Source organism: Oncorhynchus masou, chromosome 29 (assembly GCF_036934945.1).
Source record: "Oncorhynchus masou masou isolate Uvic2021 chromosome 29, UVic_Omas_1.1, whole genome shotgun sequence".
NCBI lineage: Eukaryota > Metazoa > Chordata > Actinopteri > Salmoniformes > Salmonidae > Oncorhynchus > Oncorhynchus masou.
Window position 1 is genome coordinate 1,769,051 of NC_088240.1, and position 51,720 is coordinate 1,820,770.

Here is a 51,720-nt window from a genome sequence, read left to right on the forward strand (position 1 = left end):
GTTTAATTTGGGTCAAATGTTTCAGGTAGCCTTCCACAAGCTTCCCACAATAAATTGGGTGAATGTTGGCCCATTCCTCCTGACAGAGCTGGTGTAACTGAGTCAGGTTTGTAGGCCTCTTTGCCCCCACATTTTCTATTGGATTGAGATCAGGGCTTTGTGATGGCCACTCCAATACCTTGACTTTGTTGTCCTTAATCCATTTTGCCACAACATTGGAAATATGCTTGGGGTCATTGTCCATTTGGAAGACCCATTTGAGACCAAGCCTTAACTTCCTGACTGATGTCTTGAGATGTTGCTTCAATATATCCACATAATTTTCCTACCTCATAATGCCATCTATTTTGTGAAGTGCACCAGTCCCTCCTGCAGCAAAGCACCCCCACAACATGATGCTAACACCCCCGTGCTTCACGGTTGGGATGGTGTTCTTCGGCTTGCAAGCCTCCCCCTTTTTCCTCCAAACATAATGATGGTCATTTTGGCCAAACAGTTATATTTTTGTTTGATCAGACCAGAGGACATTTCTCCAAAAACGACGATCTTTATCCCCATGTGCAGTTGCAAACCGTAGTCTGGCTTTTTTATGGCGGTTTTGGAGCAGTGGATTCTTCCTTGCTGAGCGTCTTTTCAGGTTATGTTGATATAGGACTCTCTTTTTTTTACTGTGGATATAGATACTGTTGTACCTGTTTCCTCCAGCATCTTCACACGGTCCTTTGCTGTTCTGGGATTGATTTCCACTTTTCGCACCGATCAGAAGCTTCTAATGCCGTGACATAATTTTCTGGAATTTTCCAAGCTGTTTAAAGGCACAGTTAACTTAGTGTATGTAAACTTCTGACCCACTGGAATTGTGACACAGTGAATTATAAATTAAATAATCTGTCTGTAAACAATTGGAAAAATGACTTGTCATGCATAAAGTAGATATCCTAACTGACTTGCCAAAACCATAGTTTGTTAACAAGAAATGTGTGGAGTGGTTGAAAAACAAGTTTTAAAGACTCCAAATTCAGTGTATTTAAACTTCCGACTTCAACTGTATCTACTACTCCTGATCTCCATTAACACAAAGCTACTACCACTATCCTAAAGAGCCTGACAGTACTGTGCTGGCTTCCTTGTTGTCTTTTTACATTGTCCTTTTCAGCACGTTTCCAGCAGCTAAGGTTAATCCGTACGCTATGAGCAGAAGTGTGGTTAACTTGGCCTGCCCAGTACAGCTCAGCTTGGCTCAGTAGTGTGAAAAGCAAAGGGTCTCTCTGATGCTGGGGGTTAGGGTCTCTCTCTGATGCTGGGGGGTTTGGGTCTGCTGTGGGGGTCAGAGTCTCTACTGTGGGGGTCTGCCTCTGCTGCTGTGGGAGTCTGCCTCTGCTGCTTTGAGGATTAGTGTATGTCTCTGCAGTGGGGGTTAGGGTCTGGCTCTGCTTTGGGGGTTAGGGTCTGGCTCTGCTTTGGGGGTTAGGGTCTGCTGTGGGGAGTTAGGGTCTGGGGGTTGAGCGTTGAATCATGTCATCACCTGCTGTATTCGTGACTGGCACCCCCTGCTGTTAAACGGTTTGAAGAACCCAGTCCAGCCCCCACAGCCCAGAGAGACTGTTCTGTTGTGGCTAATAGCAGACTATCGTCCAGAGTCGTGTAATGTTCCATTGCATGTCGATGACAGTGAGATCTGGGTTAGTTAGTCTTTTCTACACAGACAGGGGTTGGTTAGTTAGACTCTTCCACGCAGACTGGTTGGTTAGTTAGACAGGGGTTGGTTAGTTAGACTCTTCCACACAGACTGGTTGGTTAGTTAGACAGGGGTTGGTTAGTTAGACTCTTCCACACAGACTGGTTGGTTAGTTAGACAGGGGTTGGTTAGTTAAGTCCGAACTACTACTGGAAGAGACTGTCACATCCAACACAGGATGGATTTGAGGATGGCAGGGTCTAATCAGCTTGTTCTGTTCCTTGTCAAAGCTGAAAGTCAACTCTGGCATCATGTGTTTGTGGTCAGAATTGATTCTATGCAACATTTTGTATTTGTATGGCTTTAAACCTCCTGGATTAAAGAGCTGGTTAATTCTAGATGATTTGGTGGTTCTGTGACAGTCCCATCTCAACAGGTCTGACTTAAACATACTTGATAAACATGTTTATAAGGTTTATAAACAAAGCTGCTGCTGCAATTAGAAGGACCTCACATGGAACCCAACCAGACGTCCACATCTGAATGACAAAACACAACCATGGTTTTTATGTTAGTCATCTTTCTAGAGGGATCCACTCTCTGAAGCGTTTCCTTTGTGAACAACACAGACAGACAGCAGGTCAGAGAGAGATGGACTCTAGCATGGGAGCCCTTCTCTCTGTCCGCCTGGCTGTCTGCAGCTTGCTGCCCCAGAGTTAAGAGAACAGGGTCTATGAAAAATAAACAAAGAATGAATCCAATCTAGACGCTTCAACTAAAGATGTGAAACACTGTACCATTGATGTTGTAAATGAACTAAAGATGTAAAACACTGTACCATTGATGTTGTTAAAGGAAAGAAGACTATTTTAAATCCTGTAAATAAAAAATGTACAAAAGAGTGAAAGCAAGATATAAAATAAATACCAGTCTGAACTGTAGAGAGATGAATCTGTATATCGTTGAATAAATATTGTGCCGTAAAGGAGATGTCTGCATGTCATTGTGTTGGTTTCTTTATTCGGAGAACCATGAAATTATTACACTTCACTGTATATTACTTAACATGACTTAACATTACTTAATTCAACAATAGAGAAACATATTAGTGCAGCATTAACTAGATTTCACCTGAAAGCTGTTGATTAAAAAACCTTCACTTGCTTTGTAAAGGACAAAGGTGTTTTTAACCAACAGTTTTCAGGTGAAAAAGGGACAATTATTTTTAATAAGACAAGTTTTTTTTTAGACAGGTTTATTTTAAGACAACAGGTCCACAGTTCATATTCAGAATAAATACGTAACTGTCCCTTAGTTCATAGTCATTTGGATTGATGTACACTATAAATACAAAAGTATGTGGGCATCCATTCAAATTAGTGGATTTGGCTATTTCAGCTTGATGATAGGTATATAAAACAGCACACAGCCATGCAATCTCCAAAGACAAAATATTACTTAAGAGCTCATTGACTTTCAACGTGACACAGTCAGGAGGCCTCCTTTAGAACAAGTGACTTCGTCAAATCTTTGCCCTGCTAGAGCTGACCCGGTCAACTGTAAGTGCTGTTATTGTGAAGTGGAAATGTCTAGGAGCAACGACAGCTCAGCTGCAAAGTGGTAGGCCACACAAGCTCACAGATAGGGGGAGTGAGGCCTAAGAGGGTTTTATAAAAGAGCATCAACCAGTGGGTCTTGCGACGGGTTTACAGAGATGACCAGTTTACAGGAGAGCAACCTTAGCTACAATCTATAAATTATATCTCCGTAATCTAGCATGGGTAGGAAAGTTATCTGATTCTGGGTTAGTTCTGCAGATGGGGTGAAAGGAGCGATTACGATAGAGGAAACCAAGTCTAGATTTAACTTTAGCCTGCAGCTTTGATATGTGCTGAGAGAAGGACAGTGTACCATCTAGCCATACTCCCAAGTATGTGTATGAGGTGACAACCTCAAGCTCTAAACCCTCAGAGGTAGTAATCACACATATGGGGAGAGGGGCATTATTTTTACCAAACCACATGACCTTTGTTTTGGAGGTGTTCAGAACAAGGTTTAGGGCAGAGAAAGCTTGTTGAACACTAAGAAAACTTTGTTGTAGAGCATTTAACACAAAATCTGGGGAGGGGCCAGCTGAGTATAATCTGTATAATCTGCATATAAATGGATGAGAGCTTCTTACTGCCTGAGCTATGTTGTTGATGTGAATTGAGAAGAGCGTTGGGCCAAGGATTGAGCCCTGGGGTACTTCCTTAGTGAAAGGTAGTGGCTGAGACAGCAGATTTTCTGACTTTAAACACTGCACTCTGAGGTAGTTAGCAAACCAGGCCAAAGACTCCTCAGAGACACCAATAGATTATAACAGAACATGGCCAAGATGTTCAAATGTCATAGATGACCAGCAGGGTCAAATAATAATAATCACAGTGGTGTTCGAGGGTGCAACAGGTCAGCACCTCAGGAGTAAATGTCAGTTGGCTTTTCATAGCCGATCATTCAGTGTCTCTACCGCTCCTGCTGTCTCTAGAGAGTTGAAAACAGCAGGTCTGGGACAGGTAGCATGTCCGGTGAACAAGTCAGGGTTCCATAGTCGCAGGCAGAACAGTTGAAACTGGAGCAGCAGCATGGCCAGTTGGACTGGGGACAGCAAGGAGTCATCAGGCCAGGTAGTCCTGAGGCATGGTCCTCTGAGAGAGAGAGAGAGAGAGAGAAAGAAAGAAAATTAGAGAGAGCATACTTAAATTCACACAGGACACCGGATAAGACAGGAGAAATACTCCAGATATAACAGACTGACCCTAGCCCCCCAACACATAAACTACTGCTGTATAAATACTGGAGGCTGAGACAGGAGGGGTCGGGAGACACTGTGGCACCATCCAATGATACCCCCAGACAGGGCCAAACAGGCAGGATATAACACCACCCACTTTGCCAAAACACAGCCACCACACCACTAGAGGGATATCTTTTTTTATTTATTTTATTTCACCTTTATTTAACCAGGTAGGCTAGTTGAGAACAAGTTCTCATTTACAACTGCGACCTGGCCAAGATAAAGCATAGCAGTGTGAACAGACAACACAGAGTTACACATGAAGTAAACAATCAACAAGTCAATAACACAGTAGAAAAAAAGGGGAGTCTATATACAATGTGTGCAAAAGGCATGAGGAGGTAGGCGAATAATTACAATATTGCAGATTAACACTGGATTGATAAATGGTCATGTACAGGTAGAGATATTGGTGTGCAAAAGAGCAGAAAAGTAAATAAATAAAAACTGTGGGGATGAGGTAGGTGAAAATGGGTGGGCTATTTACCAATAGATTATGTACAGCTGCAGCGATCGGTTAGCTGCTCAGATAGCTGATGTTTGAAGTTGGTGAGGGAGATAAAGGTCTCCAACTTCAGCGATTTTTGCAATTCGTTCCAGTCACAGGCAGCAGAGTACTGGAACGAAAGGCGGCCGAATGAGGTGTTGGCTTTAGGGATGATCAGTGAGATACACCTGCTGGAGCGCGCTACGGATGGGTGTTGCCATCGTGACCAGTGAACTGAGATAAGGCGGAGCTTTACCTAGCATGGCCTTGTAGACGACCTGGAGCCAGTGGGTCTTGCGACGAATATGTAGCGAGGGCCAGCCGACTAGAGCATACAAGTCGCAGTGGTGGGTAGTATAAGGTGCTTTAGTGACAAAACGGATGGCACTGTGATAAACTGCATCCAGTTTGCTGAGAAGAGTGTTGGAAGCAATTTTGTAGATGACATCGCCAAAGTCGACGATCGGTAGGATAGTCAGTTTTACTAGGGTAAGCTTGGCAGCGTGAGTGAAGGAGGCTTTGTTACGGAATAGAAAGCCGACTCTTGATTTGATTTTCGATTGGAGATGTTTGATATGGGTCTAGAAGGAGAGTTTGCAGTCTAGCCAGACACCTAGGTACTTATAGGTGTCCACATATTCAAGGTCGGAACCATCCAGTGAGGTGATGCTAGTCGGGCACCAACTTACTATCTTGAGACAAGGCAGAGTATAGCCCACAAAGATCCCCGCCACGGCACAACCCAAGGGGGGGCGCCAACCCAGACAGGAAGATCACATCAGTGACTCAACCCACTCAAGTGACGCACCCCTCCTAGGGACAGCAAGGAAGATCACCAGTAAGCCAGTGACTAAGCTCCTGTAATAGGGTTAGAGGTAGAGAATCCCAGTGGAGAGAGGGGAACTGGCCAGGCAGAGACAGCAAGGGCGGTTTGTTGCTCCAGTGCCTATCCGTTCACCTTCACACTCATGGGCCAGACTACACTGAATCATAGGACCTACTAAAGAGATGAGTCTTCAGTAAAGACTTAAAGGTTGAGACCGAGTCTGTCTCTCTCACATGGGTAGGCAGAACATTCCATAAAAATGTAGTTCTATAGGAGAAAGCCCTGCCACCAGTTTGCTTAGAAATTCTAGGGACAGTTAGGATGCCTGCGTCTTGTGACCGTAGTGTACGTGTAGGTATGTACGGCAGGACCAAATCAGAAAGATAGGTCGGAGCAAGCCCATGTAATGCTTTGTAGGTTAGCAGTAAAACCTTGAAATCAGCCTTATCTTAACAGGAAGCCAGTGTAGAGAGGCTAGCACTAGAGTAATATGATCACATTTTTTGGTTCTAGTCATGATTCTAGCATCTGTGTTTAGCTCTAACTGAAGTTTATTTAGAGCTTTATCTGGGTAGCCGGAAAGTAGAGCATTGCAGTAGTCTAACCTAGAAGTGAGAAAGGCATGAATACATTTTTCTGCATCATTTTTGGACAGAAAGTTTCAGATTTTTGCAATGTTACGTAGATAGAATAAAGCAGTCTTGATATGTTCGTAAAAAGAGAGATCAGGGTCCAGAGAAACGCAGAGGTCCTTCACAGTTTTATTTGAGACGATTGTACAACCATCAAGGTTAATTGCCAGATTCAACAGAAGATGTCTTTGTTTCTTGGGACCTAGAACAACATCTCTGTTTTGTCCGAATTTAAAAGTAGAATATTTGCAGCCATCCACTTCCTTATGTCTGAAACACAGGCTTCCAGGGAGGGCAATTTTGGGGCTTCAACATGTTTCATCAAAATGTACAGCTGTGTGTCATCCGCATAGCAGTGAAAGTTAACATTATGTTTCCGAATGACATCACCAAGAGGTCAAATATATAGTGAAAACAATAGTGGTCCCAAAATGGAACCTTGAGGAACACCAGAATTTACAGTTGATTTGTCAGAGGACAAACCATCCACAGAGACAAACTGATATCTTTCCGACAGATAAGATCTAAACATTTACATTACATTTAAGTCATTTAGCAGACGCTCTTATCCAGAGCGACTTACAAATTGGGCCAGGCCAGAACTTGTCCGTGTAGACCAATTTGGGTTTCCAATCTCTCCAAAAGAATGTGATCAATGGTATCAAAAGCAGCACTAAGGTCTAGGACCACGAGGACAGATGCAGAGCCTCGGTCTGACGCCATTAAAAGGTAATTTACCACCTTCACAAGTGCAGTCTCAGTGCTATGATGGGGTCTTAAACCAGACTGAAGCGTTTCGTATACGTTTTGTTGTCAGGAAGGCAAAACAATTGAGAGGAATGGGAGATTCAATATAGGCCGATAGTTTTTTATATTTTCTGGGTCAAGGTTTGGCTTTTTCAAGAGAGGCTTTATTACTGCCACTTTTAGTGAGTTTGGTACACATCCAGTGGATAGAGACCCATTTAATATGTTCAACATAATATTTACCGATTGCGCCTTCAATGGTAGGATACCATTAACAACAAGATCATAAAATATTAAACTACCATTTATCAATAGCTCATGCAATAGTAGGTTACCATTTATCAATAGCTCAATCAATAGCAGACAACCATTTATCAATAGCTCAATCAATTGTAAACTACAATTTATCAATAGCTCATTTAATAGTAGTGTAACATTTATTAATAGCTCATTCGAAAGTAGGGTAACATTTATCAACACCTCATTCAATACTAGACTACCATTTATCAATTGTTAATTCAATAGTAGGGTACCATTTACCAATAGCTCATTCAATATTAGACTACCATTTATCAATAGCTCATTCAATAGTAGATTAACATTTACCAATAGTTCATTCAATAGGAGGGTTCCATTTACCAATAGCTCATTCAATAGTAGGGCACCATTTACCAGTAGCTCATTCAATAGTAGGGTACCATTTATCAATACCTCGATCAATAGAAGACTACCATTTGCTAATAGCTCATTCAATAGTAGACTACCATTTACCAACACCTCATTCAATAGTAGGGTACCATTTATCAATAGTTAATTCAATAGTAGGGTACCATTTATCAATAGCTCATTCAATATCAGACTGCCATTTACCAATAGTTCATTTGTAACGATCATTGTTGGAAGGATGGTCGAACCAGGATGCAGCGTGGGGTAGGTTAATCATTTTTATTTATGATAACCGGCACAAAAGAAAGAGTAACAACCAAAACGTACAGCTTCGTAAAGCTAAAAAGGAACAATACAAAATCAAGATCTTACAAACAAAAGGTAGGAAATGCTGCCTAAATATGATCCCCAATCAGACACTACGATAGACAGCTGCCTCTGATTGGGAACCATACCAGACCAACATAGAAAAGAAAAAACTAGACTACCCACCCTAGTCACACCCTGACCTAACCAAAATAGAGAAATAAAAGGTTCTCTAAGGTCAGGGCATGACAGTACACCCGCCCCCCCCGGGTCCGGGTGGGCATCTAGCCTCGGTGGCGGCTCCGGTGCGGGACGTAGACCCCGCTCCGCTCGCGGATCCGCCAGCTTCGGTGGTGCCTCTGGTGCAGGGATCGTCGCCGGGGGAACCGGATCATGGATCATCGCCAGAGGCTCCGGCCCATAGATTGTCGCCGGAGGAACCAGTGCGTAGATTGTCGCCGGGGACTCCCGGACCATAGATTGTTGCCGGAGACTCCGGACTGGGAACCGTCGCTGGAGGCTCCGGCCCGTGGATCATCACTGGAGGCTCCGGGCCGTGGATCATCACTGGAAGCTCCGGGCCGTGGATCATCACTGGAAGCTCCAGGCCGTGGATCATCACTGGAAGCTACAGGCCGTGGATCATCACTGGAGGCTCCGGGCTGTGGATCATCACTGGAGGCTCCGGGCTGTGGATCATCACTGGAGGTCTGGAGCATAGAGCTGGTACAACGCGTCCTGGACAAATGACCACCTTTGCACGGCAAGTGCGGGGAGCTGGCACAGGACGCACTGGGGACACAGTGCGTAGAGCCGGCGCAGGATGCACTGTACTGGACCCTGGAGGCGTATTGGAGACCAGGAGCGCTGAGCCGGCACAACCCATCCTGGACAGATACCCACTTTAGCACGACAAGTGCGGGGAGCTGGCACAGAACGCACCGGGCTGTGGAGGCGCACTGGAAACACTGTGCGTGGAACCTGAAATCATGGCACCTAAACGGTGACCAACTCTACACGGTGGGTACAGGGAGTTGGTTCTGGTTCCCACCTTGGCTCCGCCAACCACCCCATGTTCCCTCCCAAAAAATGTTTTGAGGCTGCCTCTCGGGCTTCCTTCGTGGCCGCGAAACCCGGTGTCGTCGTTGTTGCTCCTTCGCTGCCTCCGCCTGCTCCCATGTCCAGGATCCCTTCCCGTCCAATATATCCTCCCACGTCCCAGATGTCTGCTCCTCCTGGGCATGCTGCTTGGTCCGTGGGTGGTGGGATCTTATGTAATGATCGTTGTTGGAAGGATGGTCGGAACAAGATGCAGCGTGGGGTAGGTTAATCATTTTTTATTTATGATAACCGGCACAAACCAAGAAAGAGTAACAACCAAAACGTACAGCTTTGTAAGGCTAAAAAGCAACAATACAAAATCAAGATCCCACAAACAACAGGTAGGAAAAGGCTGCCTAAATATGATCCCCAATTTATTTTTTATTTATTTATTTCACCTTTATTTAACCAGGTAGGCTAGTTAAGAACAAGTTCTCATTTGCAACTGCGACCTGGCCAAGATAAAGCATAGCAGTGTGAACAGACAACACAGAGTTACACATGGAGTAAACAATTAACAAGTCAATAACACAGTAGAAAAAAAAGGGGAGTCTATATACATTGTGTGCAAAAGGCATGAGGAGGTAGGCGAATAATTACAATTTTGCAGATTAACACTGGAGTGATAAATGATCAGATGGTCATGTACAGGTAGAGATATTGGTGTGCAAAAGAGCAGAAAAGTAAATAAATAAAAACAGTATGGGGATGAGGTAGGTGAAAATGGGTGGGCTACGGTTAGCTGCTCAGATAGCAGATGTTTGAAGTTGGTGAGGGAGATAAAAGTCTCCAAATTCAGGGATTTTTGCAATTCGTTCCAGTCACAGGCAGCAGAGTACTGGAACGGAAGGTGGCGAAATGAGGTGTTGGCTTTAGGGATGATCAGTGAGATACACCTGCTGGAGCGCGTGCTACGGATGGGTGTTGCCATCGTGACCAGTGAACTGAGATAAGGCGGAGATTTACCGAGCATGGACTTGTAGATGACCTGGAGCCAGTGGGTCTGGCGACGAATATGTAGCGAGGGCCAGCCGACTAGAGCATACAAGTCGCAGTGGTAGGTGGTATAAGGTGCTTTAGTGACAAAACGGATGGCACTGTGATAAACTGCATCCAGTTTGCTGAGTAGAGTGTTGGAAGCAATTTTGTAGATGACATCGCCGAAGTCGAGGATCGGTAGGATAGTCAGTTTTACTAGAGTAAGTTTGGCGGCGTGAGTGGAGGCTTTGTTGCGGAATAGAAAGCCGACTCTTGATTTGATTTTCGATTGGAGATGTTTGATATGAGTCTGGAAGGAGAGTTTACAGTCTAGCCAGACACCTAGGTACTTATAGTTGTCCACATATTCAAGGTCGGAACCATCCAGGGTGGTGATGCTCGTCGGGCATGCGGGTGCAGGCAGCGATCGGTTGAAAAGCATGCATTTGGTTTTACTAGCGTTTAAGAGCAGTTGGAAGCCACGGAAGGAGTGTTGTATGGCATTGAAGCTTGTTTGGAGGTTAGATAGCACAGTGTCCAAGGACGGGCCGGAAGTATATAGAATGGTGTCGTCTGCGTAGAGGTGGACTTGGCTTTCGAAGATCTTAGATAGGCAGGGCAGGATGGATATAGGTCTGTAACAGTTTGGGTCCAGGGTGTCTCCCCCTTTGAAGAGGGGGATGACTGCGGCAGCTTTCCAATCCTTGGGGATCTCAGACGATATGAAAGAGAGGTTGAACAGGCTGGTAATAGGGGTTGCGACAATGGCGGCGGATAGTTTCAGAAATAGAGGGTCCAGATTGTCAAGCCCAGCTGATTTGTACGGGTCCAGGTTTTGCAGCTCTTTCAGAACATCTGCTATCTGGATTTGGGTAAAGGAGAACCTGGAGAGGCTTGGGCGAGGAGCTGCGGGGGGGCGGAGCTGTTGGCCGAGGTTGGAGTAGCCAGGCGGAAGGCATGGCCAGCCGTTGAGAAATGCTTGTTGAAGTTTTCGATAATCATGGATTTATCAGTGGTGACCGTGTTACCTAGCCTCAGTGCAGTGGGCAGCTGGGAGGAGGTGCTCTTGTTCTCCATGGACTTCACAGTGTCCCAGAACTTTTTGGAGTTGGAGCTACAGGATGCAAACTTCTGCCTGAAGAAGCTGGCCTTAGCTTTCCTGACTGACTGCGTGTATTGGTTCCTGACTTCCCTGAACAGTTGCATATCGCGGGGACTATTCGATGCTATTGCAGTCCGCCACAGGATGTTTTTGTGCTGGTCGAGGGCGGTCAGGTCTGGAGTGAACCAAGGGCTGTATCTGTTCTTAGTTCTGCATTTTTTTGAACGGAGCATGCTTATCTAAAATGGTGAGGAAGTTACTTTTAAAGAATGACCAGGCATCCTCAACTGACGGGATGAGGTCAATGTCCTTCCAGGATACCCGGGCCAGGTCGATTAGAAAGGCCTGCTCACAGAAGTGTTTTAGGGAGCGTTTGACAGTGATGAGGGGTGGTCGTTTGACTGCGGCTCCGTAGCGGATACAGGCAATGAGTCAGTGATCGCTGAGATCCTGGTTGAAGACAGCGGAGGTGTATTTGGAGGGCCAGTTGGTCAGGATGTCTATGAAGGTGCCCTTGTTTACAGAGTTAGGGTTGTACCTGGTGGGTTCCTTGATGATTTGTGTGAGATTGAGGGAATCTAGCTTAGATTGTAGGAGTGCCGGGGTGTTAAGCATATCCCAGTTTAGGTCACCAAACAGAACAAACTCTGAAGCAAGATGGGGGGCAATCAATTCACAAATGGTGTCCAGGGCACAGCTGGGAGCTGAGGGGGGTCGGTAGCAGGCGGCAGCAGTGAGAGATTCTTATTTCTGGAGAGAGTAATTTTCAAAATGAGTAGTTCGAACTGTTTGGGTATGGACCTGGAAAGTATGACATTACTTTGCAGGCTATCTCTGCAGTAGACTGCAACTCCTCCCCCTTTGGCAGTTCTATCTTGACGGAAGATGTTATAGTTGGGTATGGAAATCTCAGAATTTTTGGTGGCCTTCCTGAGCCAGGATTCAGACACGGCAAGGACATCAGGGTTAGCAGAGTGTGCTAAAGCAGTGAGTAAAACAAACTTAGGGAGGAGGCTTCTGATGTTGACATGCATGAAACCAAGGCTTTTTCAATCACAGAAGTCAACAAATGAGGGTGCCTGGGGACATGCAGGGCCTGGGTTTACCTCCACATCACCCGCGGAACAGAGAAGGAGTAGTATGAGGGTGCGGCTAAAGGCTATCAAAACTGGTCGTCTAGAGCATTGGGGACAGAGAATAAGAGGAACAGGTTTCTGGGCATGGTATAATATATTCAGGGCATAATGCGCAGACAGGGGTATGGTGGGGTACGGGTACAGCGGAGGTAAGCCCAGGCACTGGGTGATGATGAGAGAGGTTTTATCTCTGGACATGCTGGTTGTAATGGGTGAGGTCACCGCATGTGTGGGAGGTGGAACAAAGGAGGTATCAGGGGTATGAAGAGTGGAACTAGGGGCTCCATTGTGAACTAAAACAATGATAACTAACCTGAACAACAATATACAAGGCATATTGACATTTGAGAGAGACATACAGCGAGGCATACAGTAATCACAGGTGTTGAATTGGGAAAGCTAGCTAAAACAGTAGGTGAGACAACAACAGCTAATCAGCTAGCACAACAACAGCAGGTAAAATGGCGTTGACTAGGCAACGGGGCCGACAGATAAAACATAAACAAGCAGAATGGAGTACCATGATTAATGGACAGTCCAGCGTGCATCAGCTATGTAGCCAAGTGATCAGTGTCCAGGGGGCAGCGGTGGATGGGGCGGGGAAGCTGGACTGGCGAGTGTTATCCAGGTTAAAAAAAACTAACAATGACTAAATAGCTTGTAGCTAGTTAGCTTCTGGAGGTTATTGAGTGTGTTCTAAAAATTAAAAATAATAGCGATTCCGTATCACATTGGGTGAGGCAGGTTACCGGAAGGTATAAACAAATTAAAAATTGAAAAGAGATAGAAAGTAAATATGGGTCCAGTGAGTGTTTGGGACACGGCGATTCAGACAGTTAGCAGGCCTGTACTAACAAGCTAACAGTTAGTAGGCCGGGGCTAAACAAGGTAGCAGTTAGCGGACCGGGGCTAGACAAGCTAGTAGTTAGCAGGCCGAATTAGCAAGCAAGGAGATAGCAAGGGCTAGAGAGTTAGCCTTTGGGGGACGTCGCGATGGGGTGAGTCTGTTTATTCCTCTTCATGCGGTGACATCGATAGACCGGTCGTGGGTCCGGATATTGTAACCCAGGAGTATGCTACGGTGGTAGCACAGGGGCTCTGGCCGGGCTAGCTTCAAGCTAAGTGGGTGGAAACGCTAGCCAGGAGTAATCATCCGGGGTTGCGGTTTAGCTATATAGCTAGCTATATAGCTAGCTGAAAAATGTTCCGTTTGCGGTGGGAAAATAAATAGGTCCGTTATGCTCTGGTTAGAGTCGCGTTGTTCGAACTGGCGAGAGCTTTCCGAGCTAAAGGCTAGCTGATGACCGGTTAGCTGAAGACCGCTAGCATAGCTGGTAGTTAGCTGGCTAGCTTCAGTTGAGGGGTTCCGGTTCCGAAGTAAATATAAATACTTTAGGAAAAATAGCTACATTGGGTGAGGCGGGTTGCAGGAGAGTATTTGGAAGCTGAGGTTGAGCAAAATGTTTTAAAAGATATGCGAAGAAAAATATGTAAAAACAAGAAAAAAACGATATATACAAGGGACACGACACGACAGGACGTCTGACTGCTACGCCATCTTGACGATAGACAGCTGCCTCTGATTGGGAACCATACCAGACCAACATAGAAAATAAAAAACTAGACTACCCACCCTAGTCACACCCTGACCTAACCAAAATAGACAAATAAAAGGTTCTCTAAGGTCAGGGCGTGACCTTAGTAGGGTACCATTTACCAACACCTCATTCAATAGTAGGCTACCATTTATCAGTAGCTCATTCAATAGTAGACTACCATTTACCAACACCTCATTCAATAGTAGGGTACCATTTACCAACACCTCATTCAATAGTAGGCTACCATTTATCAGTAGCACATTCAATAGTAGACTACCATTTACCAACACCTCATTCAATAGTAAGGTACCATTTACCAACACCTCATTCAATAGTAGGATACCATTTACCAGTAGCTCATTCCATAGTAGACTACCATTTATCAGTAGCTCATTCAATAGTAGACTACCATTTACCAACACCTCATTCAATAGTAGGCTACCATTTACCAACACCTCATTCAATAGTAGGCTACCATTTATCAGTAGCTCATTCAATAGTAGACTACCATTTACCAACACGTCATTCAATAGTAGGGTACCATTTATCAACACCTCATTCAATAGTAGGATACCATTTACCAGTAGCTCATTCAATAGTAGACTACCATTTATCAGTAGCTCATTCAATAGTAGACTACCATTTACCAACACCTCATTCAATAGTAAGGTACCATTTACCATCACCTCATTCAATAGTAGGATATCATTTACCAGTAGCTCATTCCATAGTAGACTACCATTTATCAGTAGCTCATTCAATAGTAGACTACCATTTACCAACACCTCATTCAATAGTAGGCTACCATTTACCAACACCTCATTCAATAGTAGGCTACCATTTATCAGTAGCTCATTCAATAGTAGACTACCATTTACCAACACCTCATTCAATAGTAAGGTACCATTTACCATCACCTCATTCAATAGTAGGATACCATTTACCAGTAGCTCATTCCATAGTAGACTACCATTTATCAGTAGCTCATTCAATAGTAGACTACCATTTACCAACACCTCATTCAATAGTAAGGTACCATTTACCATCACCTCATTCAATAGTAGGATACCATTTACCATTTAGTAGGGCACCATTTATCAATACCTCATTCAATAGTAGACTACCATTTACCAGTAGCTCATTCAATAGTAGACCATTTATCAATAGCTCATTCAATAGTCGGGTAGATTCAATAGTACCCATTTACCAACACCTCATTCAATAGTAGGGTTCCATTTACCAGTAGCTCATTCAATAGTAGGGTACCATTTATCAATAGCTCATTCAATAGTAGGGTGCCATTTATCAATAGCTCATTCAATAGTAGGGTACCATTTATCAATAGCTCATTCAATAGTAGGGTACCATTTACCAGTAGCTCATTCAATATTAGACTACCATTTATCAATAGCTCATTCAATAGTAGGGTACCATTTATCAATAGCTCATTCAATAGTAGGGTACCATTTATCAATAGCTCATTCAATAGTAGGGTACAATTTATCAATAGCTCATTCAATAGTAGACTACCATTTATCAATAGCTCATTCGAAAGTAAGTTACCATTTATCAATAGCTCATTCATAGTAGGTACCATTTACCATTTTCAATATTAGACTACCATTTATCATTCAATAGTAGGGTACCATTTACCAACACCTCATTCAATAGTAGGGTACCATTTACCAGTAGCTCATTCAATAGTAGACTACCATTTATCAATAGCTCATTCAATAGTGAACTACCATTTACCAACACCTCATTCAATAGTAGGGTACCATTTACCAGTAGCTCATTCAAAAGTAGACTACCATTTATCAATAGCTCATTCAATAGTAGACTACCATTTACCAACACCTCATTCAATAGTAGGGTACCATTTATCAACACCTCATTCAATAGTAGGATACCATTTACCAGTAGCTCATTCAATAGTAGACTACCATTTATCAGTAGCTCATTCAATAGTAGACTACCATTTACCAACACCTCATTCAATAGTAAGGTACCATTTACCATCACCTCATTCAATAGTAGGATATCATTTACCAGTAGCTCATTCCATAGTAGACTACCATTTATCAGTAGCTCATTCAATAGTAGACTACCATTTACCAACACCTCATTCAATAGTAGGCTACCATTTACCAACACCTCATTCAATAGTAGGCTACCATTTATCAGTAGCTCATTCAATAGTAGACTACCATTTACCAACACCTCATTCAATAGTAAGGTACCATTTACCATCACCTCATTCAATAGTAGGATACCATTTACCAGTAGCTCATTCCATAGTAGACTACCATTTATCAGTAGCTCATTCAATAGTAGACTACCATTTACCAACACCTCATTCAATAGTAAGGTACCATTTACCATCACCTCATTCAATAGTAGGATACCATTTATCAATACCTCATTCAATAGTAGGGCACCATTTATCAATACCTCATTCAATAGTAGACTACCATTTACCAGTAGCTCATTCAATAGTAGACTACCATTTACCAATAGCTCATTCAATAGTCGGGTACAATTTACCAATAGCTCATTCAATAGTAGACTACCATTTACCAACACCTCATTCAATAGTAGGGTTCCATTTACCAGTAGCTCATTCAATAGTAGGGTACCATTTATCAATAGCTCATTCAATAGTAGGGTGCCATTTATCAATAGCTCATTCAATAGTAGGGTACCATTTATCAATAGCTCATTCAATAGTAGGGTACCATTTACATTCATTCAATATTAGACCACCATTTATCAATAGCTCATTCAATAGTAGGGTACCATTTATCAATAGCTCATTCAATAGTAGGGTACCATTTATCAATAGCTCATTCAATAGTAGGGTACAATTTATCAATAGCTCATTCAATAGTAGACTACCATTTATCAATAGCTCATTCGAAAGTAAGTTACCATTTATCAATAGCTCATTCAATAGTACGGTACCATTTACCAGTAGCTCATTCAATATTAGACTACCATTTATCAGTAGCTCATTCAATAGTAGGGTACCATTTACCAACACCTCATTCAATAGTAGGGTACCATTTACCAGTAGCTCATTCAATAGTAGACTACCATTTATCAATAGCTCATTCAATAGTGAACTACCATTTACCAACACCTCATTCAATAGTAGGGTACCATTTACCAGTAGCTCATTCAAAAGTAGACTACCATTTATCAATAGCTCATTCAATAGTAGACTACCATTTACCAACACCTCATTCAATAGTAGGGTACCATTTACCAATAGCTCATTCAAAAGAACTGTACCATTTATCAATAGCTCATTCAATATTAGATGACCATTTATCAATAGCTCATTCAATAGTAGGGTACCATTTACCAATAGCTCATTCAAAAGTAGGGTACCATTTATCAGTAGCTCATTCAATAGTAGACTACCATTTACCAATAGCTCATTCAATAGTAGACTACCATTTACCATCACCTCATTCAATAGTAGGGTACCATTTATCAATAGCTCATTCAAAAGAACTGTACCATTTATCAATAGCTCATTCAATAGTAGGGTACCATTTATCAATAGCTCATTCAATAGTAGACTACCATTTATCAATAGCTCATTCGAAAGTAAGGAACCATTTATCAATAGCTCATTCAATAGTAGACTACCATTTATCAATAGCTCATTCAATAGTAGACTACCATTTACCAACACCTCATTCAATAGTAGATTACCATTTATCAGTAGCTCATTCAATAGTTGACTACCATTTATCAGTAGCTCATTCAATAGTAGACTACCATTTACCAACACCTCATTCAATAGTAGACTACCATTTATCAATAGCTCATTCAGTTGTAGGGTACCATTTACCAACACCTCATTCAATAGTAGACTACCATTTATCAATAGCTCATTCAGTAGTATGGTACCATTTACCAATAGTTTGTTCAGTAAAGACTACCATTTACCAATAGCTCAATAGGATAGTACCATTTGCCAATAGCTCAATAGTAGACTACCATTCATCAATAGCAAGTTGGTCTGCGCATGCTCTGAGGATGCGGCTAGGTATGCCGTCTGGGCCGGCAGCCTTGCGAGGGTTAACACGTTTAAATGTTTTACTCACGTTGGCTATAGTGAAGGAGAGCCCACAGGTTTTGTTAGCTGGCAGTGTCAATGGCACTGTATTGTCCTCAAAGCGAGCAGAGAAGTTGTTTAGTTTGTCTGGGAGCAAGACGTCGGTGTCCGCGACGGGGCTGGTTTTCTTTTTGTAGTCCGTGATTGACTGTAGACCCTGGCACATACGTCTCGTGTCTGAGCCGTTGATTTGCGACTGCTTTGTTTCTATACTGACGCTTAGCTTGTTTGATTGCCTTGTGGAGGGAATAGCTACACTGTTTGTATTCGGTCATGTTTCCGGTCGTCTTGCCCTGATTAAAAACAGTGGTTCGTGCTTTTAGTTTTGTGTGAATTCTGCCATCAATTCACGGTTTCTAGTTGGGGAATGTTTTAATAGACGCTGTGGGGACAACATCGATGCCCTTCAACTCACTCACCGAATCAGCGTATACATCAATGTTGTTGTCTGAGGCAATCTGGAACATATCCCAGTCCACGTGATCGAAGCAATCTGGAAGCGTGGAATCAGATTGGTTGGACCAGCGTTGAACAGACCTGAGCACGGGCGTTTCCTGTTTTAGTTTCTGTCTATAGGCTGGGAGCAACAAAATGGAGTCGTGGTCAGATTTTCCGAAAGGAGGGAGGGCTTTGTATGCGTCGTGGAAGTTAGAGTAGCAACGATCCAGAATGCTGTTAGCCCGGGTCACTCATTCGATATGCTGATAAAATTTGTTTTCAGATTAGCTTTGTTTAAACTCCCAGCTACAATAAATGCAGCCTCATGATATGTGGTTTCTAGTTTACATAGAGTCCAGTGAAGTTGTTTCAGGGCCGTCGAGGTGTCTGCTTGGGGGGATGTACATGGCTGTGATTATTATCAAGGAGAATTCTCTTGGAAGATAATGCGGTCAGCATTTGATCGTAAGGAACTCTAAGTCAGGTGACGAAAAGGATTTGAGTTCCTGTACAGTATGTTGTTATGATCACACCACGACTCGTTAATCATAAGGCATACAGACTACTGTTCAGTCGTGTAGTCGGGTGCCACAAAGAGGGACTTATGAAAATTGCAATTGGCTCAGAACAGGGTAACACGGCTGAGCCTTGGACGTACACAGAGAGTTAACATTAATAATATGCATGTAAATCTCTCCTGGCTCAAAGTGGAGGAGAGATTGACTTGATCACTACTTGTATTTATGAGAGGTATTGACATGTTGAAAGCACCAAGCTGTCTGTTTGAACTACTAGCACACAGCTCAGACACCTATGCATACCCCACAAGACATGACACCAGAGGTCTCTTCACAGTCTCCAAGTCCAGAACAGACTATGGGAGGTGCACAGTACTACATAGAGCCATGACTACATGGAAATCTATTCCACATAAAGTAACTCATGCAAGGAGTAAAATTAGATTTAAAAACATAAAAATACACATTCTGGAACAGCGGGGACTGTGAAGAGACACACGCATACACACACACACACACACACATTACACACACACACACACACACATTACACACACACACACACACATACACACACACACACACACACATACACACCCACATGATCCTGAAAAAATATAAATACATCGACAAATTGGAGCAGATCGAGAGCTTCAAGTTCATCAGTGTCCACATCATGTACGCTTCCCGGGTGGCGCAGTGGTCTAAGGCACTGCACCGCAATGCTAGCTGCTAGCTATTGAATGAGGTGTTGGTAAATGGCAGTCTACTATTGAATTCAGCAATGCTAGCTGTGCCACTAGAGATCCTGGTTTGAGTCCAGACTCTGTCGCAGCCGGTCCCGACTGGGAGACCAATGGGGCGGTGCACAATTGTACCAGCATTGTCCAAGTTAAGGGAGGGTTTGGCCGACAAGGATGTTCTTGTCGCACCTAGCGACTCCTGTGCTGGATCGGGCGCAATGCATGCTGACAAGATCGCCAGGTGTCCGGTGTTTCCTCCGACACACTGGTGAAGCTGGCTTCCGGGTTAAGCGGGCATTGTGTCAAGAAGCGGCTCGGCTGGGTTGTGTTTCGGAGGACGCACGGCTCCTGACCTTCACCTCTCCCAAGTCCGTACGGGAGTTGCAGCGATGAGACAAGACTGTAACTAAGCTCAGCAAAAAAAGAAATGTCCTCTCACTGTCAACTGCGCTTATATTTAGCAAACTCAACGTGCAAATATTTGTATGAACATAACAGATTCAACAACTGAGACATAAACTGAACAAGTTCCACAGACATGTGACTAACAGAAATGGAATAATGTGTCCCTGAACAAAGGGGGGATCAAAGTCAAAAGTAACAGTCAGTATCTGGTGTGGCCACCAGCTGTATTAAGTACTGCAGTGCATTTCCTCATTGACTGCACCAGATTTGCCAGTTCTTGCTGTGAGATGTTAACCCACTCTTCCACCAAGGCACCTGCAAGTTCCCGGACATTTCTGGGGGGAATAGCCCTAGCCCTCACCCGCCGATCCAACAGGTCCCAGACGTGTTCAATGGGATTGAGATCCAGGCTCTTCGCTGGCCATGGCAGAACACTGACATTTCTGTCTTGCAGGAAATCACGAACAGAACGAGCAGTATGGCTGGTGGCATTGTCATGCTGGAGGGTCATGTCAGGATGAGCCTGCAGGAAAGGTACCACATGAGGGAGGAGGATGTCTTCCCTGTAACGCACAGCGTTGAGATTGTCTGCAATGACAACAAGCTCAGTCCGATGATGCTGTGACACACCGCCCCAGACCATGACGGACCCTCCACATCGATTCCGCTTCAGAGTACAGGCCTCAGTGTAATGCTCATTCCTTCGACGATAAACTCGAATCCGACTATCACCCCTGGTGAGACAAAACCGCGACTCGTCAGTGAAGAGCACTTTTTTCCAGTCCTGTCTGGTCCAGCGACGGTGAGTTTGTGCCCATAGGCTACGTTGTTGCCGGTGATGTCTGGTGAGGGCCTGCCTTACAACAGGCCTACAAGCCCTCAGTCCCTCAGTCCAGCCTGTCTCAACCTATTACGGATAGTCTGAGCACTGATGGAGGGATTGTGCGTAACTGGTGTAACTCGGGCAGTTGTTGTTGCCATCTTGTACCTGTCCTGCATGTTCGGATGTACCGATCCTGTGCAGGTGTTGTTACACGTGGTCTGCCGCTGCGAGGACGATCAGCTGTCCGTCCTGTCTCCTTGTCGTGCTGTCTCAGGCATGTTAGGCGTCAGTACGGACATTGCACTTTATTGTCCTGGCCACATATGCAGTCATGCCTAAGGCACATTCACTCAGATGAGCAGGAACCCTGGGCATCTTCCTTTTGGTGTTTTTCAGAGTCAGTAGAAAGGCCTCTTTAGTGTCCTAAGTTTTCATAACTGTGACCTTAATTGCCTACCGTCTGTAAGCTGTTAGTGTCTTAACGACTGTTCCACAGGTGCATGTTCATTAATTGTTTATGGTTCATTGAACAAGCATGGGAAACAGTGTTTAAACACTTTACAATGAAGATCTATGAAGTTATTTGAATTTTTACGAATTATCTTTGAAAGACTGGGTTCTGAAAAAGGGACCCAAGTTTACCGATTGGATACCACGAAATTGGGGAGAAAAGGGGAAAAATAAATAAAAGCAACATAAATAAAGGACCTACCATGGTTCACACACACCAACATAGTTGTGAAGAGGGCATGACAATTCCTCTTCCCCCTCAGGAGGCTGAAAAGATTCAACATGGGCTCTCAGATCCTCAAAAAGTTCTACAGCTGCACCATTGAGATCTAGACTGGCTGCATCACCACCTGGTATGGCAACTGCTTGGCATCCGACCACAAGGCACTACAGAGGGTAGTGCATACGACCTAGTACATAATTGGGGCCGAGCTCCCTGCCATCCAGGACCTCTATATCAGACGAGTCAATTCTCAGGTCTGGTCATATACACATGTACGGTAAAGTAACCTTACTATAGCATCTGTAACATCTACTGTTAAGGATCACACCCTTTTTTAAAATGTTCACCCAAAATGACATACCCAAATCTAACTGCGTGTAGCTCAGGACCTGAAGCAAGGATATGCATATTCTTGGTACCATTTGAAAGGAAACACTTTGAAGTTTGTGGAAATGTGAAATGGATGTAGGAGAATATGACACATTAGATCTGGTAAAAGATAATACAAAGAAAAAACACGTGTTTTTAAATCTTTGAAATGCAAGAGAGGCAATAATGTACTATTCCATAGTATTATTTCACAGTAATAGCTGCTGTACATTGGACAGTGCAGTTAGATTAACAATAATTTAATATTTCTGCCAATATCAGATATGTCTATGTCCTGGGAAATGTTCTTGTTACTTACAACCTGCTAATCACATTAGCCTACATTAGCTCAACCGTCCCGAGGGTGAACACCGATCCTGTAGAGGTTAAAGAAATTCAGGCTGATGCGACAGAAGAGAAAACTGTACAGTATATGATACCTGGAAGACTAATGCTGGGACGGTGGCTTGATCAGCCCGGAACCGTGAGGAACACCAAACTTTACAGTTGATTTGTCAGAGGACAAACCATCCACAGAGACCAACTGGTATCTTTCCAACAGATAAGATCTAAACCAGGCCAGAACTTGTCCTGCAGACCAATTTAGGTTTCCAATCTCTCCAAAATAATGTGGTGATCGATGGTATCAAAAGCAGCACTAAGGTCTAGGAGCACGAGGACAGATGCAGAGCCTCAGTCTGACGCCATTAAAAGGTAATTTAAAACCTTCACGAGTGCAGTCTCAGTGCTATGATGGGGTCTAAAACTAGACTGAAGCGTTTCATATACATGGTTTGTGTTCAGGAAGGCAGTGAGTTGCTGTGCAACAGATTTTTCTACAGTTTTTGAGAGGAATGGAAGATTTGATATCGACCGATAGTTTATTATATTTTCTGGGTCAAGGTTTGGCTTTTTCAAGAGCAAGAGAGGCTTTATTACTGCCACTTTTAGTGAGTTTGGTACACATCCGGTGGATAGAGAGACGTTTATTATGTCCAACATAGGAGGGCCAAGCACAGGAAGCAGCTCTTTCAGTAGTTTAGTTGGAATAGGGTCCAGTATGCAGCTTGAAGGTTTAGAGGCCAAGACTATTTTCGTCAATGTGTCAAGAGATAGAGTATTAAAAAACGTGTGTCTCTCTTGAACCTCGGTCCTGGCAGAGTTGTGCAGATTCAGGATAACTGAGCTTTGGAGGAATACGCAGATTTATAGAGGAGTCCGTAATTTGCTTTCTAATGATCATGATCTTTTCCTCAAAGAAGTTTATGAATTTATCACTGCTGAAGTGAAAGCCATCCTCTATGGGGGAATGCTGCTTTTTAGTTAGCTTTGCAACAGTATCAAAATTAAATTTGGTATTGTTCTAATTCTCTTCAATTGAGTTAGGATGATCGAGCAGCAGTGAGGGCTCTTCGGTACTGCACGGTACTGTCTTTCCAAGCTAGTAGGAAGACTTCCAGATTGGTGGAGCAGCAGTAAGGGCTCTTCGGTACTGCACGGTACTGTCCTTCCAAGCTAGTCGGAAAACTTTCAGATTGGTGTGGCGCCATTTCAGTTCCAATTTTCTGGAAGCTTGCTTCAGGTTTATTTTCTGTATACCAGGGAGCTAGTCTCTTATGACAAATGTTTTTTGTTTTTAGGGGTGTGACTGCATCTAGGGTATTACACAAGGTTAAATTTAGTTTCTCAAGTTAGGTGGTTAACCAATTGTTGTACTCTGACATCCTTGGGTAGGTGGAGGGAGTCTGGAAGGGCATCTAGGAATCTTTGGGTTGCCCAAGAATTTATAGCACAGCTTTTGATGATCCTTGGTTGGGGTCTGAACAGAATATTTGTTGCAATTGCACTGGGCACTGGGCTCTCTAGTGTGGTTCTGTTGTTTCAGTAGCTTCCTCTCCTCGGGGCACTGGGCTCTCTATCAAATGGAAAGGTTAACTGCACCCTCTTCAGGGATTCATCGGCACTTGTGAACTCAATTCTCTGTGTTCCAATTTTTCAGGACTTTTATTTCCATGACTGATCAAAACTCTTGTCCTTCTGCAGCAAATGTATGGTGCAGACATATGGTGATCAATATGTTTGGAACAACAAATTACAATTAAATCGGTATAGAATTGTGAGAATCACAATATATATCGTATCGCCACCAAAGTATCGTGATAATATTGCATCATTAGGTCCTTAGCGATTCCCAGCCGTACTGTGTAACATACCTAGTACACTAGACGATGTTGTATCTACTTGACTACACTATCTATTACGCTATTTGGTCTACACTGAGTTTACAGAACATTAGGAACACCTGCTCTTTCCATGACATAGACTGACCAGGTGAATTCAGGTGAAAGCTATGATCCCTTGTTGATGTCACCTGTTAAATCCACTTCAATAAGTGTAGATAAAGAGGAGGAGACAGGTTAAAGAAGGATTTTTAAGCCTTGAGACAATTAAGACATGGGTTGTGTATGTGTGCCATTCAGAGAGTGACTGGGCAAGACAGTCACTCCTGTGTGTATCAAGAATGGTCCACCACCCAAAGGACATCCAGCCAACTTGACACAAATGTATGTTTTGTGATCTTATTTGACCTGTTATTCAGTGTGTGTGCCAGATCACTGACACCTACAGTATAATCAGAACACTGAGCATGAGAATTACCATTCTGGTAGTATTCTTGTATATTTGTTGCTTCAGCAAGTCTGTCTGTAAAAGACGTGTTTAGAATAGTGATAGTCCTCAAATTAGAAATGTGACTTAATATCATTGTGATTCTATTTTGATACAGATGGCAACAATGTCAAATAAAAACCTTCAAGAGTTTAACACAAATTATCTGATTTTATTTAGTTAAATATCAATACAATTAAGTTTTAAATAATTATAAATTATTTATGAACAAACAGCAAAGTTTAAGTCTAGATGGTACTTTATCTTATACGGTAGTAATTTTTATACAACAGTTGATTCAACTAATTACTAGAGTAAATATTAACAACCGCTAAAACAGATCCACAGTGCATAACAACAACAAAGAGTTGTGTTGAAGTCCTTTGCATATTTCTAGAAATAACCAAACATGAAATGGAACTCATGTACAGTAACGTGGAAGAATCTCAGGATGCATCCAAATGGTGCCCTATTGCCCTAGAACACTACATGGCCCTGGGCAAAAGTAGTGCACTATATAGGGAATAGGGTTCCATTTGAAGCATACATTAAGTTTTACAGTAAGATGTGCTAGAAGTTAAAGGAGAAAGGGAAGGAGTCCCCAGCCCCTGATCCCTTCTCTCTGCTGGTTGACGGTTGACCAGGACTCTTAGAGCTGAAGGGGAACTCAAATCCATCTTCTGACTTCTCCGACTCTGGCCGGGCAAACAGGAAGCCTTCAACAACATACATATTGCTATTACACAGAGGAAGAATCACATCAGGGTCTGTATTTATAAAATGTATAGGATCAGTTTCCCCCTGTCCATTCATTTTCATTTTAAAGGCAAAACTGATCCTAGATCAGCACTCCAACTAAAAAATAATCACTTTTGAAAGGTATAATTTATTACTAGCAGACAGAATTTCCCACCTGATGGCGATCTGGATCCTGACGGTTTCTAAGACGACAAAAATAAAAAGGTAATAAATTAGCCAAGTTCCACATTTTGTCTGATACTGACACGACAGAGAATAACATATAACAGAACATATATTGGTACCTTTTCACTGCTGAAATATGAGCTGCTGAAGGGGAAAGGAGGCTCCTACAATGAAACACAATATTAGAGTTTAATATAAAGAGTTATTGATGGATGGGTCATCATTGTAAAAAGTGTTTTTGATGTTCCCTCACTTCCTCCTGGCCTGAGCCCAGTTCAAAGCCACAGTGGAAGCCAGAGAAGTCGGGGGTGGTGGGGCTAGGAGCTGAGCTCATGGAGAACAGGAAGCCTGGGGATTTCACTGTGGATCCGTCTAGCTGACTAGGTGACCCACTGTGGCTACTGCTGGAGATATTACATCAGACTCATTCATTTACATAAGTAAGTAAGCATTTATATACAACTGGGAGGTCTGCATCTCAAATGGCACCCTTTCCCCTCCATACAGTCGTGTCCAAAAGTTTTGAGAATGACACAAATATTAATTTTCACAAAGTTTGCTGCTTCAGTGTCTTTAGATATTTCTGTCAGATGTTACAATGGAATAATGAAGTATAATTACAAGCATTTCATAACTGTCAAAGGCTTTTATTGACAATTACATGAAGTTGATGCAAAGAGTCAATATTTGCAGTGTTGACCCTTCTTTTTCAAACCCTCTGCACTTCGCCCTGGCATGCTGTCAATTAACTTCTGGGCCACATCCTGACTGATGGCAGCCCATTCTTGCATAATCCGTGCTTGGAGTTTGTCAGAATTTGTGGGTTTTTGTTTGTCCACCCGCCTCTTGAGGATTTACCACAATTTTTCAATGGGATTAAGATCTGGGGAGTTTCCTGGCCATGGACCCAAAATATCAATGTTTTGTTCCCCGAGCCACATACCGTAATTTCTGGACTATTAAGCGCACCTGAATATAAACCGCACCCACTGAATTATTAAAAAATATGTATTTTGTACCTAAATAAGTCGCACATGTCTATAAGCCGCAGGTGCCTACCGGTACATTGAAACAAATTAACTTTACACAGCCTTTAAACGAAACACGGCTTGTAACAAAAATAAATAGGCTTTAACGATACACGGCTTGTAACAAAAATTAAACAGTAGCCTACCAAGAAAGTCATTGGTCACTATCTTCCTCCTCCTGTGCACTGAAACCACTGAAGTCATCTCCTTCGGTGTCGGAGTTGAATAGCCTCAGAATTGCTTCATCCGATGTTGGATCTCTGCCCTCTTCAACACGCAGCAGTCCAGCCTTTCGAAACCCGTTGATGATAGTGGATTTTTTGACAATGCTCCACGCTGTCAGCAGCTCTATTTCCTTTTCCAACAGCCAGATCGATCACCTTCAACTTGAAAGCTGCATCACATGCATTTCTCCGTGTCTTTGCCATGATGAGGGTGACAAAATGACTACCGTAATCAGAATGATGGGAAGTTTGAGCTCGATTTACATCACATTATGTGACGGTGCTCAGTTTCTGGCGGCATGAATCTTGTGAAAGCGGGAAAAATCCATAAATTAGCCGCGTCATTGTATAAACCGCAAGGTTCAAAGTGTGGGAATAAAGTAGCGGCTTATAGTCCGGAAATTACGGTAGTTGTCACTTTGGCATTATAGCAAGGTGCTCCATCATGCTGGAAAAGGCATTGCTCGTCACCAAACTGTTCCTGGATGGTTGGGAGAAGTTGCTCTCAGAGGATGTGTTGGTACCATTCTTTATTCATGGCTGTGTTCTTAGGCAAAATTGTAAGTGAGCCCACTCCCTTTGCTGAGAAGCAACCCCACACATGAATGGTCTCAGGATGCTTTACTGTTGGAATGACACAGGACTGATGGTAGTGCTCACCAAGTTTTTTTCCGGATGCCCCAAACAATCGGAAAGGGGATTCATCAGAGAAAATGACTTTACCCCTGTCCTCAGCAGTCCAATTCCTGTACCTTTTGCAGAATATCAGTCTGTCCCTGATGTTTTTCCTGGAGAGAAGTGGATTCTTTGCTGCCCTTCTTGACACCAGGCCATCCTCCAAAAGTCTTCGCCTCACTGTGCGTGCAGATGCACTCACACCTGCCTGTTGCCATTCCTGAGCAAGCTCTGTACTGGTGGTGCCCTGATCCCACAGCTGAATCAACTTTAGGAGACGTTCTGGCGCTTGCTGGACTTTCTTGGGCGCCCTGAAGCCTTCTTCACAACAATTGAACCGCTCTCCTTGAAATTCTTGATGATCCTATAAATGGTTGATTTAGGTGCAATCTTACTGGCAGCAATAATGACTGCACATGTTTCCTTGCAGGTAACCATTGATGACAGAGGAAGAACAATGATTCTAAGCATCACCCTTCTTTTGAAGCTTCCAGTTTGTTATTCAAACTCAACCAGCATGACAGAGTGATCTCCAGCCTTGTCCTCATCAACACTCACACCTGTGTTAACGAGAGAAACACTGACATGATGTCAGCTGGTCCTTTTGTGGCAGGGCTGAAATGCAGTGGAAATGTTTTTTGGGGGATTCAGTTCATTTACATGGGGAGAGGGATTTTGCAATTAATTGCAATTCATCTGATCACTCTTCATAACATTCTGGAGTATATGCAAATTGACATCATACAAACTGAGACAGCAGACTCAAAAATGTATATTTGTGTCATTCTCAAAACTTTTGGCCATGACTGTAGTGTACTACTTTTCAGCAGAGCCCAGGGTGCACTACTTTTGACCTAGGCCCTGGGTGCCATCTCAGACCCAGCCTAGGATAACATCTGTTTTAACTATGCATGTCTTACTTCAGGGAGAAGGTTGGGGTGCTGGACACAGCTTTCATTCTAGCAGGAGTCTGAGGAGAGAATGCTGCTCCCATCCCTTCATTCTCCTCCGCCTCAGTAATGAGGGGTGTAGGCTGTTCGTCTCCTCCCTCAGTCCCCCTCTCCTTCACCTCCTCCATCCCCACTGTACTGGAGGTGTTCAGACACTCCTTCTATAAAGAGTCAAACAGATGTTACATAGAATATTTACATTCGGAAAGTATTCAGACCCCTTCACTTTTTTGTTACGTTATAACCTTATTCTAAAATAGATTACATTGTTTTCCCCTCTCATCAATCTACACACAATGCCCCATAATGACAAAGCAAAAACCAGTTTTTTTTTAAATGTTTGCGAATGTATAAAAGTATAAAAAAACTGAAATATCACAAGTCTTCTTGAGTATGACGTTACAAGCTTGGCACACCTGTATTTGTGGAGTTTCTCCCATTCTTCTCTGCAGATCCTCTCAAGCTGTCAGGTTGGATGGGGAGCATTGCTACACAGCTATTTTCAGGACTCTCCAGAGATGTTTGATTGGCTTTAAGTCCGGGCTGTGGCTGGGCCACTCATGGACACTCAGAGACTTGTCCTGAAGCCACTCCTCCGTTGTCTTGGCTGTGTGTTTAGTGTCGTTGTCCTGTTGAAACGTGAAATTTTGCCTCATTCTGAGATCCTGAGGGCTCTGGAGCAGGTTTTCATCAAGGATCTCTCTGTACTTTGCTCAGTTCATCTTTCCTTCAAGCCTGACTAGTCTGCCTGCCACTGAAAAACATTCCCACAGAATGATGCTGCCACCACCATGCTTCACAGTAGGGATGGTGCCAGGTTTCCTCCAGACGTGACGCTTGTCTTTCAGGCCAAAGAGTTCAATCTTGGTTTCATCAGATGAGAGAATGTTGTTTCTCATGGTCTGAGAGTCTGTTAGGTGACTTTTGGCTAACTCTAAGCGGGCTGTCATGTGCCTTTTACTGAGAAGTGGCTTCCATCTGGTCACTCTAGTATAAAGGCCTGATTGGTGGAGTGCTGGAGAGATGGTTGTCCTTCTGGAAAGTTCATCCCATCTCCAATGAGGAACTCTAGAGCTCTGTCAGAGTGACCATTAGGTTCTTGGTCAGCTCCATGTCCAAGGCCCTTCTCCTCTGATTGCTCAGTTTGGCTGGACGGCCAGCTCTAGGAAGAGTCTTGGTGGTTCCGAACTTCTTCCTTTTAAGAATGATGGAGGCCACTGTGTTCTTGGAGACCTTCAATGCTGCAGCAATGTTTTGGTACCCTTCCCCAGATCTGTGCTTCGACACAATCCTGTCTCGGAGCTCTACGGACAATTCCTTTGACCTCATGGCTTGGTTTTTGCTCTGACATGCACTATCAACTGTGTGACCTTATATAGACAGGTGTATGTCTTTCCAAATCATGTCCAATCAATTTAATTTAAGTTCAAGGATGATCAATGGAAACAGGATGGACCTGAGCTCAATTTCGATAAATAAGGTATTTCTGTTTTTCATTTTTAATAGATTAGAAAACATTTCTAAAAACCTGCTTTTGCTTTGTCATTATGGGGTAGTGTGTGTATATTGATGAGGAAAACATTCCATTTAATACATTTAAGAATAAGGCTGTAAGGTTACAAAATGTGGAAAAAGTGAAGGGGTCTGAATACTTTCAGAATGCACTGTATAACAAGAGCGTTACGTGGCCTCCTAAATGGCACCCTATTCCTTACATAGTGCACTACTTTTAACCAGAGCCTTGGGCACTGATCAAAAGTAGTGCAGAGTACACTTTAAGGGAATAGGGAGCCATTTGGGACGCACAACTGTATGCCGTATATAACAGAATCATGAATCTACAGAACAGTGCTTCATCAGTGTCCTGTCACTGAATAGGTCTGTGTCCATGTTCTCTTCTAACTGATGCTGATGTTACTTGGAGTGTGATTTTACAGCAGTACAACGTTGTTGAATACTGATATTATTATATTCTAATAATAAAGAGCAGACCTGTTCCTCTAGTAAACTTCCCTCCTCCTGGTCTGAAGCATGTATTCCATCTGGAGGACGGATTTAAAACATTTTACCACCAGAATCATTTTAAACTGGAAATGGGCCCACAAAGTGAAAGCCCAGAAATGAAGCATTGAAGATCCTAACCATTGAAGATCCTAAACATTGAAGATCCTAAACATTGAAGATCTGGGTAAGACCACAGGTCACATGTGAAGTCCTCCATTGAAGATCCTAACAATTGAATTCCTAAACTAAGATGAAGATCCTCCATTGAAGATCCTACCTGAAACATTGATCCTAACCATGAAGATCCATGGCCATCCTGAAATCCTAGGACCATTGAAGATGACTGACCACTCTTGAAGATGAACTGATCCCATTGATCCAAACATTGAAATCCTAACCATTGAAGATCCTAAACATTGAAGATCCTACCCATTGCCTCTGGGTATGACCACAGGTCACAGTGTGTGTCTCCTTGTGATGGAGGGTGAGCAACGGTCTTCTCTAGATGTTCTTCAATTCCCTCTCCGTGTTTCTCATGGCCATCCTGCAAAAGGACCAGAGGAAGATGACTGACCACTCTTGTCTAGACTGAACTGAGTCCCAGCATCCAGGCTAAAGATACCTTAGGCTTGGAGAGATGGGAGGAGGAGAGAGATACTTGAGAGAGATAGGTGAAGGAGAGAGATAGCTACCTGGGAGAGATAGGAGGAGGAGAGATATATACCTGGGAGAGATAGGAGGTTGGAGATGGCTACCTGGGAGAAATGGAGGGAGGAAAAAGATAGATACCTGGGAGGAGGATGAGAGAGATAGATACCTGGGATAGATGGGAGGAGGATGAGAGAGAGAGATGCCTGGGAGAGATAGGAGGAGGATGAGAGAGATAGATACCTGGGAGAGATAGGAGGAGGAGAGAGATAGATACCTGGGAGAGATGGAGGAGGAGGAGAGAGATAGATACCTGGGAGAGATGGGAGGAGGAGAGAGATAGATACCTGGGAGAGATGGAGGGAGGAGGAGAGAGATAGATACCTGGGAGAGATGGAGGGAGGAGAGAGATAGATACCTGGGAGAGATGGAGGGAGGAGAGAGATAGATACCTGGGATAGATGGGAGGAGGATGAGAGAGAGAGATGCCTGGGAGAGATAGGAGGAGGAGGAGAGAGATAGATACCTGGGAAACATGGAGGGAGGAGAGAGATAGATACCTGGGAGAGATGGGAGGAGGAGAGAGATAGATACCTGGGAAACATGGAGGAGGAGGAGAGAGATAGATACCTGGGAAACATGGAGGGAGGAGAGAGATAGATACCTGGGAAACATGGAGGGAGGAGAGAGATAGATACCTGGGAGAGATGGAGGGAGGAGAGAGATAGATACCTGGGAAACATGGAGGGAGGAGAGAGATAGATACCTGGGAAACATGGAGGGAGGAGGAGATATATACCTGGGAAACATGGAGGGAGGAGGAGATATATACCTGGGAAACATGGAGGGAGGAGGAGATATATACCTGGGAAACATGGAGGGAGGAGAGAGATAGATACCTGGGAGAGATGGAGGGAGGAGGAGATATATATATATATATACCTGGGAAACATGGAGGGAGGAGATGTCTAGTGGAGACTGATGGTCATCCTCAGTCTGAGCCGATGACTGTCTGTGAGACTCTGCTGCCGTCAATAGACCAGAGATGCTGGACAGAAAAGTTGAGAAATGCTCACCTTATCTGACACTCTTTCAGAGGCAATAAGGACACTCCTGACCTATAAAACCACTCATCAAAATCTAGAACTGACCCTTAACTTAACCCTAACCAATTCTGAAATTAAATATCTGGGGTGAGCTCTTTTACCATATGCTACTCCAAATATTGCAATACCTGATATAATCATTTTGGGCTGGTAATGACTATATCATTCCAGACTACAATGGTTAATATTTTATACGATATTATAATCACATTCTCATTAAATAATCTTTGTGTGGTGAAAAAATAAGGCTTAGTTAATTTATTTAGACTTCATTTACCGTATTGATACAGCCTAACAAATAAAACTGTTCAAATAAAGTATGGTCTTGAACATCACAATATACCTTCTTGCACTTCCCGACATATTGTCAATGTCAAATATCACGATATTCAATTTCATCATATATCGGCTCAACCCTAATCGTTTTGCATGTCAGTGAGTTTCGGTTGACATTAGCCGTGCAAAAGGATACCTTTCCAATGGGTTTTCGATGGACAATGTTTGACCTGAGGGAAGAAAGAAATAAGCTTGTATCAAACCAAAGACACAGGATATTCAGTGGACTAAAACGTGTTAGTTACCTAGTAGAGGATATTGGTTACCATTTGGTTACCGAGTACAGTGTTTCTGACTTGCCTAGTTAAATACATTTAAAAAAATCTAGTTTCCCAACTCCAGTCCTCCGGTACAGCCAGCAGCACAACGGGCAAAGTCACCTGATTGGGGTTTGGGGTGGCAGGTAGCCTAGTGGTTAGAGCATTGGGCCAGTGACCGAAAGGTTGCAAGATCAAATCCCCAAGCTGACAGGGTAAAAATCTGTCATTCTAACCCTGAACTAGGCAGTTAACCCACTGTTCCTAGGCCTTCATTGTAAATATAAATTTGTTCTTAACTGACTTGCTTAGTTAAATAAAGATGAAATATAGTAATCCAGGGCTTGATGACTGGTTGACAAGTTGAGTCAGGTGTGTATACTGTAAGGAATCATTGTCCCAGTAGTTACCTAGTAGATCCTGCAGAGCCTTCTCTTTGGCTGTTATCTGGTCCTCACAAACTTTAATCCTGCTTTCCAGCTCTTCTTTTCCTGACTGAATCATCAGCAGCTGCTTGGCCAGAGGGTTCTGGCAGTAACTCTCTTTGTGCTGCTGGAAAACCTTCCTGTAGCGCTCTATTCTCTCCTGGTACACTTTCCTACAGCAGACACATTGGAGGCCAAAGTATAACTGATTCAGTGTTACGGGTTGTCTAATAATTCTGTGCTTTTTCACTGTAAATGACCATGATGTGAATGTTAAGAAAAAATGTAGGCCTACATGTCTTGATTACAGTTGTCTCGTCTCCTCTCCAATTCAGCCTGCAGCGTCTTCTCATACTGCAGCATGAGGCCATTAGTTCCCTTTAGACTGCAAGAGAGGGGGTACCATGATACAAGAATTCACAGCAGGGCCTGCATTCACAAAGTGTCTCAGAGTGCTGTCCAGGATCACGTCCCCCCATCTATATAATAATATTCATTATCATCTACTGTAAAGGGCAAAACTGATCCTAGATCAGCACTCCTACTCTGATATGTTTTGTGAATGCAATCCAAAGCTAGGGCAGACGTTGCAGTAAATGGATCTTTATATAAACTAGGGTACCAACCTACACTACATGACCAGAAGTATGTGGACACCTGCTCGTTGAACATCTAATTCCATTCAGCCAAAAGAGCATTTGTGAGTTCGGGCACTGATGTTGGGCGGTTAGGCCTGGCTAAAAGTCGGCGTTCCAAATCAACCCAAAGGTGTTCGATGGGGTTGAGGTCAGGGCTCTGTGCAGGCAAGTCAAGTTCTTCCACACTGATCTTGACAAACCATTTCTGTATGGACCTCGCTTTGTGCGGGGGAATTGTCATGCTGAAAAGGAAAGGGCCTTCCCAAAACTGTTGCTACAAATTTGGAAGCACAGTCTAGAATATAATTATATGCTGTAGCATTAAGATTTCCCTCCACTGGAACTAAGAGACTTAACCCAAACCATGAAAAAGAGCCAAAAACCATTATTCCTCCTCCATCTAACTTTACAGTTGCCAATATGCATTGGGGCAGGTAGCGTTCTCCTGGCATCCGGCAAACCCAGATTTGTCCGTCGAACTGCCAGATGGTGAAGCGTGATTCATCACTCCAGAGAACACGTTTCCACTGCTCCAGAGTCCAATGGCGACAAGCTTTACACCACTCCACACGACACTTGGCATTGAGCATGGTGATCTTAGGCTTGTGTGTGGCTGCTTGTCCACGGAAACCCATTTCATGAAGCTCCTAACGAACAGTTATTGTGCTGACGTTGCTTCCAGAGGCAGTTTGGAACTTGGTAGTGAGTGTTGCAACTGAAGACAGACAATTTTTATGCGCTACGTGCTTCAGCACTCGGCAGTCCTGTTCTGTGAGCTTTTATGGCCTACCAGCCAGGACAACACAAGAGTGGGTTCGGAACAAGTCTCAATGTCCTTGAGTGGCCCAGCCAGAGCCCGCACTTGAACCCGATCGAACATCTCTGGAGAGACCTGAAAATGGCTGCTCAGCAACGCTCCCCATCCAACCTGACAGAGCTTGAGAGGATCTGCAGAGAAGAATGGGAGAAACTCCCCAAATAGAGCTGTACCAAGCTTGTAGTGTCATACCCAAGAACACTTGAGGCTGTAATAGCTGCCAAAGGTGCATCAACAAAGTACTGAGTAAAGAGTCTGAATACTTACGTAAATGTGATATTTCCGTTGTGTACATTTTTATTAATTTGCATAAAATTCTAAAAACCTGTTTTTGTTTTTTCATTATTGGTATTGTATGCAGATTAATGAGAGGAAACAATTATTTAATACATTTTAGAATAAGGCTGTATCGTAACGAAATGTGGAAAATTCAAGGGGTCTGAATACTTCCCGAATGTCGCCACTTGCTTCAATTGAAAGGTCCTACCTTCTATTGAGGGGGAGGGGATTCTATATCCTTATTCTTAAAGTGGCAAAGGTCCTATCTTCTATTGAGGGGGAGGAGGCTCAATATCATTATTCTTAAAGTGGTAATGGTCCTACCTTCTATTGAGGGGGCTCTATATCCTTATTCTTAAAGTGGTAATGGTCCTACCTTCTATTGAGGGGGCTCTATATCCTTATTCTTAAAGTGGTAATGGTCTACCTTCTATTGAGGGGGCTCTATATCCTTATTCTTAAAGTGGTAATGGTCTACCTTCTATTGAGGGGGCTCTATATCCTTATTCTTAAAGTGGTAATGGTCTACCTTCTATTGAGAGGGCTCTATATCCTTATTCTTAAAGTGGTAATGGTCTACCTTCTATTGAGGGGGTTCTATATCCATTGTACAACATTGAGGTCCTTGAAAATTATAATGAAGTACTTAAAAAAGTCCTTGAAAGTCCTTGAATTTGACTTGATAAACCCTGCTTAAAGTATGTATAGTTATGGGCATATATTCACTTGCATTCCTCTCATCTAAGTACACATGTGGAACTGCATGAAAACCTTTCTATTTTTGTTTCAAACCATTTTGAAATGTTGATTCCAATGTCACAAAATGGCCCCATTATTTATAAAGACCCACCTACGAAAAACACAACAAACTTTTGCTTTACTTTTTCGTATTGCCTTTGAGATGCTTCACAATGTTCTGCTTATGATGAGATTCCTCCTCAAGCTTCCTGATGTTTTTCTGGATCCCTATGATGTAGGATTTCTTCTCAGCAACATTGGCTTTGCCGACTGGTGATAAAATAAAATAAACTGATTAATGAACACCACACAGCTAAAACATAAGACAACCACAACAGAAATGGTTACCTATGGCCTGCCCTTGATATGATGTTATTAAAGGCCTGAGAGACTGTAGGATTGTCCCACTTTTTTGTTTCATCAAGTTTTTCAATTCATTGGTACAGAGTAAAGTACAGAGTAAAGGAAACCTGGAACCATCCCTATGGTGAAGCATGGTGGTGGCAGCATCATGCTTTGGGGATGTTTTTCAGTGGCAGGGAGACTAGTCAGGATGGAGGGAAAGATGAACAGAGCAAAGTACAAATAGATCCTTGATGAAACCCTGATCCAAAGAGCTCAGGATCTCAGAATGAGGGAGAAGGTTCACCTTCCATCAGGACAATGACCTTAAGCACACAGCCAAGACTTTGTGACAAGTCTCAATGTCCTTGAGTGGCCCAGCCAGTGTCTGGACTTGAACCCGATCAAACATCTCTGGGGCGGCAGTGTAGCCTAGTGGTTAGAGCGTTGGACTAGTAACCGGAAAGTTGCAAGTTCAAACCCCTGAGCTGACAAGGTACAGATCTGTTGTTCTGCCCCTGAACAGGCAGTTAACCCACTGTTCACTGTTCCTAGGCCATCATTGAAAATAAGAATTTGTTCTTAACTGACTTGCCTAGTTAAATAAAGGTAAAATAAAATAAAAAAAATCTCTGGAGAGACCTGAAAATAGCTGTGTAGCGACGCTCCCCATCCAACCTGACAGAACTTGAGAGGATCTGCAGAGAAGAATGGGAGAAACTCCCCAAATACAGGTGTTCCAAGCTTGTAGTGTCATACCCAAGAAGACTTGAGGCTGTAATCGCTGCCAAGGGTGCTTCAACAAAAGTACAGAGTAAAGGGTCTGAATACTTCTGTAAATGTGATATTGCCTGGTTTTGTTATTTTATAAATGTGCAAACATTTCTAAAAACCTGGCTTTGCTTTGCTTTGTCAAAGTGGGTTATTGTGTGTAGATTGATGGCGGGACGGACGGACTATTAAATTCATTTTAGAATAAGGCTTTAACGTAACAAAATGGTGTCTGGGGTCTGAATACTTTCCGAATGCACTGTATATACAGTATGTATATAGAGTGGGGTCCCAAATGATTGACCCCCCTTATAAGGATGAGCAATAATGACTCTATAAAATAAATAATTCAAATACTGAGCTACTTTGTACGCTAAAGAAAATGTGAGATTATATTATTTTATGCTAATACAACCCAGAGAAAGATATTTTCTTTAACAAGTAATGTTTTCTCCCAAAAAGGTTGGGGTAAAAATTATTTACACCCCTAAAGATTCTTATAAATAATGTGGTCAAATGTGTAGTATTTGGTCATATTCCAAGTACACAATGACTACATAAAGCTTGTGACTCTACAAATGTGTTGGATGCAATAAAATATCAACGGTAAATAATGTATTGTATCATTTTGGAGTCAAACACTTCTACATTAATGTGGATGCTACCATGATTACAGATAATCCTGAATGAATGGTGAATAATGATGACTGAGATAGAGGGTAAATGATCAAACCACCAAGACATGCTAACCTCTCACCATTACCAATAACAGGGGAGGTTAGCATGTCTTGGGATTATGATCTAACCTCTCACCATTACCAATATCAGGGGAGGTTAGCATGTCCTGGGATTATGATCTAACCTCTCACCATTACCAATAACAGGGGAGGTTAGCATGTCTTGGGATTATGATCTAACCTCTCACCATTACCAATAACAGGGTAGGTTAGCATGTCTTGGGATTATGATCTAACCTCTCACCATTACCAATAACAGGGGAGGTTAGCATGTCTTGGGATTATGATCTAACCTCTCACCATTACCAATAACAGGGGAGGTTAGCATGTCTTGGGATTATGATCTAACCTCTCACCATTACCAATATCAGGGAGGTTAGCATGTCTTGGGATTATGATCTAACCTCTCACCATTAACAACAACAGGGGAGGTTAGCATGTCTTGGGATTATGATCTAACCTCTCACCATTACCAATATCAGGGGAGGTTAGCATGTCTTGGGATTATGATCTAACCTCTCACCATTACCAATAACAGGGGAGGTTAGCATGTCTTGGGATTATGATCTAACCTCTCACCATTACCAATAACAGGGGAGGTTAGCATGTTTTGGGATTATGATCTAACCTCTCACCATTACCAATAACAGGGGAGGTTAGCATGTCCTGGGATTATGATCTAACCTCTCACCATTACCAATAACAGGGGAGGTTAGCATGTCCTGGGATTATGATCTAACCTCTCACCATTACCAATATCAGGGGAGGTTAGCATGTCTTGGGATTATGATCTAACCTCTCACCATTACCAATAACAGGGGAGGTTAGCATGTCTTGGGATTATGATCTAACCTCTCACCATTACCAATAACAGGGAGGTTAGCATGTCTTGGGATTATGATCTAACCTCTCACCATTACCAATAACAGGGGAGGTTAGCATGTCTTGGGATTATGATCTAACCTCTCACCATTACCAATAACAGGGGAGGTTAGCATGTCTTGGGATTATGATCTAACCTCTCACCATTACCAATATCAGGGGAGGTTAGCATGTCTTGGGATTATGATCTAACCTCTCACCATTAACAACAACAGGGGAGGTTAGCATGTCTTGGGATTATGATCTAACCTCTCACCATTACCAATATCAGGGGAGGTTAGCATGTCTTGGGATTATGATCTAACCTCTCACCATTACCAATAACAGGGGAGGTTAGCATGTCTTGGGATTATGATCTAACCTCTCACCATTACCAATAACACGGGAGGTTCGCATGTCCTGGGATTATGATCTAACCTCTCACCATTACCAATAACAGGGGAGGTTAGCATGTCCTGGGATTATGATCTAACCTCTCACCATTACCAATAACAGGGGAGGTTAGCATGTCCTGGGATTATGATCTAACCTCTCACCATTACCAATAACAGGGGAGGTTAGCATGTCCTGGGATTATGATCTAACCTCTCACCATTACCAATAACAGGGGAGGTTAGCATGTCTTGGGATTATGATCTAACCTCTCACCATTACCAATAACAGGGGAGGTTAGCATGTCTTGGGATTATGATCTAACCTCTCACCATTACCAATAACAGGGGAGGTTAGCATGTCTTGGGATTATGATCTAACCTCTCACCATTACCAATAACAGGGGAGGTTAGCATGTCCTGGGATTATGATCTAACCTCTCACCATTACCAATAACAGGGGAGGTTAGCATGTCTTGGGATTATGATCTAACCTCTAACCATTACCAATAACAGGGGAGGTTAGCATGTCTTGGAGGTATGATCTAACCTCTAACCATTACCAATAACAGGGGAGGTTAGCATGTCTTGGAGGTATGATCTAACCTCTCACCATTACAATAACAGGGGAGGATAGCATGTCTTGGGATTATGATCTAACCTCTCACCATTACCAATAACAGGGGAGGTTAGCATGTCTTGGGATTATGATCTAACCATTACCAATAACACCATTACCAATAACAGGGGAGGTTAGCATGTCTTGGGATTATGATCTAACCTCTCACCATTACCAATAACAGGGGAGGTTAGCATGTCTTGGGATTATGATCTAACCTCTCACCATTACCAATAACAGGGGAGGTTAGCATGTCTTGGGATTATGATCTAACCTCTCACCATTACCAATAACAGGGGAGGTTAGCATGTCTTGGGATTATGATCTAACCTCTCACCATTACCAATAACAGGGGAGGTTAGCATGTCTTGGGATTATGATCTAACCTCTCACCATTACCAATAACAGGGGAGGTTAGCATGTCTTGGAATTATGATCTTTGACCCTCTGTAACTTTGTCACTCATCATTATTCACGATTCATTACAATAATGTAGAAGTGTTTGGAAACGTATTCTATTCTTATTTATAATAAAAGTGACTCCAAAATCACACAATATATTATTTAACTATTGGGCAAAAAATAACCTGAAATACACTAAAACTAACTGCAAATACATCCAATAAGTTTGTAGAGTCACGAGCTAGATGTACTGTAAGCATTGCATGTCAGGAATATGGGACCAAATATACAAAACTTTATTTATATACGATTCTTTAGCGGTGTCAATGATATTGACCCCTACCTTTTTGAGAAAAAAATAATATTACCTGTTAAAGAAAATACATCTTTCTCTGAACAATTGTGTTAGTAAAATATTATATTTCCCTTTTTTTCTGCATACAATATACAGTTGAAGTTGGAAGTTTACATACACTTAGGTTGGAGTCATTAAAACTTTTTTCAACCACTCCACAAATTTATTTTTAACAAACTATAATTTTGGCAAGTCGGTTAGGGCATCTACTTGGTGCATGACACAAGTAATTTTTCCAACAATTGTTTACAAACAGATAATTTCACTTATAATTCACTGTGTCACAATTCCAGTGGGTCAGAAGTGTACATACACTAAGTTGACTGTGCCTTTAAACAGCTTGGAAAATTCCAGAAAAGGATGTCATGGCTTTAGAGGCCTCTGTTAGGCAAATTAACATAATTTGAGTCAATTGGAGGTGTACCTGTGGATGTATTTCAAGGCCTTCAAACTCAGTGCCTCTTTGCTTGCCATCATGGGAAAATTAAAAGAAATCGGCCAAGACCTCAGAAAACAAAGTGTCGATCTCCACAAGTCTGGTTCATCCTTGGGACCAATGTCCAAACGCCTGAAGGTACCACGTTCATCTGTACAAACAATAGTACGCAAGTATAACACCATAGGACCACACAGCCATCATACCGCTCAGGAAGGAGACGCGTTCTGTCTCTTAGAGATGAACGTACGAGACGGCCTACAGGGAGGAGGTGAGGGCCCTCGGAGTGTGGTGTCAGGAAAATAACCTCACACTCAACGTCAACAAAACAAAGGAGATGATCGTGGACTTCTGGGAACAGCAGAGGGAGCACCCCCTTATCCACATCGACGGGACAGTAGTGGAGAGGGTAGTAAGTTTTAAGTTCCTCGGCGTACACATCACAGACAAAATGAATTGGTCCACCCACACAGACAGCGTGGTGAAGAAGGCGCAGCAGCACCTCTTCAACCTCAGGAGGCTGAAGAAATTTGGCTTGTCACCAAAAGCACTCACAAACTTTTACACAATCGAGAGCATCCTGTCAGGCTGTATCACCGCCTGGTACTGCAACTGCTCCGCCCACAACCGTAAGGCTCTCCAGAGAGTAGTGAGGTCTGCACAACGCATCACCGGGGGCAAACTACATTTACATTACATTTAAGTCATTTAGCAGACGCTCTTATCCAGAGCGACTTACAAATTGGTGAATTCACCTTCTGACATCAGTGGAACAGCCACTTTACAATAGTGCATCTAAATCATTTAAGGCAAACTACCTGCCCTCCAGGACACCTACAGCACCCGATGTCCCAGGAAGGCCATAAAGATCATCAAGGACAACAACCACCCGAGCCACTGCCTGTTCACCCCGCTATTATCCAGAAGGCGAGGTCAGTACAGGTGCATCAAAGCAGGGACCGAGAGACTGAAAAACAGCTTCTATCTCAAGGCCATCAGACTGTTAAACAGCCATCACAAACATTGAGTAGCTGCTGCCAACATACTGACTCAACTCCAGCCACTTTAATAATGGAAAAATGTATGTAAAAAAATGTATCACTAGCCACTTTAAACAATGCCACTTAATATAATGTTTACATACCCTACATTACTCATCTCATATGTATATACTGTACTCTATACCATCTACTGCATCTTGCCTATGCCGTTCTGTACCATCACTCATTCATATCTTTATGTACATATTCTTTATCCCTTTACACTTGTGTGTATAAGGTAGTTGTTGTGAAATTGTAAGGTTAGATTACTCGTCGGTTATTACTGCATTGTCGGAACTAGAAGCACAAGCATTTCGCTACACTCGCATTAACATCTGCTAACCATGTGTATGTGACAAATAAAATTTAATTTGATTTCACTTTGGTGCGAAATTGCAAATAAATCCCAGAACAACATCAAAGGACCTTGTGAAGATGCTGGAGGAAACAGGTACAAAAGTATCTATATCCATAGTAAAAACGAGTCCTATATCGACATAACCTGAAAGGCCGCTCAGCAAGGAAGAAGCCATTGCTCCAAAACCGCCATAAAAAAACAGACTACAGTTCGCAACTGCACATGGGAAAAAAGATCGTACTCTGGCCATAATGACCATCATTATGTTTGGAGGAAAAGGGGGGAAGCTTGCAAGCCGAAGAACACCATCCCAACCGTGAAGCACGGGGGTGGCAGCGTCATGTTGTGGGTGTGCTTTGCTGCAGGAGGGACTGGTGCACTTCACAAAATAGATGGTATCATGAGGTAGGAAAATTATGTGGATATATTGAAGCAACATCTCAAGACATCAGTCAGGAAGTTCTAGCATGGTCGCAAATGGGTCTTCCAAATGGACAATGACCCCAAGCATATTTCCAATGTTGTGGCAAAATGGCTTAAGGACAACAAAGTCAAGGTATTGGAGTGGTCATCACAAAGCCCTGACCTCAATCCTATAGAAAATTTGTGGGCAGAACTGAAAAGGCATGTGAGAGCAAAAAGGCCTACAAACCTGACTCAGTTACACCAGCTCTGTCAGGAGGAATGGGCCAAAATTCACAAACTTATTGTGGGAAGCTTGTGGAAGGCTACCTGAAACGTTTGACCCAAGTTAAATAATTTAAAGGCAATGCTACTAAATACTAATTGAGTTTATGTAAACTTCTGACCCACTGGGAATGTGATGAAAGAAATAAAAGCTGAAATAAATAATTATCTCTACTATTATTCTGACATTCCACATTCTTAAAATAAAGTGGTGATCCTAACTGACCTAAAAAAGTGAATTTTTACTTGGATTAAATGTCAGGAATTGTAAAACATTGAGTTTAAATGTATTTGGCTAAGGTGTATGTAAACTTCCAACTTCAACTGTAGCTCAGTATTTTAATGATTTATTCTACAGTCATTATTGCTCATATTTTTCAAGGGGGTCAATAATTTGGGACCCCATTGTATGAATATTTTAAAAACTACCACCCCGCACTCCGAATATATTTAAAATCTCTTGTGAAATAAAAACATATACATAAATATACCTTACATAGTACATCTATTAAACAATACATCACAATACATACATCAGAAATAGTTACAAATGATAGAGATCTGTTCATGGATGTACAGGTCTGTTGGATAAAAGTTCTGAAATGTTCGCTGCTGCTTTTTTCCCAGGTGTCCAGGGTGGACACCCTGGCCCTGTGAATCCTGGCCGTGGACAGTTCCATAAGGACAATTTCCTGAAATGTGAGCAGCCATTGCAGCAATGGTAACTGATGAGGTGGAAACCACCTTCATTAAATACTTTTACTTGGCAGCTGTGGTTCCTGCCAACCACATCTCCATGGGCATTCTGTCAAGTGCAATTCAGTAATCACAAAGCAAAATCACTATTGGATGTAATGACAATATTTGGTCTATAAGTACAGAGATTATATCATTGACTTTCCCCCAGAATTCAACCACCCCCCGGGGCAATATAGCACATACTGAAAAGTACCATGGTCCCCTGTGGAGCAGAATTCACATAAAAGCGATGGACTAACGTTATCCCACTTCTGACACCAATGTAGCTGTTAACAGCTGAAAAGGGCTTGAACCTGTCACCATGAGATAGCCAGTCACCCCATATCTCTAGCTGCCTTCTGTGAGGCGACACCATCACTTACTTTGAATCTGTTGATTGATCTGATCCCTCTTCTGAGCGATGTCACTGGTTTGCAGAGCTATAAATCAGCAAAGAAAAGCAACCAGTTAGCCATTGAACTCCTGTAAATCACCAGCTATGGTTAGGGTATAATGGAATAAAGGTCAAAGTTGAAAACATACCGAGCTGGAGAAGTAAGCTGTCCATACTGCCCAGGGAATCATGGTCATCCATTTCAATAGGTCTCACAAACAGGGACGGTCAAACGGTTAACAGTTAGCAAGCTGTTAGCTAGCTAGCATTACATACACCTTTATTAAGCAAGGTGCAGCAGTAAAACAAAGAATTAAAACGTTTTTGGCAGGCAAAAAACGAAACTACAGCTCACTTTCAACACAAACGTTTAGGCTACAAATCATTAAAAATGTATATATATATATATATATATGTATTTTAAATATTGGCTATAGCTGACTGACTGACTGACTGACTGACTTGACGCGCTAAGGAACTTAGCGTTACATCAGTTACCATCTGCGTTGACTGCGTTGTTAAGGCGACCACGCGCGCGCGGCTGTCCGTCTTCAACTCCAGCGCAGCGCTTTGGCGCGATCTACCACCGGAACCTGCAACCGGAACCTATTCATTAATCGAATGGTTGTCCTTTTTCTCTTATAGTTACAGCTGGTGGCGACAAAACACTTTACATTCTTGTTGTCAAACCTTGACGCGCTGGTTGAAACGTGCCAATGCGGGGTAGTGGGAGGAAGGAGGGAAGCAGAAGTGTAGTTTGAAGTTGAAAGCACGTCGAGTACAGTTAGCGAGAAAGATGAGTGAAGTGACGACAGTGAAGTCCAATAATATAAATTATTGCGTCGAAATTATTGACGCATGAAGTGGACAGCTTAGATTTTCAGAGCAGGGCACCGGTAAAAAGGTGTTATCGCTGCCGTCCCGATGGACATTTATAATCAATATCTTAGGTAAGAAATTCCAGGAGTAGTTAATGCCCGTAAGGAGAATGGGGAAAAGGATCCAAGTTTATATGTATTATTGATGTTTGATGTGTATTTATCACCCTCTGTAAAGTTGGGATATATAAGATATGCTGTAAGAACATTTGTACAAAACCTGATCTAATGCAAAGAAGTGTAATAATTTGTCCATGTGCCAAGTCTTTGCAGACGGTAGGAATGTGTTATTTTAGAGTCCGTGAACGTAAAATGTTTCAACTGTGGTGGGGATCGTATTCCTGAATTCCCAGAGTGCCCTGTTAGAGTGAAAGAGGTTGCATGTCAAGGATCAGGGCTGTACAGCAAATCTCCTATGTGGAGGTGGTGAAGAGTGTTGGAGTGGCAACAGTTTTGAAGAAGACATGGTGGCAGATACAACACAACAAGTTGCAAATGACAATAACATTTCGTTATTGATAGTTTATGGAATGTATTATTATATTTTTCAGCATTTTTCCCTTTTCGGATCTTTATTATCCACCTGTACAGTAGGTGGCGGAATGCACATATAATTCCTGCGAACGCCATTATACCAAAGAAGAAGACCATGACCTGTGCTCATGATTGATTTTCCACTTTGCAGAAGATTGGGTTGGCATCAATGTGTTGCCACCCTCATGTCCAAGGTGGAGTTTAACATGGTGAGTTGATTGTCAGTTAAAATACCATGCTAAGGCTTTCGACTCGATCAATCACCGTATTCTTATCGGCAGACTCAACAGCCTTGGTTTCTCAAATGACTGCCTCGCCTCGTTCACCAACGACTTCTCAGATAGAGTTCAGTGTGTCAAATCGGAGGTCCTGTTGTCTGGACCTCTGGCAATCTCTATGGTGGTACCACAGGGTTCAATTCTCAGGCCGACCCTTTTCATCAATGATGTCACTCTTGCTGCGGGTGATTGTTTGATCCACCTCTACGCAGACGACACCATTCTGTATACATCTGGCCCTTCTTTGGACACTGTTAACAAACCTCCAAACGAGCTTCAATGCCATACAACACTCCTTCCGTGGCCTCCAACTGCTCTTAAACGCTAGTAAAACTAAATGCACGCTCTTCAACCAATCGCTGCCCTCACCCACCCTCCCGACTAGCATCACTACTCTGGACGGTTCTGACTTAGAATATGTGGAAAACTACAAATACCTAGGTGTCTGGTTAGACTGTAAACTCTCCTTCCAGACTCATATTAATCATCTCCAATCCAAAATTAAATCTAGAATCTGCATCCTATTTCGCAACAAAGCATCCTTCACTCCTGCTGCCAAACATACCCTCGTAAAACTGACCATCCTACTGATCCTCGACTTCGGCGATGTCATCTACAAAATAGCCTCGCAACACTCTACTCAGCAAAGTGGATGCAGTCTATCACAGTGCCATCCGTTTTGTCACCATTTACCACCCACCACTGCGACCTGTACACTCTCATCTGCTGGCCTCGCTACATATTCGTCGCGAAACTCACTGGCTCCAGGTCATCTATAAGTCTTTGCTAGGTAAAGCCCTGCCTTATCTCAGTTCACTGGTCACCATAGCAGAACCCACCCGTAGCACGCACTCCAGCAGGTATATTTCACTGGTCATCCCTAAAGCCAAAACTTCCTTTGGCCACCTTTCCTTCCAGTTCTCTGCAGCCAGTGATGGGAACAAATTGCAAAAATCGCTGAAGTTGGAGACATATTTCCCTCACTAACTTTAAACATCAGCTATCTGAGCAGCTTACCGACCGCTGCAGCTATACATAGCCCACCCAACTACCTACCACATCCCCATATATAGGTCTATACCTGGCGCATGTGTATTTGGCGCAAATAAAATTAGATTTTGATCTTTGTTGAATAACTGTTGCCCTGAAAAGCCTCGATAGGACATACAGGAAGTTACCTTTATATCTCCTGTACCTGCATGAAGTAATACTTGACCTTTCTCTAAGCAAGGTTGAAAATATCACATCTAATGCTGTGGCAGGGTGGAAGGAACTCTGGGGTATTCATTCAGCAGACAAAAACATAACCTTTTAGATCCTTTAAAATATTTGTTTATGTTGGTCAGTACCTCTGCTCTATATGAAGGTTCAATCTGTGTGATATGTTGGTCAGTACCTCTGCTCTATATGAAGGTTCAATCTGTGTGATATGTTGGTCAGTACCTCTGCTCTATATGAAGGTTCAATCTGTGTGATATGTTGGTCAGTACCTCTGCTCTATATGAAGGTTCAATCTGTGTGATATGTTGGTCAGTACCTCTGCTCTATATGAAGGTTCAATCTGTGTCTGCTGTTCACTCACTCTTCACTCACATCATGCTTGTTGCTCACCATGAGATACAATATATGGAAATATAACCTGAATGATTTTCACAGTAACAGTGGAGTAATTTTGTCATGCATGTTAAAACCCTATCTTTATGACAATTAGATATTTTAAATAGATTTCAGAAAGAGTTGTATCAAGTATAGACCTATATAAGCTACTGACTGCTCACAGTGGGGTTCAGAGGGGCTTTAACAGCAGGCGGTATGTTCCTCACATGACTATGACAGGCAAAAAGATTGAGGCACCCTGTAGTTGGTTACATATGGAACATTTAAAGGTAAGTTGGTGATAATATTGTCAGCTTATTGACTGTCCTACTATCTGAGGTGTCCGAGTGGCGCAGCGGTCTAAGGCACTGTATCTCAGTGCTCGAGGCATCACTACAGACCCTGGTTTGCAACCAGGCCATGATTTGGAGTCCCATAGGGCGGTGCACAATTGGCCCAGCGTCGTTAGGGTTTGGCCGGGGTAGGCCGTCGTTGTAAATAAGAATTTGTTCTTAACTGACTTGCCTAGTTAAATAAAGATGAATTATAGTAATAATAATAAAAGCCCTGAGGCATTTGAGGGTGATCATGTCATGTAGTCAGCCAATCAAACTGGTGAGGGTTGACTACATTACTGTACAGTAAAACAATATTCCTGACGCTGTGTCCATAACAGAGCACTGAGGGTGTTGACCTACTACAGTTTATCAGTCCGGGTCAGCAACACGTACAGTGTCCTGACTATCTCTAGACCCATGGAGGCCCGGTACTGTAGTTTGGTCGGTGTGTAGCTAGACCTGAACTGTGATTGGATCAATGTTCTAATAGAATGTGACACATTCTAATAATGAGGATTCTGTAAGATACAGCGCTTGTATCTGGAAGCACTTGCTGAGCACATATAATATTATGTCGCCTAGTGGACTACATTGGCATTGCAGTCTCACAATAATTCCATAAAATACAGTTTAAAGGAAGAAATGTGTGAGTCTATTAGTTTTATTTTGCATGAATTAAAATGTTTTTCTTTTATGGTTTTGATTATTTAAAAAAAATCCCCTACAAATCTGCGTTTATAATGGGGTTGAAAAGAGATGTTTCTATCAAATTTACTTTGTTGCAGATAAAAGGCTGTGTGTGTGATAACATAGTTTTTCACTTCAGTTTTCATGTACTGACTAAAAATCTGAAGTTCAATGTGTTTCAATCGCATTTGGAACTCTACCGATTAGTTTTGCCACAACTACTCTGGTCTTGGCACATGCGCTCTATCCAGCATCTTGCCAATGCTGTGGGTAGGTTAGTCTACGTCGGCTATTCCTAGTGGTACGCGCAATGCCATTGGGGTATGCCAAATGAAAATGTCACATTTTCAAACAGTCCATTTAGATTTTCCAACGGGGCTATACAACAACACAATGTTAAATACAGGTAGTCTAGTCAAATAATTAACATCCAATCACATTAACCTTTACACTCTCACTGGAAACCTTCACTCTTGAACAGACATTTAGAAACGAAACATGACAATTTGGATAATCAGCCATGAGAGTTTTTGGAGCGAGAATTAAGATGACTTTCGAGTAGTATGACATGTATAAAAGCAACAGATACCATTAATAAGAAGGGGCTAGAAGTGTCCTATTTGGTGAGTGGCTAGGACAGGCCATCCCCATACTATTGTGGAGGACTTTATTCTTCCTGCTGATATGGCTGGGACAATGCTGGGGGAAAAGGCCCCAAAAGACTATACAGACAAAGCCTTCATCAAACAACACTGTTTCACGACGCATCAGTGACGTGGCAGGAGCTGTTTTGAAACAATTACTGCTTCACATACATGAGTCAACAGACGTGGCGGGCCAGGCACAGCTCCTGGTATACAGGAAGTTTACATACACTTAGGTAGTAGTCCACCACTCCACAAATTTCTTGTTAACAAACTATAGTTTTGGAAAGTTGGTTAGGACATCTAATTTGCATGACACAAGTAATTTTTCCAACAATTGTTTAGAAAGATTATTTCACTGTATCACAATTCCAGTGGGTCAGAAGTTTACATACACTAAGTTGACTGTGCCTTTAAACAGCTTGGAAAATTCCAGAAAATTATATCATGGCATTAGAAGATTCTGATAGGCTAATTGACATAATTTGAGTCAATTGGAGGTGTACCTGTGGATATATTTCAAGGCCTACCTTAAAACTCAGTGCCTCTTTGCTTGATATCATGGCTTTAGAAGCTTCTGATAGGTTACTTGACATAATTTGAGTCAATTGGAGCTGTACCTGTGGCATCATGGGAAAATCAAAAGAAATCAGCCAAGACCTCAGAAAAAAATTGTAGACCTCCACATATCTGGTTCATCCTTGGGAGCAATTTCCAAACGCCTGAAGGTACCACGTTCATATGTACAAATAATAGTATGCAAGTATAAACACCATGGGACCATGCAGCCATCATCATGCTCAGGGAGGAGACACATTCTGTCTCCGAGAGATTAATGTACTTTGGTGTGAAAAGTGCAAATCAATCCCAGAACAACAGAAAAGGATCTTGAGAAGATGCTGGAGGAAACAGGTACAAAAGTATCTATATCCACAGTAAAATGAGTCATATCGACATAACCTGAAAGGCCACTAAGCAAGGAAGAAGCCACTGCTCCAAAACCGCCATGGAAAAAGCCAGACTGTGGTTTGCAACTGCACATAGGGACACAGATCGCACTTTTTGGAAAAATGTCCTCTGGTCTAATGAAACAAAAATAGAACTGTATGGCCATAATGACCATTGTTATGTTCGGAGGAAAAAGGGGGATGCTTGCAAGCCAAAGAACACCATCCCAACTGTGAAGCACGGGGGTGGCAGCATCATGTTGTGGGGGTGCTTTGCTGCAGGAGGGACCTGTGCACCTCACAAAATAGATGGCATCATGAGGTAGGAAAATTATGTGGATATATTGAAGCAACATCTCAAGACATCAGTCAGGAAGTAAAAGCTTGGTCGCAAATGGGTCTTCCAAATGGACAATGACCCCAAGCATCTTTCCAAAGTTGTGGAAAAATGGCTTAAGGACAACAAAGTCAAGGTACTGGAGTGGCCGCCACAAAGCCATGACCTCAATCCTATAGAAAATTTGTGGGCAGACCCGAAAAGGCATGTGTGAGCAAAGAGGCCTACAAACCTGACTCAGTTTCACCAGCTCTGTCAGGAGGAATGGGCCAAAATTCACCCAACTTATTGTGGGAAGCTTGTGGAAGGCTACCCAAAACATTTGACCCAAGTTAAACAATTTAAAGGCAATGCCTTTATACTTATTGAGTGTATGTAAACTTCTGACCCACTGGGAATGTGATGAAAGAAATAAAAGCTGAAATAAATCATTCTCTCTACTATTATTCTGACATTTCACATTCTTAAAATAAAGTGGTGATCCTAACTGACCTAAAACAGGGAATTTTTACTGGGATTAAATGTCAGGAATTGTGAAAACTGAGTTTAAATGTATTTGGCGAAGGTGCATGTAAACTTCCGACTTCAACTGTATCAAAGCTGCAGGCTAAAGTTAAATCTAGACGTGGTTTCCTCTATCGTAATCTCTCCTCTTTCACCCAGCTGCCAAACTAACACTGATTCAGATGACCATCAGATTACGGAGATATAATTTATAGATCGGCAGGTAAGAGTGCTCTCGAGCGGCGAGATGTTCTTTAGCATTCAGCCATCAGATTTACCACCAATGATCCTTATAATACACACAACACTGCGGCAGGGTAGCCTAGTGGTTAGAGTGTTGGACTAGTTCAAATCCCCGAGCTGACAAGGTACAAATCTGTCATTCTGCCCCTGAACAGGCAGTTAACCCACCGTTCCTAGGCCATCATTGAAAATAAGAATTTGTTCTTAACTGACTTGCCTAGTAAAATAAAGATAAAATAAGCTGCACTCTATACTCCTCTGTAAACTGGTCATCTATGTATACCTGTCGCAAGACCCACTAGTTGATGCTTATTTATAAAACCCTGTACGGCCTCACATCCCTGGGTCGCTTGTCTTTTCAGTTCACTGCAACCAGCTACTGGAACGAGCTGCAATAAACACTCAAACTGGACAGTTTTATCTAATTTTCTTCACTCAAAGACTCAATCATGGACACTCTTACGGACAGTTGTGGCTGCTTCGCGTGATGTGTTGTTATCTTTACCTTCTTGCCTTTTGTGCTGTTGTCTGTGCCCTATAATGTTTGTACAATGTTGTGCTGCTGCCATGTTGTGTTGCTACCATGCTGTTTCCATGTCCTGCTGCCATGTTATGTTGTCTTACGTCTCTCTTTATGT

General features: G+C 42.7%; 1 long non-coding RNA gene across 1 annotated transcript; it reads right to left on the reverse strand.

Annotated features, from left to right (window-relative positions):
- Positions 1–32,356: 32,356 nt before the first annotated feature.
- LOC135521086 (uncharacterized) lies at positions 32,357–33,553 on the reverse strand. The gene is made up of 3 exons (XR_010452486.1): positions 33,478–33,553; positions 32,947–32,980; positions 32,357–32,416 (listed from the first exon to the last, which is right to left on the reverse strand). It is a non-coding gene; the product is annotated as an uncharacterized LOC135521086 (long non-coding RNA).
- Between the last annotated feature and the right edge of the window lie 18,167 nt (positions 33,554–51,720).